The sequence below is a fragment of the Euleptes europaea genome, chromosome 4, assembly GCF_029931775.1.
Source record: "Euleptes europaea isolate rEulEur1 chromosome 4, rEulEur1.hap1, whole genome shotgun sequence".
Classification (NCBI taxonomy): Eukaryota; Metazoa; Chordata; class Lepidosauria; order Squamata; family Sphaerodactylidae; genus Euleptes; species Euleptes europaea.
In genome coordinates, this window is record NC_079315.1 from 106,115,790 (window position 1) to 106,186,474 (window position 70,685).

The 70,685-nt window shown below is 45.9% G+C and overlaps 1 protein-coding gene and 12 non-coding genes across 14 annotated transcripts in view; 2 read left to right on the forward strand and 11 right to left on the reverse strand.

The window, feature by feature from the left end:
• Nucleotides 1–12,050: 12,050 nt before the first annotated feature.
• LOC130477182 (U1 spliceosomal RNA) lies at nt 12,051–12,217 on the forward strand. Its single transcript, XR_008933287.1, has one exon. It is a non-coding gene; the product is annotated as a U1 spliceosomal RNA (small nuclear RNA).
• Nucleotides 12,218–29,503: 17,286 nt separating this feature from the next.
• Nucleotides 29,504–29,670, reverse strand: LOC130477190 (U1 spliceosomal RNA). Its single transcript, XR_008933295.1, has one exon. It is a non-coding gene; the product is annotated as a U1 spliceosomal RNA (small nuclear RNA).
• A 1,593-nt stretch (nt 29,671–31,263) lies between these two features.
• Nucleotides 31,264–31,430, reverse strand: LOC130477180 (U1 spliceosomal RNA). Its single transcript, XR_008933285.1, has one exon. It is a non-coding gene; the product is annotated as a U1 spliceosomal RNA (small nuclear RNA).
• A 967-nt stretch (nt 31,431–32,397) lies between these two features.
• On the reverse strand, nt 32,398–32,564 carry LOC130477187 (U1 spliceosomal RNA). Its single transcript, XR_008933292.1, has one exon. It is a non-coding gene; the product is annotated as a U1 spliceosomal RNA (small nuclear RNA).
• A 966-nt stretch (nt 32,565–33,530) lies between these two features.
• On the reverse strand, nt 33,531–33,697 carry LOC130477188 (U1 spliceosomal RNA). The gene has a single exon (XR_008933293.1). It is a non-coding gene; the product is annotated as a U1 spliceosomal RNA (small nuclear RNA).
• A 944-nt stretch (nt 33,698–34,641) lies between these two features.
• Nucleotides 34,642–34,808, reverse strand: LOC130477189 (U1 spliceosomal RNA). Its single transcript, XR_008933294.1, has one exon. It is a non-coding gene; the product is annotated as a U1 spliceosomal RNA (small nuclear RNA).
• A 1,585-nt stretch (nt 34,809–36,393) lies between these two features.
• Nucleotides 36,394–36,560, reverse strand: LOC130477181 (U1 spliceosomal RNA). The gene has a single exon (XR_008933286.1). It is a non-coding gene; the product is annotated as a U1 spliceosomal RNA (small nuclear RNA).
• A 967-nt stretch (nt 36,561–37,527) lies between these two features.
• LOC130477185 (U1 spliceosomal RNA) lies at nt 37,528–37,694 on the reverse strand. The gene has a single exon (XR_008933290.1). It is a non-coding gene; the product is annotated as a U1 spliceosomal RNA (small nuclear RNA).
• Nucleotides 37,695–38,638: 944 nt separating this feature from the next.
• On the reverse strand, nt 38,639–38,805 carry LOC130477183 (U1 spliceosomal RNA). The gene has a single exon (XR_008933288.1). It is a non-coding gene; the product is annotated as a U1 spliceosomal RNA (small nuclear RNA).
• A 1,588-nt stretch (nt 38,806–40,393) lies between these two features.
• On the reverse strand, nt 40,394–40,560 carry LOC130477186 (U1 spliceosomal RNA). Its single transcript, XR_008933291.1, has one exon. It is a non-coding gene; the product is annotated as a U1 spliceosomal RNA (small nuclear RNA).
• A 5,428-nt stretch (nt 40,561–45,988) lies between these two features.
• Nucleotides 45,989–46,153, reverse strand: LOC130477191 (U1 spliceosomal RNA). Its single transcript, XR_008933296.1, has one exon. It is a non-coding gene; the product is annotated as a U1 spliceosomal RNA (small nuclear RNA).
• Nucleotides 46,154–47,237: 1,084 nt separating this feature from the next.
• LOC130477184 (U1 spliceosomal RNA) lies at nt 47,238–47,404 on the reverse strand. The gene has a single exon (XR_008933289.1). It is a non-coding gene; the product is annotated as a U1 spliceosomal RNA (small nuclear RNA).
• Nucleotides 47,405–66,106: 18,702 nt separating this feature from the next.
• C1QTNF3 (C1q and TNF related 3) overlaps nt 66,107–70,685 on the forward strand; it is an 18,367-nt gene continuing 13,788 nt past the window's right edge. The window contains exons 1-2 of one of the 2 annotated variants that reach the window (XM_056848847.1): nt 66,107–66,447; nt 70,467–70,575. In XM_056848847.1, coding sequence (XP_056704825.1) covers nt 66,133–66,447; nt 70,467–70,575 — 424 coding nt within the window. In that variant the 5' untranslated portion in view covers nt 66,107–66,132. The remainder of the gene's footprint in view (nt 66,448–70,466; nt 70,576–70,685) is intronic. The other variant, XM_056848849.1, reaches the window with a different exon arrangement.

The window sequence follows — 70,685 nt, forward strand, 5'->3', positions numbered from 1 at the left end:
CACCTCGGCCTGTTGGCAACCCTCTTCTGCTTGTTATGAACCAATCAGATTGTTAGCTGGTGCTGTAATGTTTTCAGCGTGGAGCTTTATTGGTTGTGTAATATCACATGACTTTATAAAAGTCATTGCCAGCTAAAGGGTCTACCAAAGAGCAAAGCAACAGCAACTGGGGCAATTCCTCAGCGCTAGCCAACGATTAGGGTTGCCAACCTCCAGGTACTATCAAAAGAGAAACGATGTGCTGTACCAAAGGTTATACAAAATCACAGCTGCTGTGATTTTGCATAACCTCCAGGTAGTAGCTGGAGATCTCCTGCTATTACAACTGATCTCCAGCTGATAGAGATTGGTTCACGTGGGGAAAGTGGCCGCTTTGTCCATTGGACTCTATGGTATTGAAGTCCCTCCCCTCTCCAAACCCCGCCCTCCTCAAGGCTCCACCCCAAAAATCTCCCACCGGTGGTAAAGAGGGACCCAGCATCCCTACCAATAATACCAATATGACAGCTGCTCCTTCTCTATCTCCACATACAGCATAGGACACAGCGCTAATAGGCCCTGCAGTCATGCAGGAGGTCCTTCGTGGAAGTCCTCCTAGGCAGAAGATCTGCAACAGAAGCAGGCTTCCAATGCCCAGCCAGTGTTGATGCCCATATGGATATGAGAACCTGTGGTCTAGGAACCCTCTGGGTCAATTTTAAGACGTTGATGGTAAGAATTAAATTCTGTTATAAGTATAATTCATTTTTGTATCTATTTGGATATGTTTGGCAATAGATATTATGTTATGTATAAGTCTTTATTTTGCTTAGAAAATATTTACATGAAGACAGCATTCGACTGAAGAAGCACATGCGAAACGAATACCAAACCGGAGGTATCGTCTCGGCTTCCCTCGGCTTTCTTTGATATACCAAGTGTACCACGGAGACTCTTTACCACTTGCTAGTGGAATATTTTTTCCTAACTTGTCTGAGGGCAACTTGCCCATTATACACGTATTTTGCTTTGGGTGTACTTACCTTGAGTTGAATCTGAACATGCATGAAATAATGCTTTTCCTTTTTCAGTTATAAATATTATATAAATTGTCAAGTTCTTCAGAATTTTTTCGCATTAGTAATATTTACATTATTGTGAGCCTTCGTGCTGCTGTTTCCAAAACTGAGTTATTATCAGCATAGGTGTAGTGTTTGTTGCGAGTACCTAGAGGTTGGCAACCCTAACCCTACTGCTCATCCAGGCTCCACTGAACTGACCGGTAGCAGGGTTCTTTTTTAACGCAAACTGGAAATTTGTATCTCTTCCAGGGGCATTAGTTGTTGTCCCTATCTAGGACCTATGATTAGTCATATGCAGTGAGAGGTGGACTGAGGCCCTGGGCACATCTAGATTCTCCCTAGAGTTGCCAGGTCCCTCTTCGCCACCAGCAGGAGGTTTTTGGGGCGGAGCCTGAGGAGGGCGGGGTTTGGGGAGGGGAGGGACTTCAATGCCATGGAGTCCAATGGCCAAAGTGACCATTTTCTCCAGGTGAACTAATCTCTATCGACTGGAGATCAGTTGTAATAGCAGGAGATCTCCAGCTACTACCTGGAGGTTATGCAAAATCACAGCAGCTGTGATTTTGTATAACCTTTGGTACAGCACATCGTTTCTCTTTTGATAGTACCTGGAGGTTGGCAACCCTAATCGTTGGCCAGCACTGAGGAATTACCCCAGTTGCTGTTGCTTTGCTCTTTGGTAGACCCTTTAGCTGGCAGTGACTTTTATAAAGTCATGTGACATTACACAACCGGGTGAACTGATCTCTATCGACTGGAGATCAGTTGTAATAGTAGGAGATCTCCAGCTAGTACCTGGAGGTTGGCAACGCTAATTCTTTCTCATGCGAAAGATTGCTGAGTTTGGGCCAGTATGTCAAATCTTGGGTTGCTAAGGCTGCAGTCTTAAGAGCACTTTCCTGGAAGCAAGCCCCTTTGAATAAATCAGCACTTCTTGGTAGACCTACTTAGGCTTGCCCTGTTAAACGTACATGGCCAAATTATTTTGGGCCTCACTGTGACTAGTGTTTCATACTTTACTTTTGGTGCAAACATTCCCTGAGTGTTAAGTGCATGTATAGAAATAATCTATTAGCTTTCCTAAAAAAAATTCTCAAAGCAATGTTCAAAGATGTCTGATCTTCAGATCATTTTGATGTTTTCCACGCCAAAAAACTTCCATTTGAAAGAAGAAAGGATGCTGTCCACAAGGTAAGCAGCTTATCGATATTTTGTGGAGAACGAATTCGCTCTTCTTTCCACTGAAGACCACACAGCTTGCTTTCCTTATGGGCCAGAGAGGTGTAAAGAGGTGGGCCTTTGTGTCGACGGAACTCAGAACCTTCTTCTTACTTGTGGAGAGGATTATGTATATCACGTGTCCTGAAACATTAGAGGGGAATATCAAAGGGCTAGAAAATGGGATGCGGTCCAAGACTTCATCTCTGCTATTTAAAATAAGGCCCAGGGGACATCAGGACTTTGGGCGAGGACAGCTATAAACCTTGCATAATCTTTCTTCATCCATGGGACTCTGCACAAGGAACTTTACAGAGAAGCCCGTAATTGCAACCAGTTACAAAAGAAGGACATGGAAGGGTTTTTGTTATATTTTTATTGTATGCTGAGGATTCAAGATTCCAGTATTTCAATTGGGAGCCTTTGGGTCTCAGGCTGGGACCTAGCCAAATGACTAAAAAAAAAAAAAGCAACTTTGGGGATTACCGCATTATGTATTCCCAGCGATGCATTAAGAGTTTGAAAATGTTATAAAAAACATTGCTTTAAACGGGTTTTTGGATGCCACGGCTAAAAAATGGTTGCAAGAAGTCTTCACAGCTAAAGGGGCCAAACAAAGTGCAAACAGTATTTTTTATAACAGTTTCAAACTCTTAATACATCGCTGGGAATACATAGCAAGTGCAAACAGTATTTTTTATAACATTTTCAAACTCTTAATACATCGGTTCTTGTAGGTTATCCGGGCTGTGTGACCGTGGTCTTGGTATTTTCTTTCCTGACGTTTCACCAGCAGCTGTGACAGGCACCTTCAGAGGAGTAACACTGAAGGACTGTCCTTCAGTGTTACTCCTCTGAAGATGCCTGCCACAGCTGCTGGCGAAACGTCAGGAAAGAAAATACCAAGACTACGGTCACACAGCCCGGATAACCTACAAGAACCAATGAACTCTGACTGTGAAAGGCTTCGACAATATCTTAATACATCGCTGTGAATACATAATGCGGTAACCCCCACTGTGTGTTCAAGGAGCCAGAGGGGTGCAACATCAGTCCCTGCGATGGATGGGAACTCCACGGTGTAGGCTAAACCTAGCACAGGTAAAAGGACACTGTAGGCAACCCGGAGCTGGCAACCCTAAGGCCTTCAGAAGAGGATCTTAACTGGCCGGGAGGATAATACGGGTGGAGACGGTCCCTCAAATACATCAGACAATTGTTGTGTAGAGTTCCAGGTGCCGCTTCTGCCTTCAAGGCTTTCCTTTATAGTCTGTGTGCTTGTCTTGTCCCAAGTCTAGTCAATGTAGCCATTGTCAGTGAGGCTTACTCCAAGGGAAGTATGCATAAAATTTCAGACTACTGCTCTTTCAGCCTTTTACCATGCTCCTGAATAGATTTACTTGTAAGGAAGCCTTGCTCTGCTCATAGTTGGAAGAGGCCACCAGGGTCATCTAGTCCAACCCCCTACACAATGAGGAAATTCACCTCCCCTCCACACCCCCAATGACCCCTACTCCATGCCCAGAAGATGGCCAAGATAACCTCCCTCTCATCATCTGCTTAAGGTTAGAGAATCAGCATTGCTGACAGATGGCCATCTAACTTCTTAAAAACCTCCAGGGAAGGAGAGTTTACCACCTCCCTGTCCCACTGTGGAACAGCTCCAACTGTTAGTGGGATTTTTAATCCTAAACGTAATTATAGTCACTTACATTTTTTGTCTCTTGAATTTTTAAAGGAAACACTTTGCAGCATGCCTAGAAAATGGGTCTGTGAGACATCACAGAAGACACAATGGAAAAAAAAGAGTGGAGCGTGTACTGGGGAAAATGGCCAAAGGTAAGCAGTTTTAATCTCCCATTAACTAATTAATTACACCAATTAATTGATTAATACTCTCTCCTTAACAGAGGAGATAAGTAGGGTGAGTGGAGGTGGGATCAAATAGGAAATGTAGACAATGAACAGCAAAGGAGGCGGACTCTGTAGCTGGAGGTGGAAAGAGACGGGAGACGAAGGAGAGGGCAAGAGAGAGATTTCAAGCTACAAAGAAAATTATGGGAAGGAGGGAGTGCCTTAATTTCAGTTGCCATGAAAAACTGAGCACATTGTAAAAATGAATTCACACCAAAAAGGTTTAGTGCAGGGGTTTACTCTGACATATACCCCAGGGGATGGCCTAGTAGAAGAAGTGAACTGTTGGGATAATTGAGTTTAGTTGGTATACCTGTCATTACAATTGATCCCTATTAGATTTATAGCTTCAAGGGCACAGAGGCTGTCTTCAGAAGAATTTTATGCATGCAGTTTCCATTTTAGTTCCAATGTGATCAATGACAGTGCTGTGGATTCCTTATCTAATCCCTTTTTTATGGAACCTGTACTAGAGTAGTAAAGTGCTTGATTGATTAGAGCTGATCCATGGAATTCATGAGATAACAGCAAATGCTCTGCTTGGCATGGGAAGGGTTCCTTTCTCTGTATAGTGATGCACAAATAAATAAAATCCTTATGTTAGGGCAGGCTTGGATAATTTGTGACCCACCCAATAGAGTATAGTCCATTAGCCATGTATGGCGTGCTCATGGCTTCTTTCCAACGAGCTGCCTATTTTTGCTGCCTGCCCAGCACTACACAAGCAGAGGGATTGTCAAACACCCGGCAGTCCCCATTTCATGGTACAAAACTGGAATACTCTTATGCTACAATGTAACCTAAATAAGAATAGACAGCATAAGTCAAGATGTCTGTTTGTCTGTCTGTCTATCTATCTAATAGTACCTAAATCATAAAATATATGACAATTACATGTATTCTCAGACACAGTAATGAACAACCATACAACATATTCCATGGAAGTCTTTAGACTAACACATAGTATTTTCTTTATCTCTTGCAGGCGATGTGAGAAACGAATGCATCACAGGAAAAGGTGAGTAGAAATACAGTTGGACCATATGTCTTGAAGCTTGTGTTTCTTTCCTTATCTTTGCAGGTAACATACAGAAGACAGTATCTTTCCAAAGGAGAACCTTCAAAGAAGAGAAGACGGCCCGGCAGCCTCATTCAAGAGCCGTTTTGCATTGCTCAAAATGAGCTAGGCTTTTTCAATACTCCTTAAAAAAAAAAATTGTGATATTTAAAAATCTACTCCAGACCTATTGTGTTATGCTAGTAACATTGGATCACAAGTTGTGAAAATATTTATTATTTAGAAAAATAATATGCCACCACTCCAGAGACCTGCGCAAGGCAGCTTACAGACAACGAAACAAAGCTACGAAAAACAAGCCAACGCCATTAAAACAGCCCGGGCATAACAGCACAAAACACACACTGAGCAGCATAAAACATAGTTAAAATAATGCTCAGGCCACGAACAGACCATAAAATGCTTCAGATATAAAAACCCCTTAGTGGTGTAGAGGTTAAGAGCAGTGGTTTGGAGCGGAGGACTCTGATCTGGAGAACTGGGTTTGATTCCCCGCTCCTCCACATGAGCAGTAGAGGCTAATCTGGTGAACTGGATTTGTTTCCCGGCTCCTACACATGAAGCCAGCTGGGTGACCTTGGGCGAGTCACAGCTCTCTTAGAGCTCTCTCGACCTCACCTACCTCACAGGGTGTCTGTTGTCGGGAGGGGAAGGTGATTGTCAGCCGATTTGAGTCTCCCTTAAGTGGTAGAGAAAGTCAGCATATAAAAACCAACTCTTCTTCTTCTCAGTTAAAAGCCTGGGTAAAAGGCAATGTTTTAAACTGGCACTTAAAAGAAAGATAGGAGCAGGCAAGCATCAAGGGGAAAGGCATTCAAAAGGTGAGGCATCACCACTGAAAAGGTCCGGTCTCTGGTAGTCCTTGGGGGTCACCCATCTAAGTTCCAACCAGGGCCATCCCCACATAGCTTCTGAGATTTGACGAGATCAGGCTAGCCTGAGGCTATCCAGGTCAGGGCATATAATTCTCTACCAGCAGTTTAACACACCGTCAAAGGGGATCATGCGTATTCAGTCCTGTCAGAAACATGCTGATATGAATTAGTTAAAAATTTCTAGGAAATATAATGATGGTATCGTTTTACTCTGCTCTGGTTAGACCTCACCTAGGGTATTGTATTCAGTTTTGGGCACCACAATTTAAGAAGGATGTAGACAAGCTGGAAAGTGTCCAGAGAAGGGCAACAAAGATGGTGAGGGGTCTGGAGACCAAGCCCTGTGAGGAAAGGTTGAAGGAGCTGGGTATGTTTAGCTTGGAGAGGAGAAGTCTGAGAGGGGATATGATAAACATCTTCAAGTACTTGAAGGGCTGTCATATAGAGGAGGGTGCCGAGTTGTTTTCTGTTGCCCCAGAAGGTCAGAGTCAGACCAGAACCAACGGGAGTTTCCAGCTAAACATTAGCTCCTCGGGAGGTGGTGGGCTCTCCTTCCCTGGAGGGTTGAAAGCAGAGGCTAGATGGCCATCTGTCAGCAAAGCTGATTCTATTATCTTAGGCAGATCATGAGAGGGTGGGCAGGAAGGTTTGCATCAGTGTTTGACTATCGTGGCCCTTTCTTGCATGCCCAGGGTAGTGCCAATCGCCAATTTGGGGTCAGGAAGCAATTTTCAGCCAGGGATCCTGGAGGGTTTTTTTTGCCCTCTTCTGGGCGTGGAGTAGGGTCACTGGGGTGGGGGGAAGGGGGTTGTGGATTTTCTGCCTTGTGCAGGGGGTTGGGCTAGATGACCATGTTGGTCCCTTCCAATGCTATGATTCTATAATTAGACAAGGTGTAATTGAAAACATTACACTTTTATACATACCATTTACCTCTAGTGCACAAAGCTTGTTGTCATTACAGAGTTTGTTACAACCATTAACTGGACAAAATCTGACCTTTTGGCAGGGCACTGGGGATCTGTCAATACTCCAAATACTATTCTCTCTCTCTCTCTTTTTAATCTTCATGCAGAAGCCTAAATGCTGATTAGCTTGCAGGTTGCAAGTGATTTACTGGACGCAACAAGATTTAAGGCAAGCAATATGTGGGTGCTGGCAGAGCATTTGCAAGAGGAAGGTCGGATTAAACTGACCTTAAATAAGCAATAAGACAGAGACCAATATTTCATCACTCATGAATTAACCGACTGCAATTGCTCTGTAATGTCAAAAGGGCAGAACTATTTCTCTGACATTTACAAGACATTTTGCATGCATCTCTAGAAGCTACCTTAAAAGCCATTCTTGTATCAGTGATTCAAAAGCCGTATCCTTGGACTGCCTTACTGGAGATATTTTTTCTAAAAGATACTATATAATGATAGCGCTTTTAGGTTTTTACAGATTTTTCTTTGATATTCTGGAAAAGCAATTTGAAAAAGTCTCTCTCCAGTTGGCGCAATCACAAGTCTCCCAGAAGAGTTAATCAACCATCAATCAGAAAATCTTGTCTCATCTGTATCAGTCATTGTCTGTTTATAAAGCCTTACAAAGATTATATTACATTAGGCTCTGTCCTAAATATGCTTGTGCTAAGCACATTACTGACCTCAGATTAGTCCAAATGAATGGCTCCAACATATTAATAAATGGTTCCAAAATAAATGGATGAAAAAGGAAATACAGTCATGAGTCATTCCTTTTGAGTTTATGTATGCTCAAGAGTGGTTTTCTTCTCCCCGTACAAGATAATGGGATGGAAGAAATGGCCTTGAAAGACCTGTTTTTGAACATATGAACAACCGCTGTGGCGGCTATTTCTTTCCCTTCCCTGGAGTTATGTGAAGAATAATCCTATGAATAAAAAGTAGGCAGGCAGGACCTGCGTTCGATCCCGACAGAAGTTGGTTTCCGGTAGCCGGCTCAAGGTTGACTCAGCCTTCCATCCTTCCGAGGTCAGTAAAATGAGTACCCAGCTCGATGACTGGGGAAGGCAATGACAAACCACCCCGTAAACATAGTCTGCCTAGTAAACGTCGGGATGGGTCAGCTCTGCCCCCGGGAATGCCCCCATTTGATACCAGTGCGAGCCCTTGCACCGGGAAAACGCTGCTGGGAAGGCAGCGCTGGTACCTGAGCCTCGTGCTGCCATGCTTCTCCCCAGCCGGCGTAAGTCGCCCTGCACCACTGTTAGTGCCCACTTAGCTGGTACAAGTGGCACTAAACGCCAGCGCAGGGGTCACACTGGCTCCTATCCCCTTTCAGCCCCCTCCTGTTAGGATTGCTCTGCCACTCTGTATGTAGGGCATCAAGCAAAATTAATCTCCAGCATTGTTAATATAAGGACTATTATAATGTCCCCATTGCTCAGGGCCTGGCCTTTTAAGGGACCTGTATGCCATTTCATTTGATGTCAAAGAAACATTTGGCCAACCATGGGCTATGATGCCTTCAACTGGATGGGTTCTGTATTTTTGCTTCTTGTTCCCAGCATGGGTGCAACCTGTTAACTGGCCACACCCTGTGCCTGATGAAATCATCAAAGCATCTATAGGGTGCTGATAGGCCTTCAGATAACATGGTGTGAATGGGTGTAATTGTGTTTCCTAATGTCTGCTTAATTCTTCCCTGAAGCAAAAAAAACACTCCTGGCTTTCCTGCACCTCATTCGAGCATGAGGTGCTTCAGAAGAGCCCAGAACGCACCATCTTCCAGCGTGGTGTAGTGGTTAAGAGCAGTGGTTTGGAGCGGTGGACTCTGATCTGAAGAACCGGGTTTGATTCCCCACTCCTCCACATGAGCAGCGGAGGCTAATCTGGTGAACTGGATTTGTTCCCCCACTCCTACACACGAAGCCAGCTGGGTGACCTTGGGCTACTCACATTGTCTCAGCCCCACCTACCTCACAGGGTGTTTGTTGTGGGGAGGGGAAAGAAAGGTGGTTGTAAGCCAGTTTGAGACTCCCTTAAGTGGTAGAGAAAGTCGGCATATAAAAACCAACTCTTCTTCTTCATCATCTTTGTGAATTCAGAAAATGCCCGTATAGTGTTCTCCATCATAGGAGAACACTTTGTTTGGAACCTTCCACCTGTTTGTGACTGGCCACTGGTCCCATGGCAGTAGGGTTGCCAAGTCCCTCTTCGCCACTGGCGGGAGGTTGTGGGGGGCGGAGCCTGAGCAGGGCAGGGTTTGGGGAGGGACTTAAATGCCATAGAGTCCAATTGCCAAAGTGGCCATTTTCTCCAGGTGAACTGATCTCTATTGGCTGGAGATCAGTTGTAATACCAGATCTCCATCTAGTACCTGGAGGTTGGCAACCCTACCTGTGTTCATGTGTAGCTGGCAGCCATTTGTGGTGGTGCCATTACTCAAAATTCCTAAAAGGCCCACAGGTTCAACATGATTAGAGGTACATGCCTTAAGATCACGGCCTGAAAGATGCTCTTTTATCCCCTCCTCTTTTATTTTTTAGCCTGAGGAACATCTAGTTTGTCTAATTTAAAAGTTTTTGAATTCCACCAAACTGGGAAACATGAACACCGTGTTCTGTTATTTTGGTTGGTCTTAATAAAACGAATTGCAGCCCTACACATGTTCAGGCAGGAGTAAGCACTACTGAATGCAAATGGATTTACTACCATTTAGAGATGCACAGGATTGCAGCCTTAACAGGTGTACCCTGAGGAGAAAGCTCAGAGAGTGGTAACCCAAGACTAGGGAGCTCCTGAAGACGCCTCCCAACGGCCTAGGGAATACTCTGCTGTGTTCTTTGGTTTGCCTTTTAATACGCTAAATTGCAAACTGCCTTGAGGGTTTTGGCTGTCAGTTCGAATATAAATGCAGCGAATAATTAACTAACAAAGGCACTAATTTTCCATATACCCTTCAGTGATGCAGGGCTCGAATCAAGGTCCTCCAGTTCACCTTGGCTCCTGAGCAATTCTACCTGGCCTTCTCAAATCTTACGACATTTGAATCAAGATAGTGTATGAAGTGTGCCAATAGTTTCAATGGTAAGGAGACTTGTTTTTGACAATTATGAGACAGTCAAGATTTCCCCCTTAGGCTCTTGCATGAGATGTCCTGAGCATGTATAAGTGCATGCACACTCCTCATGTGCCATTGCTGGTTGGTTGCACCACCTTTATTATCGAGCTTGACCATCCAGGGTTGGCATGTGATAAAATACACCGACAAAGAACAGAGTGGTTCCCACGGGCACCTGGCCATTTCTGCTCTTGTTCCACACAGGCCAAGAAGCCGAGGAAGCGGTTCTCAAGCAAGGCCCTCTGGTAAGAATCTTCTATAACTTGGCAAGCTTGTAAATACTACCAGCTCCATTTGTCCATCCATGATACAAATTAATTACCATTTAGAAAGCTACCACCAGCAATCACTTGTTCAGCTGAAAGCTTTCCTCAGTAGATGCTGATCAGTTTGAAAGTATATATCATGATGATGGCCAGCCCACCTCTGGAAATACAGCTGGCCCCAATGATATATAAAGTAGAGCAGTGAGGCATGATTTTAAGAAGAGCAGTTAGTTGAGGAGCACTGAACCCTTCCCCTCCCTGCAACACCCCTCCTTTCAACCTCTGCCCCTCGTACTTTTCCTCCCAGATGGGCTCTCTTCTCACACCAGAGCCTGGGAGAGAAATACCATGTACTGCAAGAAGGGAAGCTGCAAGAAACACTCCCAATGACCCTTATCTTCATGTGATCTTTTGCCAGCATGGCGTAGTGGTTAAGAGCAGTGGTTTGGAGCGGCGGAGTCTAATCTGGAGAACCGGGTTTGATTCCCCACTCCTCCACATGAGCGGCGGCCGCTAATCTGGTGAATCAGGTTGGTTTCCCCACTCCTTCACATGAAGCCAGCTAGGTGACCTTGGGCTAGTCGCAGCTCTTAGAGCTCTCTCAGCCCCACCTACCTCACAGGGTGTCTGTTGTGGGGAGGGGAAGGGAAGGTGATTGTAAGCCGGTTTGATTCTTCCTTAAGTGGTAGAGAAAGTTGGCATATAAAAAACAACTCTTCTTCTTTGCAGACCCTTGCCACCTGCTTCATAAGTGATTGAGACAGACTTTCATTTTTAAAACATAAGTTTATTACCATCACATCCGGTTTGCTACTGAAAATCTTGTCCCTGCATCTGCTGTATACCTAGAGTCTTCCTTGTGTGTCCCCTTCCCCCTCTTCTTGAGACTGATTCCGTGGTTATGAACTTGGTTTTTTCTCACCGTCTTACTTTTGAACTTCCTTTCTTACCTATGGCTGCATCCACTTGGGGAGGATTCTCCATTTCCCTGGGTTCCCTTACTTAAAAATACTTTGTTGCTGAAAACCGCTAACCATCATTTTAGCCTTCAGCAAGTCGCAATCTTGCGTCTTGCCTCAATGTTGATGGCTGCTGACTGTAAAAATTGCAATATCTGTTAAGTGCAATAAAGTGCGATAAAACGAGGTGTGCCTGGATAACAATCGTTCGCCACAATCTATGACTTCCTCTGAATTCCCATGTTATAGAATGATAGTAATTACCATTTTTTTAAAAAGCCCTCTGGTGGAACAGAGGGGGAAATGGCAACTGAGGAGGGGCCCTGTGGGGACCTAGGGGGTGTGGCTCATGCAAATGAGGCAGGGCCAGTGCCCAGCTTTGGGTGAACTAAAGGGGGAGGACAGCTGCAGCGTGGGGCACTGCTCCTTCTCTGTGGGTTCAGAGGTGAGAAACAGGAGCCAGGGTGGTTCCTGGCGCCTGGCCTCTGGTCTGCTTCGCTTTGAGGAGAGTGGAAATGTCCAAGGCCGGGCCACCATAAGCTCAGAGGAAGTGCGGAGAACTGCATGGCCAGCGAGAGGGAGAGCTCCTCATACTTACCTGGCAGGGGAGATTCTCCTGCGATCACCAAGGCGGGACTCCCAGGGTGAGGCTCATCCATTGCACTTTGGGTGTGCTGACCCCTGCGATTTCCCCAAATGTGGGAAACTCGACTGCATTATTTCTGGTAGTGGGGGACTGCGTGCGCGCTCTCCCCTGATCCTCTCTTTGTGACAAAGACAGATAGAAAGGGAAACAGATGCGGGGACAACAATGCGGCACCCCTTAAGGTTCTGTCATGGAGCCCCGTGGTGCAGACTAGTAAGCTGCAGTACTGCAGTCCAACCTCTGCTCATGATCTGAGTTCGGTCCCAACGGGAAGTTGGTTTCAGGTACCCGGCTCAAGGTTGACTCAGCCTTCCATCCTTCCAACGTGGTAAAATGAGGACCCAGTGCCTTTCCCAGTCATCTTCCCTTTACCCTCAGCAAGCTGGGTCCTCATTTTACCACGTTGGAAAGATGGAAGGCTGCCCCCTCCTCCTCCGGCAGCCGAGCGTGGGGAGGGGGCTTCGCAAGGGCCGGGCCCCCACCTCCCCTGGCCTGTTTCCGCTGGGGGCTGGAGAGCGGCCTGGTCTTGCGGGAGGAACGGGCGCTGCTCGCTGCCAGCCCGGCGCACGTGTTGCGGTGCTGTGGTTGCGCGTGAGGCAGCCGCCTCCAGCTCCCCTGCTGGCTTCTCCCGCCTGGGGCGCACTGGAGCTTGGCAGGAGCGTGGTGCCTCTGCCTGGCTGGGCGCGGGGATGTGGAGGAGCCGCACTCAAGGGGCCAAAGAGCTGCATGCGGCTCAAGAGCAGCAGTTTGCCGACCACTGGCCTAGTCAACGTCGGGATGTGACATCACCCCATGGGTCAGGAATGACCCGGTGCTTGCACAGGGGACCTTTACCTTTTAAGGTTCTGGCACACTCAGTGTAGGTTCTCCCGCGATCACTGTGCTTACCCCTGGGATTTAAACTTGACTGCATTATTTATGGCAGCTGGGGACTGGCCATTCGCACTTTCCCTTGACTCCTTGAAGCAGGAGAACAAGTCCTCCCTCCCCCTTGGTGGTTTGATGGGCTCTACTGTGTCTTCTGCCTTCTGCAGCCTCAAACCTGATTCTCCTCCTACGAGTGTCCTGTGATTTTCCAAAATGTGGGATACCTGACTGCATTATTTGATGTAGTGATACAATGAGAAACACGCAGGCTCTGGCAGGTTATTGTGGGAATCTAGGGTGTGTGATTCATGCAAATATGGCGTTTCCAGCATCATGAATGAGCTGGAACCGGGAGGCCTGGTTAGACCACACGTAGCTGGAGTAGATGGCACAAGTTTGAGAAGTAATGGATCTTTGGAGGTTCGACAACCATTGTCTGCGTAGGAATGGGCGATGCAGGGGCAGGTTGGGTGCAGGAACTAGACACACTGCTCTGCAGTGCTCTGAAGATTGCAAAGGGTGGTAGTCACGTTAGTTGTGCCAAAATAAAAGTCCAGTGGCACCTTACAGAGTTCAACTTGATCTTTATTATTTCAGTAGGAACTGTCGGGAATCAGACCTCAGTTCTTTTGTTAGGTATGCGTTCAGAAATCTGGGTTGGATTTCTTGTTATTTGGAAGATTACTTGGGTGAGTGGGAGCCGAGGCAGAGAGCCTCGATGTTAATTCTGCTATTAATCTTACCATTGCCAATTCTCCTTTTAAGGTGAAACGGTTCCCAGCAGTTGGTTCCCTGCCTCTCCTTCGCTGACCTAGCCATGGTAATCCATGCGGCAGTCACCTCCAGACTAGATTACTGTAACTCTCTCTATGTAAGGCTGCTTTTGAATCTGAACCGGAAACTCCAGCTGGTACAAAATGCCGCAGCGAGGTTCCTTACTGGGAACTAAAAATTGCGGTGGTGTCCCAGTTGGCCCATGGGACCTAGCAACCATTAAAATCAACTCAAAGGATCATCTCTCTTAGCAAGCATATTGGACCTTATTTTCTTTGCCACCAGAGCATACGGGGAAGTCCTATAAGAAACAAACCCATTGGTGTCTTTTCACAAAAATACTAATCTCTCAGCACTAGGACAAAGGTTATCCTGTAGCTCAACTCTAAGTTCGGTTGCCACCAATACCAATATGGCAACATGTCAGCGAAGGTTCCCCTGAAATGTTTATTAGCATCCAATCTGCAACGTGCACACATGAACACATGAAGCTGCCTTATACTGAATCAGACCCTTGGTCCATCAAAGTCAGTACTGCGTTCTCAGACCAGCAGCAGCTCTCCAGGGTCTCAGGTAGAGGTCTTTCATGTCACCTACTTGCCTAGTCCCTTTAACTGGAGATACCGGGAATTGAACCTGGGACCTTCTGCATGCCAAGCAGATGCTCTACCACTGAGCCACGGACCCTCCCCATTGCTGCAAGGGATTTGGAGTGTCTGCTTAGATTTCCATACATTTTTACTGGTGGCTGCAGCTCATAAACTAAACCCGAGTTATCTCCCCCCCCCCAAACACACACACTCATTTTCCTTCTTTTGCACCGTTGCATAGGATTCTGGAGCAAACCTCTCAGATCACTTTCTGACTCTGCTTCCCTCCCCCTCTTCTATGAATGCTGTTCCTAAAAATAACAATGACACCTCAAGCAATTGCCTGGAATGTTGGTGCGGTCAAGCCGGCCCTACACACATCCTGTTAACTGACCCACAAAGCTCTAGGGAACACTTCCAAGTTTCCTAAGGCAACAGGCATGTTGTGGGCAGCGATATCTGATTGAATTCATCCCAAATGAAACAGAAATGAGAACCAAGGGACTCCGATTGCACTGTGAAATACAGGGAGATGGCCTTCCAACAGCCAGAGGGATTGGCCCAATTGTGTTCAGACAAATTTCTGCCCGTGTTGCAAGTCCGGGTACCTGGGTGAAACAGCAAACGCACCTCCCATGAATCCCAGACATCGGAGAAACAGCTGAAAGTTTGGCATGCCGAGTCGCATCTAATCTGACGTCGACTCTGTTGCAACCTGATTTCTATAGCAAAGTTATGAGATGAGATTAAGGATATGTTTAAAACAAACAAACAAGGCCCAGTATTTATTGGGAGGGAAGCAGTATTGGGAGGGGCTGTGGCTCAGTGGTAGAGCATCTGTTTGGCATGCAGAAGGTCCCAGGTTCAATCGCTGGCATCTCCAGTTAAAGGGACTAGGCAAGCAGGTGATGTGAAAGACCCCTGCCTGAGACCCTGGAGAGCCGCTGCTGGTCTGAGCAGACAATACTGACTCGGATGGACCAAGGGTCTGACTCAGTAGAAGGCAGCTTCATGTGTTCATGTATTAATCTACAAGAGGGGAGAAAGCACTGGAAATGGATGGAACACAATTCTTAAAAAAAATAAAAATAAAACACTCTTTAGGCATTTCAGTAGAGGGGCTCTTTTCGTCTGTGGCAGCAAATACATCGAAAGGAGTATTGTAACACCTCACAGATTCACTGATGTATCGAGCATATGCTTAAAAAATATATGAAAACTTTTGTTTCCGAACCAAACTAGACAGTACCTCTAACTCAGAGTCACCACAGGGACCTCACAGTAGTTGCAGGTTCCTTGTGGGAACTCAACCCAGATGTGCCACAGGGGCTCCATTTGCATCAGGCCCGTGTCACGAGGGAGGCGGGGCTTCAGCCTCCCCACCCACACCTTTTTGTTGATCTGAAATGGCCCTGGGCGTGTTATTTGCCCTACTTTCAAATGTGGTGGAGGAAAAGTGCTGTCAAGTCGCAGTCGACTTATGGCGATCCCATGGGGTTTTCAAGACAAGAGACGCTCAGAGGTGGTTTGCCATTGCCTAACTCTGCATTGAGACCCTGGAATTCCTTGGTGGTCTCCCATCCTAGTACTAGCCAGGAGCGACCCTGATTAGCTTCTGAGATCTGACGAGATCGAGCTAGCCTAGGCTGTGCAGGTCTGGGCAAGATCTGGAAGACCCAGGTTGAAATCCCCACTCTGCCATGGAAATTCGCTGAGACAGCTTTGGGCCAGTTGCTCGCTTTCAGCCTAGCTTACATCGCAGGGTGGTGGCTGCGAGGACAGAATAGAAAAGAGAATGATGTTGTAAGCTGCTTTGGATCCCCATTGGGTCAGAAAAGCTGGGTTTAAAATAAAAATAAATAAAAAAATCTCCCAGTGTTCTCGTGCAAGTGCCCCTTGTTCCATCTCACCAAACATGAGGTTTGGAACTTGCAGCTATGCAGACATGATGCTTAGCTTAGCCCTCAGTAATCGTGCACAGAACTGCAGCCGTGGTGCTCAACCAGAAGCTCTTGTGAACTTCTTGAAGAGGGAAGAACCATTCCATTTTAAAGACAAGAAAGGGTTACGTTGCTACAAGGCCCGGAGATCCCTGGCACATGCTGTCATGGTTGCCAGCTGGCCCTACTGTATGAAAGAAAACAGGAAGAACGTCTGCAAGAACTTAGAACCAAGGCAAGGAAATAGACTGTGGAGGAAACTGGTATGCAGAGGTCAAAGCATATGTCAAGTTTGTTTGACTGGAAAAACGCAAAGAACAAAAACATCCCAGAAGACTCAAGGAAGCAACAGGCTCCTCGGTATATTGTTCAGTGTGAATTCACACCAGTGTGGGCTTCATCTGGGACATAACCTCCTTTCAGTAGATTGCCCCCAAATTTCACTGAAAATGACATTCATTTTGAAATCTGCAATCCCATCAAAACATGATGCAGCCCTGGAAAGCAGCAAAAGTACACTGGTCTGTACTTTTCCATGAAACCCACTGAATTAACTTTCACCTAGAAAGTACTCTTGGAAAAGCCCCGTGGCGCAGAGTGGTAAGCTGCAGTACTGCAGTCCAAGCTCTGCTCACAACCTGAGTTCGAGCCCAAAGGAAGTTGGTTCCAGGTAGCCGGCTCAAGGTTGACTCAGCCTTCCATTCTTCCGAGGTCGGTAAAATGAGGACTCAGCTTGCTGGGGGTAAAGGGAAGATGACTGGGGACGGCATTGGCAAACCACCCCGTAAAACAAAGTCTGCCTAGTAAACGTCGGGATGTGACGTCACCCCATGGGTCAGGAATGACCCGGTGCTTGCACAGGGGACCTTTACCTTAGAAAATACTCTGCTGCCCTTCCAATGGCACACTCACAAGCATTCTGTATTCTTTGGGGATCTTTATCCTCACAATATTTTAATCTGAAGGTAAGCTGTAGGCTACACCTACCACCCATTGTCGGAATTCCAAAGGTGCCCACAGGCTCAAAAAGGCTGGGGACCCCTGCCCTAGACAACGTAACCCACAGAGCAGAGCCAGTTCATACAGGAACAGGAAGTGCTTTATGTATCTTGGTCCCTGGTTGTTTTGAGGCTTTTCCCAACAGTCTTCAAAGGCAGCCTCAGGGACAGTGCCTTGCGCATGTCGAGTCTGGATGTGCTCAAACCAAGGATAACAATGTCTAGATCTTACTGTTCCAGGAAAAGATGCAGTTGGCAGATCAAATGACATTAATTAAAGGTGTTATGCAACCACAGGACCCAGTTCTCCAGCTGTAGACTAGACATAAATCTAACCGTGCTACCTAAGCTGCAAATCTGCTGTTTTGGGGGAGTGCAGTCTTGTTTAGGACAGTCTGACCTTCAAACCCTGCTTGGCTAATCTGCACTACGTCAGTCTTATCTGGACCAAGCTCCACTTTCTTGGGCAGCCCATTCCGTTACCAACTTCAGACACCTCTTTAGTTCATCCACCACCACCTACCTGAGGTGGCTGAAAGCAGAAACAGAGTCGAGTGTCTCCCAATTACCCCTGAAGGAAACATTAACAAGCTCCCAGACCCAAATGGTCACTTACCCCTCTCCCTACAAGCTATAATCAGGCATGATGGGAAAGGGTCAAACAGTAGTTGGCAATGCTTCTTCAAGCAACCCCTCCACTTCTTCATCATCATCATCAGAAGAATTGATTTTTATATGCCAACTTTCTCTACCACTTAAGGCAGAATCAAACCGGCTTACAATCACCTTCCCCTCCCCACAACAGACACCCTGTGAGACAGGTGAGGCTGAGAGAGCTCTAAGAGAGCTGTGAGTAGCCCAAGGTCACCCAGCTGGCTTCATGTGTAGGAGTAGGGAAACCAACCCGGTTCACCAGATTATCCTCCGCCACTCATGTGGAGGAGTGGGGAATCGAACCCGGTTCTCCACTGCTCCAAACCACCATGCTTAACCACTACACCAGGCTGCCTTATCCAAACAACTGTGAACAGAATACACTCCAAAAGCATTCTGTGAGTGTCCTGCAAAAGAGCAGAATCCAGAGCAAACATGAGCAATTTTAGCTACTCAAATTTCATCCAAAACATTGCATGGATTCTGCGTGTTTCTCTCTCTGACCTTGCAAACCTAAGCAGGCCTACTCAGAATCCTACTCAGGTCTATGCAGTGGGGTTTACTCTCAGGAAAGTATTGTTAGGAGGGCGCCGTAAGCCTGCTTCCTTTCTCAGCATCCTAAAACAATGCCAATCTTCATGCTATTGCAATCTACCATGTTTGAAAATGAATTGGTTCCATTAATGGAAAGTAAACAGAGAGGAAGAAACCCACAAAACCACTCTCTTTGAACTCAGTTTGAGTGCACTTGGGGCTATGAATTACATTCCCATTCCCTTTTGGCTAAATACCTTATGATATATAATACCCTCTCTGTGGGGGTATTGTTGCATCAAAGTCCAGATTCCATCTGGAAGCGATCCAAGATCTCGTTGGCTGAATTTCTGTTAGGTGAAATACATCTCTTCCACTCTCTCCCCCCCCCCCAACCCGCCCAACTTGGCAAAGAAAACAGTTTTGGAAACACATGTCTGCATATAAGTGTTAACAGAAATAGTGTATTTGACTCCACTACAGGCCTCGGTATGAGCCAGACGAGTTATGCAGACATGGGCTGTTGTAAAAGCACCTCTTTAATCAAGAGCTACAATAGTATGAATTGATTACTGTAACCCCTGTTTCCAGGGCGGCTGGTTGCCATATGAGCTTTCTCACAATGCTATGATTTACCACCAAGGAAAAGAAAGAATTGTATTAAACAACTGAGAAAACACATCCACTAGTTTCTTCTCTGTAGCAATTACTCTGATTAGTCTGGTCCAGACTTCATTGATTACCGGCACTGCCAAGTTTCTTGTTTCTTACATAGTACCAGAAAGGGGGTCCCCACCCTCAACATTTTGACTGTTGTGTTTCCTACTTTCCTATGCAACTTGCTGATCTAAGAAGCTAGACATCTAGAGTAATTTGAGATTACCCTGGAACTAGAGTTAGGATTGACTGCCTCCCTATCCAGGCAATGCTCCAGATGTGTAGTGTGCTGTAAAAAACACCCCAAAGGGCAGATGTGCAGGCCCCATGTCCCTGCATTTTACATGATCTGTGAGACACTTAAGGTGTTGCATGTGACTTTTAAAAAAAGTTACTAATGTGTGTGTTAAGTGCCGTCAAGTTGCTTCCGACTCATGGCGACCCTATGAATCAATGTCCTCCAAAATGTCATATATTTGACAGCCTTGCTCAGATCTTGCAAATTGAGGGTTGTGGCTTCCTTTATTGAGTCAATCCATCTCTTGTTGGGTCTTCTTCTTTTCCTGCTGCCCTCAGCTTTTCCTAGCATGACTGTCTTTTCCAGTGACTCTTGTCTTCTCATAATGTGACCAAAATACGATAGCCTCAGTTTAGTCATTTTAGCTTCTAGGGTCAGTTCAGGCTTGATTTGATCTAAAACCCAATGATTTGTTTTTTTGGCAGTCCACGGTATCCGTAACACTCTCCTCCAACACCACATTTCAAAGAAATCTACTTTCTTCCTATCAGCTTTCTTAAATGTTACTAATAGGCACTGAGTATTCACTGAGATCCTGTGGGGCTCACAGACCTCATCAGGATTTTTGATTCTACAGTCCCTACTTTACGTACTGCACCACAAACATGGCGTTTTCTGAAACCACTGCATGTGATATCAGCTCTACGAGTAGGGCTGTATAACACAGGAGTCCAATGGCACCTTAAAGAATTTTTTTTAAAATTTAAGCATCAGCTTTTGAATCAGAGCTCACTTTATCAAATGCATTGAAGTCTACCTCCATTGGGTCAATGCTTCTGTATTAATTCAGAACAGAATGGCTGGTGTCAAGAAAGATGTTTTATATTGGCTTTCTTTGGATCCAGCACAAACAGAAAGCAGTTCACTCAGAGTGGGACAATTCCAACTGTTGCTAGATAGGCGAGGGTTACTGCACTTTGTATTCCCAGTGATGTATTAAGAGTTTGAAAATGTTATAAAAAACATCGCTTTAAAAGGGTTTTTGGATACCACGGCTTATAAATGATTGGAAGACATCTTCACAGCTAAAGGGGCCAAACAAAGTGCGAACAGTATTTTTTATAACGTTTTCAAACTCGTGATACATCGCTGGAAATACATAGAAAGTGCGAACAGTATTCTTTATAACATTTTCAAACTCTTAATACATCGCTGGGATACAAAGTGCCGTAACCCCCAAAGAAGGATCAACATATAATCTAGTACAGGATGAACAATTTAAGCAGATTCAGTAGGAAGTTACAGGGGTATAGCTGAACTCCTTAATATTCATATTAAGTATGCAAGATGTGTGCAGAATAGGATTGCTGCTGAATCTCTGAACATACAGCCTAAAAAATTGTGCTGTTTGTGCAGTCAATCACTGAGGTGTGTAAGCCCTTGCCAGGATGACATATCTCATGTATCAAGACATCATGATCTACTTGGGAAGGGGGGGTGTCAGGACCGGACCGGCCTGAGAACGGAGTACTGTGGTTTGGCCAGGTGCTAATCCAAGGTCGCAACTGTCATGCTGTCATGCTAATGTTTTGAGAGTTGTATGTGTTGTCTAACTTCTGGAACCAGAAGTGCCCTAGCAACCAGAGGTGGCCTGACTTTGTAGCCTTTCTTCTATATATACGATCCTCTGTAGACTGCATCCCCATTGGAGTCCTTCTAGTTTTCTGGCTTCTGCAACATGTTGTATATTTCCAAATAAACCAGCTTTCTTAGGATTTCCTGCCTATGGAGTCTGTTTATGGATTTGCCAACGAGCACAGAGCTTACAGAGGGGGGGGGGCTTATTGAGGCGATACAGTGCACAAAAATGTAAACTAGGTAAGGGGGCAGTAAATGGCTGAGGAATAACCATACTTCTTATAACAGAACTCCAAAAACTGCCACCAAAAATCTCAATTCTGTACTTGAAACTTGGAATGTCCCAGGACAAATCACCCCACTTAGATAAACAAGGGGTAAAAACTGCCAAAGAGGACTTCACTTTCTCTATCCCTTCCCTGCCCTAAGGAAAGTGATGTGAGACAGCATTAGGGTTGCCAACTTCCAGTTAGGGTCTGAAGAGCTCCTGGAATTACAACTGCTTTCCAGTCTACAGAAATCAGTTCCCCTGCAGAAAATATTTTCTTCGGAGGGTAGACTAGGGATGCCAGCCTCCAGGTGGGTCCCTATGAATTACACCTCATCTCCAGACTATAGAGATCAGTTCCCCTGGATAAAATGGATGCGTGGACTCTATGGCATTGTACCTGCACTGAGGTCCCTATCCTCCCCAGGCTTCAACTTCCAAATCTCCACCAGTTTCCCAACCTGGAGCTAGCATTTTATACCCCACCGAGCTCCTTCCCCCTCCCCCAAACTCTGCCCGCCCCAGGCCCCAACCACCCCAAATCTCCAGGAATTTTTCCAACCCAGAGTTGGCCAACCCTCTGTAGGCCTCAAGACAGCTAGGGTTGCCAACCTCCAGGTACTAGCTGGAGATGTCCTGCTGTTACAACTGATCTCCAGCCAATAGAGATCAGTTCACCTGGAGAAAAATGGCCGTTTTGGCAATTGGCCATTGATTGCCTCTATGGCATTGAAGTCCCTCCCCTCCCCAAACCCCACCCTCCTCAGGCTCTGCCCCCAAAACCTCCCGTTGGTAGTGAAGAGGGACCTGGCAACCCTAAAGACAGCTGTTCCCTCACACACCAGCCTCAGTTCTACCACTGAGCCACGGACTCTCCCCAGTATCAATTGGAGGAAGAAGAGTTGGCTTTTATATGCCGACTTTCTCTACCACTTAAGGAAGAATCAAACTGGCTTACAATCTCCTTCCCTTCCCCTCCCCACAACAGACACCTTGTGAGGCAGGTGGGGCCGAGAATGTGTGACTAGCCCAAGGTCACCCAGCTGTCTTCATGTGTAGGAGTGGGGAAACAAATCCAGTTCACCAGATTAGCTTGTGTGGAGGAGTGGGGAATCGGACCAGGTTCTCCAGATCAGAGTCCACTGCTCCAAACCACCGCTTTTAACCGCTACACCACGCTGGCTCTCAGGCGACACAATACAAGCAATGCAAGCAACAATATCCTTAGCAATCCCTTTGTTCCATGTTCTCTGCTTTGCAAGTTTCACCCTTTTGCATTGATGCATGATGGACTTTCTGGATGGGCCAGATATCCCCCCTTGAGATGAAATGTTGTACTTTTGGAGCTCTTCCTAACCTTGTTTGCACTCTTCTTAATGGGATTATCTCCATGGTGATCCCCTCGCCATTTGGTGTGCCTTTTGTAGTGTTCCACGGATTCTTTTAGTTAGATTAAGAAAAAGAAAAAAAAGGACAAATGCCTCAAATGGACCATACCACCAGCTCCTCCTTCGTAATTCTCTTCTCATTTCTCTTGCTCTAGGAAAAGCAATGTCAAAACAAATTGAGGGCTTTCTCTTCCCAAGCACAAGAGGATAGAAAAGTAGATAGGCTTCATTAGTATGTTTCTGCTCAGCAAAACATTTCCTGTCATTTCCATCTCCTTGGTTTTGCTGCTATCTAGTAAACCCCCAAGAGGAGTTTTCAAACTTCAGCTTGCCCACGGTGAACGTTGTCACCTTTCATGCCAAGAAAAGCATCATCCTCTAAATGTTGACAGTGCCAATCTTGGATAGAGTTGTCAGCTTTTTTACTGGCTGTCTCTTCCTTTGCTTTTAGTGTGGTCCTTATGCTGCTGTTAGATTTTTCCAGATCAAGGTGGGAGAACCAAATCAGACTGGGGAAATTGTGCTGGGAAGGAGTTAACTCTTTCTCATACTATTCCTCTACTCCCACCCTCACTCGTCTGCCCTGCAGCATACTAGTATGTTATCCCCAGAAGGGCAAATAGCAATTTCATGGAGGTGGCTCAGAGCAACAAAATGGTATATGCTGGCAGGGGAGGGAGGGGGGAGAGAAAGGGTTTAAATGTAAGGTTGCCAACTAGCTTGAAGAAAAATGTCCTATCCCTTAAATAGGGTCTTTTATGCAGGGATTTTTTGGGGCCTTTTATGCAGGGACGTTTCCCCTCAGTCACCTCCGCTGACTATTCAGAGGTTGCCTCACTCTTCCAGTGCATTTTGCCTGCATTTCCAGATTCTGGCTAAAATAGGATTGCCAGGTTCCTCTTCACCACCGGCGGGGGTTTTTGGGGGCAGAACCTGAGAAGGGCGGGGTTTGGGGAGCGGAGGGACTTCCATGTAGGGTTGCCAACCTCCAGGTACTAGCTGGAGATCTCCTGGTATTACAACTGATCTCCAGCTGATAGAGATCAGTTCACCTGGAGAAAATGGCCGCTTTGGCAATTGGACTCTATGGCATTGAAGCCCCTCCCCTCCCAAACCCCACCCTCCTTAGGCTCCACCCCAAAAACCTCCTGCCGGTGGCGAAGAGGGACTTGGCAACCCTACTTCCATGGCATAGAGTCCAATTGCCAAAGTGGCCATTTTCTCCAGGGGAACGGATCTCTATCGGCTGGAAATCAGTTGTAACAGCAGGAGATCTCCATCTAGTACCTGGAGGTTGGCAACCCTAGGCTAAAACAGCATATGGAAAACCCGGGCAAAAAGCACAGGGAGAGCGAGGCGACCTCTGATGATTGGGAAAGATACCCATAATCAAAAGGAAGCCCCAAAGCAGATGGCGGGGGTGGCCGTGGGGAAACATCCCTGCATAAAAGGCCTTAAGGTTTAGAAATGGGCAGCAGGAGCTTTTCATGGAATGGAAGTAAATATCTCCTGGTACACGACATCCTATCAAGCCTTCTCCCCAGTCTGATCAGTCCCTCCTTCTCTCTCCCTCAATGCTTTGAATTAAAAAAAAACCAAAGCAACCAGTGGGATATCCAGTCACTTGTCTTCTTTGTTCCTGGCACTCTTGTGAAGAGTGAAGCCATTCCTGGCATGCAGAGAAGTGTGAGGTGCCATTTGCTACATTTCCATCCCAAGCTGCTGTAAAAGGCAGAGGAACACAGCTAGTTTTTTTTTTTTTAAAAAAAGAGAGGTGGCAACCATACCCCAGGAGAAATTTTATACAAAACAAAACCCCGGGCACTCTGTTCGCCTACATCGAGCCAGTCCTGTTTCTTCCTCTGCCCCTGGCTATGCTGCCCGGGGCGCTCAGCTTCACACGCATCCTTCTCTCTTGGGCTGGGCTGGCGGGGCTGCTGGTATCAAAGCCAAGAATCTGTGGCTGAGGTCCATCCTGCCTCTCTCTGGCATTTCATTTCGCTGCAAGCCAACTTCCCCTGCTGTCAAGAAACTGAAATCCCTCCTCCTGGCTCTTTGTTCTGGTTCTGACAGCGATTGTGAATTGCCAGAGAATCATAAACTCATACTCCTCCCTTCCTTCTCCCTCCAATTACGATGTTCCAACTTCCTCCTCCAGGAGCCGGCGGACAAGCAGCAAAACACACCCTAATCCTAAATGCATTTGGAAGCAAGTTCTGTTGATTGTTGCCAGAGCTTACTCACAAGTAAGCAGGTTTTGGCACTTGAGCTTCGCTGCTAGAGCAAAAAACAAAACCGAAAACCAGATCGAGCAGAAACAAGTTCCCCCTTTGCTTCATTTTTCTCCCTAAGCTTGTGATCCAGTCAAAGTTACTCCTTTAAGATGGCAGTTCCACGAACATATATTTTGGATTCAATAGGTTTTAGGAGAGCCAGTGTGGTGTAGTGGTTAAGAGCGGTGGTTTGGTGGACTCTGATTTGGAGAACCGGGTTTGATTCCCCACCTCCTCCACATGAGCAGCGGAGGCTAACCTGGTAAACCATATTGGTTTCCCCACTCCTCCACATGAAGCCAGCTGGGTGACCTTGGGCTAGTCACAGCTCTCTTAGAGCTCTCTCAGCCCCACCTACCTCACAGGGTGTCTATCGTGGGGAGGGGGAGGAAAGGTGATTGTAAGCCAGTTTGATTCTTCCTTAAATGGTAGAGAAAGTCGGCATATAAAAAACAACTCTTCTTCTTCTCCTTCTTACTCTGGAGAGATTTCAATCCACATAATCATGCAAAGGATCCGACTGCATGTGCCAATGTATCAGAGGCAGAGACTGAATAAAGTGCTTTGGTTTCCCCAATGATTTCAACTGGGCTTAAGGAGGCTATCCTATGCATACTTACTTTGGAGTATATCCCACTGAAATACGCATGTTCCCAAGACATACATCAGATCTGCCCTCAGATTTTTGCACAATGGCATTCTGTGAGGGTTTTTAAAACATCTGCTCGGAAGGTCCTGCCATATGTCTTAAAGTGTGTCCTGGATCAGGGCGACTTAGAAGAAACTAGAGGAACGCACAGCCGTAGATCTTGCCAGTTATTTTGAATCTTTATCGAGGGATTTTTGTGGCTGATTCTAAACAAACTGAATTAGATTAGCTGGCACATATTGATTACATAGCTTCATGAAAAACATCTTTCTAGATTCCTTTGCATCCCGGAGGGGGCCTGAGCAAAATTCTGAGCACACAGATATTTCCATTACTTGAAAATATGAAAGCATAACCTGAAATGTACGGCTTTCCTAAAGTGTAACCGTAGAGAATACTTGCATAAAATACTGCCAACTAGGAAGACAGATTTGTAGATTGCGACATGGAACAGACTCCAATGTTTAAGTGAATAGTGTTAACATCAGCTCATTCTATCAAGTCTGGTTTGTGAACTTTGTAAATGGTCATGCGTAGGGTTGCCAGGTCCCTCTTCGCCACCGGCAGGAGGTTTTTGGGGTGGAGCCTGAGGAGGGTGGGGTTTGGGGAGGGGAGGGACTTCAATGCCATAGAGTCCAATTGCCAAAGTGGCCATTTTCTCCAGGTGAACTGATCTCTATCGGCTGGAGATCAGTTGTAATAGCAGGAGATATCCAGCTAGTACCTGGAGGTTGGCAACCCTAGTAATGAGCTAAGCACAGAAGCATAGGAAACACAGCATGGTAAACATGCACGACACTAGCAATGCAATCCTAAATAGTTACAGACTTCTCAACCCATTGAAGTCAGTGGACTTACACGGGTGTAACTCTGTTTAGGATTGCTCGATCATATGGAACTTTGTAGATGTCAATATTCTAACATAGAATCATAGAATCATAGAGTTGGAAGGGACCACCAGGGTCATCACGTCCAACCCCCTGCACAATGCAGGAAATTCACAACTACCTCCCCCCCTCCACACCCCTAGTGACCAGAAGATGGCCAAGATGCCCTCCCTCTCATCATCTGCCTAAAATTCCTAGAATTCCTAAAATTGGCCGCCTGATCATAGGCCTTTTATGCATAGTTGTTTCCCCGGCAGTCACCCTTCCCGACTATTCTGGGGCTTGGTTTTGATTATGCATGCATTTTCTGACTGTCAGAGGTCACCTTGCGCGTTCCCGCGTGTTTTGCCCACGTTTTCTGGATGCTGGCTAAACAGCATCCAGAACATGTGGGGAAAACATGTAGGGAGAACGAGGCGACTTCTGGCGGTCGGAAAATGCATGCATAATCAAAACCAAGCCCCAGAGTAGTGGTGTGTGTGTGTGTGTGACCGTGAGGGAAACAGCCATGCATAAAAGGCCATAGGTAGTCTGACCCTCAATACTGTGTCTTCTGCATGCATCCACAAAGGGGGAACTGAACTTTTATTTCTTCTTCCCCCTCTCCTTGTTTTTGAAAGGAGTCAGTAGCAATGGAACAAAAACTTATCCAGAGTATGCACAGATTTTATTATCGGTTCCTATATGAAACAACTCAAACAACAAAAGTGAGGGACTGTGGCCCAGCGGTAGAGCATTTGCTTGATATGCATAAGGTCCCAGGTTCAATCCCTGGCATTTCCAATTAAAAGAGCTGGCTGAATGGAATCTGATTAGAAAAACACTATGGGCAAAAACGCATGGTCGCTTTAGCCTCCTTCATTCCCTGTTTCAGCCAGGATTTTGTGTGTTCAATCCTGGCAGAATCCTGGCTGAAACGGGGAATGAAGGAGGCTAAAGTGACCGTGCGTTTTCACCCTATAAGAAATAACAGTACAAAACATACAACATTTACTCCTCGGTGTAAAGATCCTTTAGGCGTGACTGCCCTCTAGAGGAGGATCTTGGAAATACACTTTGCCATACAAGAAATCGGTCCACTGTCCCCGCAGAGAGGCGGCGGATAGCTCAACCTTGCCTTCAGAAGACAGTGATCTGACCATGTCAAGGGCTGAATCTCCAGCCCCCTAATCAGATCACCCGCAAGCTCCTGTGTACAGCAAAGAATGTCCCCCGTATGTCCTTTTTCATGTATCGGGCCCATTACAATCGCAGACAGACCCATAGTTGTCATAGATCACGATGGGTAGCCGTGTTCGTCTGTCACTAGCAGTAGGAAAGAGCAAGAGTCCAGTAGCACTTTAAAGACTAACAAAATTTCTGGCAGGGTATTGAGCTTTCCTGAGCCACAGTTAATACCGTGCGAGAAATGTTGTTAGTCTTTAAGGTGGTACTGGATTCTTGCTCTTTTCTACTACCATAGTTGTCATGGCAGTCATGAAGGCCTGAGCTCTGCCTGACATGTACGCTGAAATCCCCGAGAACAATCATCCTCGGGTCCCTCAGTTACCTTCATCAGCTCTGCAAGAGCTGGTAAGCAAGGCGGACAATATACCAGCAGGAGCCCATATCTGTTCATGGTGCCCAACTCAAGGTACATAATGGCAAAGCCGGCCTCAGTCTGCACCAGGAACCTAGTGATAGAGAAGGACTCATGGAAAAGAAATGATACCCCACCCCACTCCATCTTCTCATTCGAGGTTGGTGAAGGACTCTATACCCAGCTACTGTGAGCTACATCAGAGTCATCCACACACCAGCATGGTGTAGTGGTTAAGAGCAGTGGTTTGGAGCGGTGGACTCTGATCTGAAGAACTGGGTTTGATTCCCCACTCCTCCACATGATTAGCGGACGCTAATCTGGTGAACTGGACTTTGTTTTCCCACTCCTACACACGAAGCCAGCTGGGTGACCTTGGGCTAGTCACACTCTCTCAGCCCCACCTACCTCACAGTGTGTCTGTTGTGGGGAGAGGAAGGTGATTGCAAGCGGGTTTGATTCTTCTTTAAGTGGTAGAGAAAGTCGCCATATAAAAAGCAACTTTTCCTCCTCTTCTTCCAACCTTTACTCATCTCTTTTCACTGACTTCTCCAGACCATAATCTTCCCCACAAAAACTCATAAGAACCAAACTCATCCCTTTTCACCTTAAAAGGAGAATTAACAATGGAAAGATCAATAGCAGAATTCACATCAAGGCTCTCTGCCTTGGCTCCCACTCGCCCAAGTAATCTTCCAAATAACAAGAAATCCGACCATGTTTCCCTACACATACCTAACTAAAGAATTGAGCTCTGATTCCCGACAGTTCCTACTGAAATAATAAAGATCAAGTTGAACTCTGTGAGGTGCCACTGGACTGTTATTTTGGCACAACTAACGTGGCTAACCTTTGCAATCTTCAGAGCACCACAGAGCAGTGTGCCTAGTTCCTGCGCCCAACCTGCCCCTACGTCACCCATTCCTACTATGAACAAAGACAGAAGATGTCAGGCCTTCCAAAAACCATTACTCCTCATACTTGTGCCATCCGCTGCGGCTACATGTGGTCTAACCAGGCCTCCCAGTTCCAGCCCATTCATGATGCTGGAAATGCCATATTTGCATGAATCCCACACCCTAGATTCCCACAATAACCTGCCAGAGCCTGCGTGTCTCTCACTGTATCTCTCACTACGACAAACGAAGCAATCAGGATCCCCACATTTTGGAAAATCACGGGACACTCATAGGAGAAGGAGAATCAGGATTGAGGCTGCAGAAGGCAGAAAAGACAGTAGACCCCATCAGACCACCAAGGGGGAGGGATGACTTGTTCTCCTGCTTCAAGAAGGAGTCAGGGGAAAGTGAAAAAGGGAAGGCCCCGGCTGCCAAAAATACAGTCAAGTTTAAATCCCAAGGTAAGCACAGTGATCAGGCAAGAGACTTCCCGCTGAGCGTGACAGAACCCCAAGGGGTGCTGATTTGTGTTTTCCTTTCTATCTATCTTTGACAAGAAGGAACCAGGGGAGAGCGCGCACGCAGTCCCCCACTACCAGAAATAATGCAGTCGAGTTTCCCACATTTGGGGAAATCGCAGGGGTCAGCACACCCGAAGTGCAATGGATGAGCCTCACCATGGGAGCCATGCCTTGGTGATCGCAGGAGAATCTCCCCTGCCAGGTAAGTATGAGGAGGGCTCCCTCTTGCAGGCCATGCAGTTCTCCACGCTTTCTCTCAGCTTATGGGGGCCCAGCCTCGGACATTTCCGCCCTCTTCAAAGACAAGCAGACCAGAGGCCAGGCGCCAGGAAAACACCCTGGCTCACATGTTTCTCGCCTCTGAACTCGAAGAGCAGAAGCAGCGTCCAACGCTGCAGCCGCCCCCTCCCCGGGTTCACCCAAAGCTGGACGCTGCCCCTGCCTCATTTGCATGAGCCACACCCCCTAGATTCCTATAGTAGCCTGCCGAAGGCCTGTTCAGGAAAGATGATCGGCACCACCTTGCGCCCCAAGTCAAAGCCAAACAGCCAAAAAGGCAGCCCACGTCATGATGTGATTAGGAACGACCCAAGGACACCTAAGCACAGTAGAAAAAAGCAAGAGTCCAGTCGCATTTTAAAGACTAACAAAATTTGTGGCAGGGTATGAGTTTTCGATAGGGGAAAGGCAGGATGGTACAGCCCGATCTTGGAAGCTAAGCAGGGTCAACCCTGGTTAGTATTTGGATGTGAGACCACCAAAGAATACCAGGGTGGCTGTGCAGAGGAAGGCACTGGCAAACCACCCCTGTTAGTCTCTTGCCATGAAAACCCCATAAGGGGTCGCCATAAGTCGGCTGCGACTTGATGGCACTTTACACACACACACACACACACACACATACACGAGTTTTCGTGAGCCACAGCTCACTTCTTCAGATACAACTGGAATGTGAGTCCATCTGTCCTTAAGTAGAAAAGAGTGAACTAAATGGCAATGTAAATGTCAAAATGACATTAGCATGGGTGATTGGATTAGGTGTGATATGCAGAGGGGTAGCAGGTGTGGAGAAATTAGCATTGGTAATGGGACAGGAATCCCAGACCTCTATTCCACCAAGGAGAATGTATTGTCTTGACCTTCATTTTTAGTTGTAATTCAGCAGTCTCTCTTTCTAGTCTCCCTTTGAAATCCCTTTGTAAGACAACTGCTAGTCTTAAATCAGCAACTGAATGTCCAGGAAGGTTAAAATGTCCCCCTACTGGTTTCTGAATGTTGTGGTTTCTGATGTCAGAGTTATGTCCATTCAATCTTTGTCGCAGGGACTGGCCTGTTTGTCCAATGTAGAGGGTGGAAGGGCATTGTTGGCATGTGATGGCATAAATCACGTTAGAAGATGAACAGGAGTATGAACCTGAGATAGTATGGCTGATGTTGCTGGGCCCAGTGTTGGTGTTGCTAGGATCTATATAAGAGCAAAGTCGGCACTTTGGTTTGTTGCAGGCCTTGGTGCCGGTGTCCACGCTCCTTTTACCTAATAACAGTGTGCAAGTTGTCCATTTTCAGAAGACACTTCTTCTGGCCTGGTGTTACAATACCCAAAACAGAAGGAAAAAATGAGATTGCAAACAGATTATTCAGTCCAGGTTCTTCAGAAGACGTCCACATGCCAGTGTAGCGCAGATTTGCTGACGAAGGCAGGGGCGGGAATACGAAGGCATGGTAGGGGGTGTCTGACCCCCTACCCAAGGGGCCCTCCCACACCTGTTTTCCTTCCAATCTGTCTTTGCCACAAAAAAGGATCAGGGGAGAGCGCGCACGCAGTCCCCCACTACCAGAAATAATGCAGTCGAGTTTCCCACATTTGGGGAAATCGCAGGGGTCAGCACACCCGAAGTGCAATGGATGAGCCTCACCCTGGGAGTCCCGCCTTGGTGATCGCGGGAGAATCTCCCCTGCCAGGTAAGTATGAGGAGGTCTACCTCTCGCCGGCTATGCAGTTCTCCATGCTGCCTCTCAGCTTATGGTGGCCCAGCCTCAGACATTTCCACCCTCCTCAAAGACAAGCAGACCAGAAGCCAGGCACCTGGAAAACACCCTGGCTCACATGTTTCTCTCCTCTGAACACGAAGAGAAGAAGCGCTGCCCCCCACTGCAGCTGTCCCCCGCCTGGGTTCACCCAAAGCTGGGCACTGCCCCTGCCTCATTTGCATGAGCCACACCCCCTAGATTCCTGCAGTAGCTTGCCAGAGGCCTGTTCAGGAAAGATGACCAGCACCACCTCGTGCCGAAAGGCAAATCCAAACAGCCAAAAAGGCAGCCCACGTCATGACGTGATTAGGAACGACCCAATGACACCTAAGCACAGTAGAAAAAAGCAAGAGTCCAGTGGCATCTTAAGTACTAAACACATTTCTGGCAGGGTATGAGCTTTCGTGAGCCACAGCTCACTTCTTCAGATACAATTAGAATGTGAGTCCTTCTATCCTTAGGTTGAAAAGAGTGAACTAGGCACACAACGGCAATGTAACTGTCAAAAGTAAATGTCAAAATGACATTAGCATGCGTGATTGGATTAGTTGTGATATGCAGAGGGGTAGTAGGTGTGGAGAAATTAGCATTGGTAATGAGACCGGAATCCCAGATCTCTATTCAATCCAGGAGAATGCATAGTCTTGAGCTTCATTATGAGTTGTAATTCAGCAGTCTCACTTTCTAATCTCCCTTTGTAAGAGAACTGCTGCTCTTAAATTAGCAACTGAATGTCCTGGAAGGTTAAAATGTCCCCCCACAGCGTAAAAGGGATTCACAGGCAGGCAGGGGCCAGAATAGGAAGTCACATTAGATGGTTTCTTACCCCCCAAAGGGGTGTTGACTTGTTTTTCCACATGATTGCATCTGTTTCCCTTTCTATCTGTCTTTGCCACAAAAAAGGATCAGGGGAGAGCGCGCACGCAGTCCCCCACTACCAGAAATAATGCAGTCGAGTTTCCCACATTTGGGGAAATCGCAGGGGTCAGCACACCCAAAGTGCAATGGATGAGCCTCACCCTGGGAGTCCTGCCTTGGTGATCGCGGGAAAATCTCCCCTGCCAGGTAAGTATGAGGAGTGCTCCCTCTTGCCGGCCATGCAGTTCTCCGTGCTTTCTCTTAGCTTATGGGGGCCCAGCCTCGGACATTTCTGCCCCCTTCAAAGCCAAGCAGACCAGAGGCCAGGCACCGGGAACCAGCGTGGCTCACATGTTTCTCACCTCTGAACTCGCAGAGAAGAAGCGCTGCCCCCCACTGCAGCTGTCCCCCGTCTGGGTTCACCCAAAGCTGGGGACTGCACCTGCCTCATTTGCATGAGCCACACCCCCTAGATTCCTGCAGTAGCTTGCCAGAGGCCTGTTCAGGAAAGATGACCAGCACCACCTCGTGCAGAAAGGCAAATCCAAACAGCCAAAAAGGCAGCCCACGTCATGATGTGATTAGGAACGACCCAATGACACCTAAGCACAGTAGAAAAAAGCAAGAGTCCAGTGGCATCTTAAGTACTAACAACATTTCTGGCAGGGTATGAGCTTTCGTGAGCCACAGCTCACTTCTTCAAATACAATTAGAATGTGAGTCCTTCTATCCTTAGGTTGAAAAGAGTGAACTAGGCACACAACGGCAATGTAACTGTCAAAAGTAAATGTCAAAATGACATTAGCATGCGTGATTGGATTAGTTGTGATATGCAGAGGGGTAGTAAGTGTGGAGAAATTAGCATTGGTAATGAGACCGGAATCCCAGATCTCTATTCAATCCAGGAGAATGCATAGTCTTGAGCTTCATTATGAGTTGTAATTCAGCAGTCTCACTTTCTAATCTCCCTTTGTAAGAGAACTGCTGCTCTTAAATTAGCAACTGAATGTCCTGGAAGGTTAAAATGTCCCCCCACAGCGTAAAAGGGATTCACAGGCAGGCAGGGGCCAGAATAGGAAGTCACATTAGATGGTTTCTTACCCCCCAAAGGGGTGTTGACTTGTTTTTCCACATGATTGCATCTGTTTCCCTTTCTATCTGTCTTTGCCACAAAAAAGGATCAGGGGAGAGCGCGCACGCAGTCCCCCACTACCAGAAATAATGCAGTCGAGTTTCCCACATTTGGGGAAATCGCAGGGGTCAGCACACCCAAAGTGCAATGGATGAGCCTCACCCTGGGAGTCCTGCCTTGGTGATCGCGGGAAAATCTCCCCTGCCAGGTAAGTATGAGGAGTGCTCCCTCTTGCCGGCCATGCAGTTCTCCGTGCTTTCTCTTAGCTTATGGGGGCCCAGCCTCGGACATTTCTGCCCCCTTCAAAGCCAAGCAGACCAGAGGCCAGGCACCGGGAACCAGCGTGGCTCACATGTTTCTCACCTCTGAACTCGCAGAGAAGAAGCGCTGCCCCCCACTGCAGCTGTCCCCCGTCTGGGTTCACCCAAAGCTGGGGACTGCCCCTGCCTCATTTGCATGAGCCACACCCCCTAGATTCCTGCAGTAGCTTGCCAGAGGCCTGTTCAGGAAAGATGACCAGCACCACCTCGTGCAGAAAGGCAAATCCAAACAGCCAAAAAGGCAGCCCACGTCATGATGTGATTAGGAACGACCCAATGACACCTAAGCACAGTAGAAAAAAGCAAGAGTCCAGTGGCATCTTAAGTACTAACAACATTTCTGGCAGGGTATGAGCTTTCGTGAGCCACAGCTCACTTCTTCAAATACAATTAGAATGTGAGTCCTTCTATCCTTAGGTTGAAAAGAGTGAACTAGGCACACAACGGCAATGTAACTGTCAAAAGTAAATGTCAAAATGACATTAGCATGCGTGATTGGATTAGTTGTGATATGCAGAGGGATAGTAGGTGTGGAGAAATTAGCATTGGTAATGAGACCGGAATCCCAGATCTCTATTCAGTCCAGGAGAATGCATAGTCTTGAGCTTCATTATGAGTTGTAATTCAGCAGTCTCTCTTTCTAATCTCCCTTTGTAAGAGAACTGCTGCTCTTAAATCAGCAACTGAATGTCCTGGAAGGTTAAAATGTCCCCCCACAGCATAAAAGGGATTCACAGGCAGTAAGGGGCCAGAATAGGAAGTCACCAAGGGGTGTTGACTTGTTTTTCCACGTGATTGCATCTGTTTCCCTTTCTATCTGTCTTTGCCACAAAAAAGGATCAGGGGAGAGCGCGCACGCAGTCCCCCACTACCAGAAATAATGCAGTCGAGTTTCCCACATTTGGGGAAATCGCAGGGGTCAGCACACCCAAAGTGCAATGGATGAGCCTCACCCTGGGAGCCATGCCTTGGTGATCGCAGGAGAATCTCCCCTGCCAGGTAAGTATGAGGAGGGCTCCCTCTCGCCGGCTATGCAGCTCTCCATGCTTTCTCTCAGCTTATGGTGGCCCAGCCTCGGATATTTCCGCCCTCTTCAAAGACAAGCAGACCAGAGGCCAGGCGCCAGGAAAACACCCTGGCTCACATGTTTCTCGCCTCTGAACTCGAAGAGCAGAAGCAGCGTCCAACGCTGCAGCCGCCCCCTCCCCGGGTTCACCCAAAGCTGGACGCTGCCCCTGCCTCATTTGCATGAGCCACACCCCCTAGATTCCTATAGTAGCCTGCCGAAGGCCTGTTCAGGAAAGATGATCGGCACCACCTTGCGCCCCAAGTCAAAGCCAAACAGCCAAAAAGGCAGCCCACGTCATGATGTGATTAGGAACGACCCAAGGACACCTAAGCACAGTAGAAAAAAGCAAGAGTCCAGTCGCATTTTAAAGACTAACAAAATTTGTGGCAGGGTATGAGTTTTCGATAAGGGAAAGGCAGCATGGTACAGCCCGATCTTGGAAGCTAAGCAGGGTCAACCCTGGTTAGTATTTGGATGTGAGACCACCAAAGAATACCAGGGTGGCTGTGCAGAGGAAGGCACTGGCAAACCACCCCTGTTAGTCTCTTGCCATGAAAACCCCATAAGGGGTCGCCATAAGTCGGCTGCGACTTGATGGCACTTTACACACACACACACACATACACGAGTTTTCGTGAGCCACAGCTCACTTCTTCAGATACAACTGGAATGTGAGTCCATCTGTCCTTAAGTAGAAAAGAGTGAACTAAATGGCAATGTAAATGTCAAAATGACATTAGCATGGGTGATTGGATTAGGTGTGATATGCAGAGGGGTAGCAGGTGTGGAGAAATTAGCATTGGTAATGGGACAGGAATCCCAGACCTCTATTCCACCAAGGAGAATGTATTGTCTTGACCTTCATTTTTAGTTGTAATTCAGCAGTCTCTCTTTCTAGTCTCCCTTTGAAATCCCTTTGTAAGACAACTGCTAGTCTTAAATCAGCAACTGAATGTCCAGGAAGGTTAAAATGTCCCCCTACTGGTTTCTGAATGTTGTGGTTTCTGATGTCAGAGTTATGTCCATTCAATCTTTGTCGCAGGGACTGGCCTGTTTGTCCAATGTAGAGGGTGGAAGGGCATTGTTGGCATGTGATGGCATAAATCACGTTAGAAGATGAACAGGAGTATGAACCTGAGATAGTATGGCTGATGTTGCTGGGCCCAGTGTTGGTGTTGCTAGGATCTATATAAGAGCAAAGTCGGCACTTTGGTTTGTTGCAGGCCTTGGTGCCGGTGTCCACGCTCCTTTTACCTAATAACAGTGTGCAAGTTGTCCATTTTCAGAAGACACTTCTTCTGGCCTGGTGTTACAATACCCAAAACAGAAGGAAAAAATGAGATTGCAAACAGATTATTCAGTCCAGGTTCTTCAGAAGACGTCCACATGCCAGTGTAGAGCAGATTTGCTGACGAAGGCAGGGGCGGGAATACGAAGGCATGGTAGGGGGTGTCTGATCCCCTACCCAAGGGGCCCTCCCACACCTGTTTTCCTTCCAATCTGTCTTTGCCACAAAAAAGGATCAGGGGAGAGCGCGCACGCAGTCCCCCACTACCAGAAATAATGCAGTCGAGTTTCCCACATTTGGGGAAATCGCAGGGGTCAGCACACCCGAAGTGCAATGGATGAGCCTCACCCTGGGAGTCCCGCCTTGGTGATCGCGGGAGAATCTCCCCTGCCAGGTAAGTATGAGGAGGTCTACCTCTCGCCGGCTATGCAGTTCTCCATGCTGCCTCTCAGCTTATGGTGGCCCAGCCTCAGACATTTCCACCCTCCTCAAAGACAAGCAGACCAGAAGCCAGGCACCTGGAAAACACCCTGGCTCACATGTTTCTCTCCTCTGAACACGAAGAGAAGAAGCGCTGCCCCCCACTGCAGCTGTCCCCCGCCTGGGTTCACCCAAAGCTGGGCACTGCCCCTGCCTCATTTGCATGAGCCACACCCCCTAGATTCCTGCAGTAGCTTGCCAGAGGCCTGTTCAGGAAAGATGACCAGCACCACCTCGTGCCGAAAGGCAAATCCAAACAGCCAAAAAGGCAGCCCACGTCATGACGTGATTAGGAACGACCCAATGACACCTAAGCACAGTAGAAAAAAGCAAGAGTCCAGTGGCATCTTAAGTACTAAACACATTTCTGGCAGGGTATGAGCTTTCGTGAGCCACAGCTCACTTCTTCAGATCCAATTAGAATGTGAGTCCTTCTATCCTTCGGTTGAAAAGAGTGAACTAGGCACACAACGGCAATGTAACTGTCAAAAGTAAATGTCAAAATGACATTAGCATGCGTGATTGGATTAGTTGTGATATGCAGAGGGGTAGTAGGTGTGGAGAAATTAGCATTGGTAATGAGACCGGAATCCCAGATCTCTATTCAATCCAGGAGAATGCATAGTCTTGAGCTTCATTATGAGTTGTAATTCAGCAGTCTCACTTTCTAATCTCCCTTTGTAAGAGAACTGCTGCTCTTAAATTAGCAACTGAATGTCCTGGAAGGTTAAAATGTCCCCCCACAGCGTAAAAGGGATTCACAGGCAGGCAGGGGCCAGAATAGGAAGTCACATTAGATGGTTTCTTACCCCCCAAAGGGGTGTTGACTTGTTTTTCCACATGATTGCATCTGTTTCCCTTTCTATCTGTCTTTGCCACAAAAAAGGATCAGGGGAGAGCGCGCACGCAGTCCCCCACTACCAGAAATAATGCAGTCGAGTTTCCCACATTTGGGGAAATCGCAGGGGTCAGCACACCCAAAGTGCAATGGATGAGCCTCACCCTGGGAGTCCTGCCTTGGTGATCGCGGGAGAATCTCCCCTGCCAGGTAAGTATGAGGAGTGCTCCCTCTTGCCGGCCATGCAGTTCTCCGTGCTTTCTCTTAGCTTATGGGGGCCCAGCCTCGGACATTTCTGCCCCCTTCAAAGCCAAGCAGACCAGAGGCCAGGCACCGGGAACCAGCGTGGCTCACATGTTTCTCACCTCTGAACTCGCAGAGAAGAAGCGCTGCCCCCCACTGCAGCTGTCCCCCGTCTGGGTTCACCCAAAGCTGGGGACTGCCCCTGCCTCATTTGCATGAGCCACACCCCCTAGATTCCTGCAGTAGCTTGCCAGAGGCCTGTTCAGGAAAGATGACCAGCACCACCTCGTGCAGAAAGGCAAATCCAAACAGCCAAAAAGGCAGCCCACGTCATGATGTGATTAGGAACGACCCAATGACACCTAAGCACAGTAGAAAAAAGCAAGAGTCCAGTGGCATCTTAAGTACTAACAACATTTCTGGCAGGGTATGAGCTTTCGTGAGCCACAGCTCACTTCTTCAAATACAATTAGAATGTGAGTCCTTCTATCCTTAGGTTGAAAAGAGTGAACTAGGCACACAACGGCAATGTAACTGTCAAAAGTAAATGTCAAAATGACATTAGCATGCGTGATTGGATTAGTTGTGATATGCAGAGGGATAGTAGGTGTGGAGAAATTAGCATTGGTAATGAGACCGGAATCCCAGATCTCTATTCAATCCAGGAGAATGCATAGTCTTGAGCTTCAGTATGAGTTGTAATTCAGCAGTCTCTCTTTCTAATCTCCCTTTGTAAGAGAACTGCTGCTCTTAAATCAGCAACTGAATGTCCTGGAAGGTTAAAATGTCCCCCCACAGCATAAAAGGGATTCACAGGCAGTAAGGGGCCAGAATAGGAAGTCACCAAGGAGTGTTGACTTGTTTTTCCACGTGATTGCATCTGTTTCCCTTTCTATCTGTCTTTCCCACAAAAAAGGATCAGGGGAGAGCGCGCACGCAGTCCCCCACTACCAGAAATAATGCAGTCGAGTTTCCCACATTTGGGGAAATCGCAGGGGTCAGCACACCCAAAGTGCAATGGATGAGCCTCACCCTGGGAGTCCCACCTTGGTGATCGCGGGAGAATCTCCCCTGCCAGGTAAGTATGAGGAGGTCTCCCTCTCGCCGGCTATGCAGTTCTCCATGCTTTCTCTCAGCTTATGGTGGCCCAGCCTCGGATATTTCCACCCTCTTCAAAGACAAGCAGACCAGAGGCCAGGTGCCAGGAAAACACCCTGGCTCACATGTTTCTCGCCTCTGAACTCGAAGAGCAGAAGCAGCGTCCAACGCTGCAGCCGCCCCCTCCCCGGGTTCACCCAAAGCTGGACGCTGCCCCTGCCTCATTTGCATGAGCCACACCCCCTAGATTCCTATAGTAGCCTGCCGAAGGCCTGTTCAGGAAAGATGATCGGCACCACCTTGCGCCCCAAGTCAAAGCCAAACAGCCAAAAAGGCAGCCCACGTCATGATGTGATTAGGAACGACCCAAGGACACCTAAGCACAGTAGAAAAAAGCAAGAGTCCAGTCGCATTTTAAAGACTAACAAAATTTGTGGCAGGGTATGAGTTTTCGATAAGGGAAAGGCAGCATGGTACAGCCCGATCTTGGAAGCTAAGCAGGGTCAACCCTGGTTAGTATTTGGATGTGAGACCACCAAAGAATACCAGGGTGGCTGTGTAGAGGAAGGCACTGGCAAACCACCCCTGTTAGTCTCTTGCCATGAAAACCCCATAAGGGGTCGCCATAAGTCGGCTGCGACTTGACAGCACTTTACACACACACACACACACGAGTTTTCGTGAGCCACAGCTCACTTCTTCAGATACAACTGGAATGTGAGTCCATCTGTCCTTAAGTAGAAAAGAGTGAACTAGACACACAATGGCAATGTAAATGTCAAAATGACATTAGCGTGGGTGATTGGATTAGGTGTGATATGCAGAGGGGTAGCAGGTGTGGAGAAATTAGCATTGGTAATGGGACAGGAATCCCAGACCTCTATTCCACCAAGGAGAATGTATTGTCTTGACCTTCATTTTTAGTTGTAATTCAGCAGTCTCTCTTTCTAGTCTCCCTTTGAAATCCCTTTGTAAGACAACTGCTAGTCTTAAATCAGCAACTGAATGTCCAGGAAGGTTAAAATGTCCCCCTACTGGTTTCTGAATGTTGTGGTTTCTGATGTCAGAGTTATGTCCATTCAATCTTTGTCGCAGGGACTGGCCTGTTTGTCCAATGTAGAGGGTGGAAGGGCATTGTTGGCATGTGATGGCATAAATCACGTTAGAAGATGAACAGGAGTATGAACCTGAGATAGTATGGCTGATGTTGCTGGGCCCAGTGTTGGTGTTGCTAGGATCTATATAAGAGCAAAGTCGGCACTTTGGTTTGTTGCAGGCCTTGGTGCCGGTGTCCACGCTCCTTTTACCTAATAACAGTGTGCAAGTTGTCCATTTTCAGAAGACCCTTCTTCTGGCCTGGTGTTACAATACCCAAAACAGAAGGAAAAAATGAGATTGCAAACAGATTATTCAGTCCAGGTTCTTCAGAAGACGTCCACATGCCAGTGTAGAGCAGATTTGCTGACGAAGGCAGGGGCGGGAATACGAAGGCATGGTAGGGGGTGTCTGACCCCCTACCCAAGGGGATCTCCCACACCTGTTTCCCTTCCAATCTGTCTTTGCCACAAAAAAGGATCAGGGGACAGCGCGGACGCAGTCCCCCACTACCAGAAATAATGCAGTCGAGTTTCCCACATTTGGGGAAATCGCAGGGGTCAGAACACCCGAAGTGCAATGGATGAGCCTCACCCTGGGAGTCCCGCCTTGGTGATCGCGGGAGAACCTCCCCTGCCAGGTAAGTATGAGGAGGTCTCTCTCTCGCCAGCCCTGCAGTTCTCCATGCTGCCTCTGAGCTTATGGGGGCCCGGCCTTGGACATTTCTGCCCCCTTCAAAGCCAAGCAGACCAGAGGCCAGGCGCTGGAAACCAGTGTGGCTCACATGCTTCTCACCTCTGAACTTCTGGAGAAGAAGCAGTATCCCACGCTGCAGCCGCCCTCTGCCTGGCTTCACCCAAAGCTGGGCGTTGGCACTGCCTCATTTGCATGAGCCACACCCCCTAGATTCCCACAGTAGCCTGCCAGGAACCTGTTTGGGAAAGATGATCAGCTCCACCTTGTGCCCCAAGTCAAAGCCAAACAGCCAAAAAGGCAGCCCACGTCATGCTGTGATTAGGATCGACCCAATGACACCTAAGCACAAAACCCAAAACAGAAAGAAAAACAAGATTGCAAACAAATGATTCAGGCCAGGGTTTTCAGAAGATGTCCACATGGCAGCATAGAGCTGATTTGCTGACAGGCAAAGATTAATCATGTAAACAAAGTCTGCCTAGTACACGTCGGGATGTGACGTCACCCCATGGGTCAGGAGGAATGACCCGGTGCTTGCACTGGGGACCTTTACGTTTAAAGAAGAATCAGGATTCAGGCTGCAGCAGGCAGGGTCCAGAATAGCAAGGCACAGTAGAGGATGTCTGACCCCCCAAGAGGTGCCAACTTGTTCTCCTACATCTTTTTTCCTTCCAATGTGTCTTTCACACAAAACAGAATCAGGGGGAAAAGTGCATGCAGTCCCAGCATTGATAGAGCCAGCCGGGTGTGGTGGTTAAGAGCAGCAGACTCTAATCTGGAGAACTAGGTTTGTTTCCCCACTCCTCTGCATGAAGCCTGTTTTGTGACCTTGGGCCAGTCACAGTTCTCTCCAAACTCTCACAGCCTCACCTACCTCACAAGGTGCCTGTTGTGTGTGTGTGTGTGGGGGGGAGTCGATTGTTAGCCGATTTGGTACTTCTTACGGCAGAGAAAAGCGGGGTATAAAAACAAACTCTTATTCCTCTTCCCCCACTAATACAAAGAATGCAGACAGAAGTAATGCGAATCAGGTTTTGTGTTGCTAGCGTTCCCCCCCGCCCGATTCCCACACTGGCTTTCCTGGGCTCTGACTCTGCAGTGTGTTCATCTCCGGCAGCCACAGAGTACTGTTCTTTCAGAAATTTTAGTCTTTTATGGGAGCCCTAAAGTACCCTTGCTTCAGTATATCTTTCTGTTGTTGTCATTGCACATAACATGTTCAAATTGTCCTCTTCATTTACGTAAAATTTTTTACCTTCTGCGTGGACTGAACTTCCTGGAGAATCAATTATCTCTTTCTTATTGTCTGTACAGATGGGACCCTTTTTTCCTTCTCTAGTAGCATCTTTATTAAGGTTTCTGTATTCACTTAAGAGTCTGTGGTGGACAGAGAGTTTAGATCCCTTGGTGTGAGCAAGGCAGAGTTGACTTGAGTAAGTGGTATGTTGGTCCTTTTGACGGGAGCATGTCCTTCTGATATGTAGCTCCCATGCCATGAAGGGTTTTAAAAAAAAATAAGAGCCAAATGTGGAAATTAAGTTGAGAAAAAACGGTACATGCATTTGTTTTAGAATATATTTGACGTATTTAGAATGACTATCTCCTGATAAGAGGCATGCTGGTACATTTTGTACCATTTGAAGAACAGCTCTGTGTAACATATAGCAGAAAAGTCCAAATGCAAGTTTACAAAGGAATTGATGAGAACTTCCATATCGGCCAAATCTAACAGGGATAGCTGACTAACTACTGTAGATGTAGAAGGAGCTTCTAGCAGCAGCACTGATCTGAATGTCATACAGTAGACTTTGGTCTACAAGTATGGCCAACATGTTGATCTCATCTGGCAGTATATCAATTTCTTCAAAAATATCAGACCAACAAGTAGAATCTCAGTCTCTTCCAGATTAAACTTCAGTTAGTTCTGCCTTAGCCCTGGAATTACAACTGATCTCAGAGATTAGTTCCCTTGGAGAAAATGGCAGGTTTGGAAGGTCTCTGTGGCATCACATCCTTCCTCTCCAACCCAAACTCCACCCTCGCTGGGCTCCTTCCCCCAAATCTCCAGGAATTTCCCAACCCAGAGTTGGCAGCCTTACCCCATGGCTTCCACAGGTCACATTCCAAATCAATGAATTAGCCTTTTTGAAGGAAACTCTTTTATAGCCAACTGAACAACAACAAAAAGACTACACCACTTCAAATGATTCGTGTAACATCTACCCCATGTTCTTAACAACTCAGTAGAACGATCAGCTGTGTCAGCAGCTGTCAACAGAAACAGCAAAGATGGATTTGCCTTTCTCAAGCCATAAACATCCACCAGTCCAGCTAAAGCAGTCTTGTTCTCAAAGCCAGGACTGAAATGGAACGGCACAAGGCTGTTATGTGTTTAGTTTAAATAAGTAATCCTGATCCGATTGTGGCCGCTGTTTGCCTGACAATTCTGTGAATTATGGGAGCTCCATGAATGGCCTGGCTAGGCTTTGAGGCAGCAAGACTATATCTATTCTAATCTACCTTTCTTGAGCCTGTTGGTGGCTTTTGACCCAGCTGATCATTCTATTGAGCTAAAATATAGAATAGGTAATAAAACAATGCGTAGAGAGGGAAGGCAGCATGGTATAGCTCTTATCTTCTTAGATCTCGGAATCTAAACAGGGTCGTTCCTTGGAAGGGAGACCTCCAAGGAAGTGTCTGCAGAGGAAGGCAATGGCAAACCCCCTCTGCTTAATCACTTGTCCGGAAAGTCCCCTGCAGGGGTTGCCATAAGTTGGCTGTGACTTGATAGCACTTTATACACACATGCACAGTAAAGCAATGACCATTTGAAGGTTTCCGTCTTTGTTTTTGTCCACTTGGCTATAATGAATTTCTTTTAAAAGTCGGATTCATTGCTTTGGACTTTGACCTGTGGAGGCCGCAGGGCCAGTGCTTTTTAATATTTATGTCAGCATTTGGTCTGGCTTGGTTCTGAGGCTTACGTGGCAATAAGCCTCACTGAACACATGAGGGGATTGTTGCTGAACAAGGATTCATCGTTTGGGGCAGCACAGAACAGGGGGAAAATTGGCGCCAGTAATATAAACAATTCAGTTCTCAATACTGCAGGTTTTTGAAGCATGCTTGCACAGGTATATTTTGTATTATTCTTAAATCCTCATGAATCAAATGCATAATTTTTAAAATTAACGCCAAGAGTCTGACACCATCATCTAAACTATTATGTACCCTTAGGGTTGCCAACCGCCAGGTATTAGCTGGAGATCCCCTGCTATTACAACTGATCCCCCAGCTGACAGAGATCAGTTCACCTGGAGAAAATGGCTGCTTTGGCAATTGGGCTCTATGGCATTGAAGTCCCTCCCCAAACCCCGCCCTCCTCAGGCTCCGCCCCAAAAACCTCCCAGCGGTGGCGAAGAGGGACCTGGCAACCCTATGAATGCTTTATTATTATTTTTAATCCCCAATTTACACGCCTTACAGCTATTTGCTCTTTATTTCTATCCATTCTGGAGGCAGCTCAAAAACACGTTGCATACCCACAATGTTAATAAATATCAAGGAAGGAGGACAGATTGCAGTATTATGTACCTCACTAAACAATGGCATGGCCTATCAGTCTTCTCTTTCATTTTCATTTACTTTGCCATCCTGACAAATAATTCCACCCTGAGTGTTGAGTGAGGAGGCAGACTGAAAGCCTACAATTCCACAGCTGGGTTCGGCAAACGGGATACTGCTGGTTAGGGTTGTCAACCTCCAGGTACTAGCTGGAGATCTTCTGCTATTACAACAGATCTCCAGCCGATAGAGTTCAGTTCACCTGGAGAAAATGGCCCTTTGGCAATTGGACTCTACGGCATCGAAGTCCCTTCCATCCCCAAACCTCGCCCTCCTCAGGCTTCGCCCCAAAAACCTTTCACCAGTGGCAAAGAGGGAACTGGCAAGTTACCCTACTGCAGGAGATGGGAGAGGATGAACAGGGGAAGAAAAATTGCAGCAGGGTAGCCAGTAAATGTTAGTATTGGTGGGAAAGAGGTGACTGGATTGGACTGATTTCCACATCTTACTAGCTTGATTCTATGCAGAACTAAGCGTACCTACAAACTCACTGAAATAATGGGTTTAGCCTTGGGCATCCTGTTGTTGAATAGGACTGAGTTGTGAGGATGCACACTAATTTGGGAATAAGAACTTACTTCCAGGTAAACATACATTAGATCATGTGGCACAGTTTGATCCACCAACATAAAACAAGCTTCATGGCTACTTACCATGTCTTTTTTACAGGGTACTTCTATAATATTCTACAATGCCGACGTAGCTATGAACGTAAGTAAGATGGACTCCAGTCACTTTTATCCTTTCTCCCTTATGAGTTAGCTGTGTGTGTGTGTGTAAGTGCCGGCAAGTCGCTTCCGACTCATGGCGACCCTATGAATCAAAGTCCTCCAAAGCGTCCTATCTTTTACTGCCTTGCTCAGATCTTGCAAACTGAGGGCCGTGGCAACCCTTTATATGAGTTGGCTAGCAATGGTCAAACAGTGCAAAGGAGAACCTGCTCTTGTCCTTCACAAACCAAGCAAGAGATGGTGCTGTTTCTATTTTAACAGAAAAAGAAAAAAGCAGAACCCTTTACATGCAACAGAAGGGAATGGAATCTGTTCCTTAGCAATAATGTTCCTTCTCCCATTCTGTTTACTTGGTTATTTTCATGCAGGCATTTGGAAATTATGGACAGGTGCCAGTAATTTGATTTGTAAGCTAATACAGAAGTTATGACAAGCATGCAGTAAAGAATGGTAAATGAAAAGGTTGTGGGCTTTTGCCATATGGATAGGACTCCTGTGTAGCAATCTGCCTGGCATTGTATTGACTGATTTTGTACATCCTGAATTCATCCTCTCCTCACTTTTCATCTGCTGCCTACACAGTAATGCTGCTCCTCCCAGCTCAAAATGCTAACAATTGGAACCCAGTAGCCTGCCAGAGGGCTGTTCGACAAAGATGATCAGCACAGCCTTGTGCCTCAAGTCAAATCCAAACAGCCCCAAAGGGAGCCCACGTCATGCCATGATTAGGACGGACCCAATGACACCTAAGCACAGTGTTCAAGTTGTCCATTGACACAAGATCCTTCTTCTGGCCTGGCGTCACAAAGCCAAAACTGAAGGAAAAGGGAGATTGCAAATAGATTATTCAGGCCATGGTCTCCAGGAGACGTCCACATGCCAGCGTAGAGCGGATTTGCAGAGAGGCAAAGAAGAATCAGGATCCAGAGTGCAGCGGGCCAGAATAAGAATATGCAGTAGAGAATATTTGTTCTCTTGTTCTCCTGCATCTTTTTTCTTTTCTGTCTTTGACACAAGAAAGGATCAGGGGAAAGCGCACACGCAGTCCCCACTACCAGAAATAATGCAGTCGAGTTTCCCACATTTGGGGAAATCGCAGGGGTCAGCACACTCAAAGTGCAATGGATGAGCCTCAACCTGGGAGTCCTGCCTTAGTGATCACAGGAGAATCTCCCCTGCCAGGTAAGTATGAGGAGTTCTCCCTCTTGCCGGCCATGCAGTTCTCCGCGATTTCTTTCAGCTTATGGGGGCCCAGCCTCGGACATTTTTGCCCCCTTCAAAGCCAAGCAGACCAGAGGCCAGGCACCAGGAACCACCCTGGCTCATGTTTCTCACCTCTGAACCCACAGAGAAGAAGCAGTGCCCCACGCTGCAGCTGTCCTCCCCTTTTAGTTCACCCAAAGCTGGGGACTACCCCTGCCTCATTTGCATGAGCCACACCCCCTAGATTCCTGCAGTAGCTTGCCAGAGGCCTGTTCAGGAAAGGTGACCATCACCACCTTTTGCCGAAAGGCAAATCCAAACAGCCAAAAAGGCAGCCCACGTCATGATGTGATTAGGAACGACCCAATGACACCTAAGCACAGTAGAAAAAAGCAAGAGTCCAGTGGCATCTTAAGTACTAAACACATTTCTGGCAGGGTATGAGCTTTCGTGAGCCACAGCTCACTTCTTCAGATACAATTAGAATGTGAGTCCTTCTCTCCTTAGGTTGAAAAGAGTGAACTAGGCACACAACGGCATTGTAAATGTCAAAAGTAAATGTCAAAATGACATTAGCATGCGTGATTGGATTAGTTGTGATATGCAGAGGGGTAGTAGGTGTGGAGAAATTAGCATTGGTAATGAGACTGGGAGCCTTCCATTTGCAAGATCTGAGCAAGGCTGTCAAAGATAGGACATTTTGGAGGACTTTCATTCATAGGGTCACCGTGAGTCGGAAGCGATTTGACGGCACTTAACACAAACACACAATGAGACCGGAATCCCAGATCTCTACTCAATCCAGGAGAATGCATAGTCTTGTGCTTCATTATGAGTTGTAATTCAGCAGTCTCTCTTTCTAATCTCCCTTTGTAAGAGAACCGCTGCTCTTAAATCAGCAACTGAATGTCCTGGGAGGTTAAAATGTCCCCCCCACAGGATCAAGGGGATTCACAGGCAGGCAGGGCCAGAATAGGAAGTCACTTACCCCCCCCCCAAGGGGTGTTGACTTTTTTCCCCACATGATTGCATCTGTTTCCCTTTCTATCTGTCTTTGCCACAAAAAAGGATCAGGGGAGAGCGCGCACGCAGTCCCCCACTACCAGAAATAATGCAGTCGAGTTTCCCACATTTGGGGAAATCGCAGGGGTCAGCACACCCGAAGTGCAATGAATGAGCCTCACCCTGGGAGCCCTGCCTTAGTGATCGCAGGAGAATCTCCCCTGCCAGGTAAGTATGAGGAGTGCTCCCTCTTGCCGGCCATGCAGTTCTCCGCGCTTTCTCTCAGCTTATGGGGGCCCAGCCTCGGACATTTCTGCCCCCTTCAAAGCCAAGCAGACCAGAGGCCAGGCGCCAGGAAAACACCCTGGCTCATGTTTCTCACTTCTGAACCCACAGAGAAGAAGCAGTGCCCCACGCTGCAGCTGTCCTCCCCTTTTAGTTCACCCAAAGCTGGGCACTAGCACTGCCTCATTTGCATGAGCCACACCCCCTAGATTCCTGCAGTAGCTTGCCAGAGGGATATTCAGGAAAGATGATCAGCGCCGCCTTGTCCCCAAAGACAAAGCCAAACAGCCAAAAAAGCAGCCAATATCATGCCATGATTAGGAACGACTCAATGACACCTAAGCATCGTGTGCAAGGTGTCCATTTTCACAAGACCCTTCTTCTGGCCTGGTGTTGCACAACCCAAAACAGAAGGAAAAAAGAGATATTAAACAGATTATTCAGGCCAAGGTCTTCAGAAGACGTCCACATGCCAGCGTACAGGGGATTTGCCGACAGGGAAAGAAAAATCAGAAGGAAAGAAGAATCAGGGTTCAGGCTGCAGCAGTTCAAGAGTGCCTGTCTCTCCCCCCACCCCTATTGGGGCTAAAAGCAGTCAGCATGGAGGGAGACGGAAGATGTTTTCTGTTTGGGAAATAGAGGAGGGCGAGAGATTTTAAAAGCCTCCTCCCAGTTCCATGGGCAGTTGCCCGGGGGCCCCACGAGCATAGGGGCCCCATGCTAATCTATGTATGTTGTGACTTGCTGTCAATTAATAAATGAATACTGTACTAAACTATAAATATTATAAACTACAAATATCATGTTATAAGGGGTTACCGCATTATGTATTCCCAGCGATGAATTAAGAGTTTGAAAATGTTATAAAAAACATCGCTTTTGTTTTTGGATACCACGGCTAAAAAATGGTTGGAAGACTTCTTCACAGCTAAAGGGGCCAAACAAAGTGCAAACAGTATTTTTTATAACATTTTCAAACTCTTAATACATCGATGGGAATACATTTTTATAACACTTTAAAAAACTCTTAATACATCGATGGGAATACATAGAAAGTCTGAACAGTATTTTTTATAATGTTTTCTAACTCTTAATACATCAGTGGGAATACATAATGCAGTAACCCTCCCAGTCTTCAAACCTTTGTGTTGATTAGTCTTTGCTGTACAGCATGTTTTTTAATATTTCAACACTGATTTTGTTGGAAGTACCAACAAATATATATTTAATTTTATCGACCATTTACATTTTTATTCTGTGAGTGGTTGTGTAGGTAGGGAGCCCAGTTAGGGTTGCCAGCTTCCAGGTTAGGGTTGCCAACTAGCTGGAGATCTCCTGCTATTACAACTGATCTCCAGCCGATAGAGATCGGTTCACCTGGAGAAAATGGCCGCTTTGGCAATTGGACTCTATGGCATTGAAGTCCCTCCCCTCCCCAAACCCTGCCCTCCTCAGGCTCTGCCCCCAAAACCTCCCACCAGTGGCAAAGAGGGACCTGGCAAGCCTAGCCCCAGTGCACTGATTTGCCTGGGGCCCTATAATGCTGTTAAGACAGCCCTGCCTCCACCGGCAGCCCAAAATGCCCCCTGAAATCCGGTTCCTAAGAGACCCCAGGAATAGGATTTCAGGGGGCATTCTGGACTGCCGTGGAACGGGGGGAAGACGGGGAAAACTGTGCTCTGCAGGTGGAGGTCCTTGCGTCCACAAACACACTAGCCAGAATCCAAGCCTAGGTATGCATTCATTCTGTACCATTATAAAAGCTTGTTCGGGGTCTTAAAGGAATGCATACAAGTCTGTATTCCCTTAGCCCAACACTCAACACGTGCTCACGGCTGTGCCATGGCAGAAACTCTGTACTGAACGAATTCCACGCCGCCCCCCGTACACATTTAAATAGATTCACCCCAGCAAACAGATGGCAACCGAGAAAGCTGACATAAGGAGGACATTCCACAGCTGCTGTGTTGTTCAGGTTTATGACAATTTTTGGAGCCAAAGGACACGGGGGCAAGGAAAAGGAGGAAAAATATCCCTTATGCTACGGTTTAATTTTACGAACTGTGACACTGATACAGTGGTGCATACGACACAGCGTAAAACTCCACGGTGGGAACTTAATTTCCAGGTATGCACAGGCCTGATTGGGGTCAGGATTACAATGCACAGGGAAAAGATGATGATGATGATTATAATTATTATTATTTGTAATAAAGGGAGCCATCCTCAGCAGGTCCCGTGTTATTCAATGACGCCTCCTCCCAGGAAAGTATCCTTACAATTGCAACTTTATTTAGTTAATTACTATCCTGCTTTTCTTTTTACGAGTGGTGGACTCTAATCTGGATCGATTCTCCACTCCTCCACATGAAGCCAGCTGGGTGACCTTGGGCTAGTCACAGCTCTCTCCAAACTCTCTCTGCCCCACCTACCTCACAAAATGTCTGTTGTGGGGAGAGGAAGGGAAGGAGATTGTAAAGCTGCTTTGAGACTCCTTAAAAGGTAGAGAAAATCAGCATATAAAAACCATCTCTTCTTCTTATCAGGGGACTTAGACTACTAGACAAAAGTTTGAAGCTGTATGCAAGGAAAGTGCAAAGCCCTGAGAGGAGAGAGCAAAGGCGAGTCATAGGGGAGTGGGGGGGGGAGATCTTTCTGTCTGTGGTTAGCCCCCAGCGAGTCTGAAACAAACAGAATTATTCCATACAGAACAAGCAATTCCCAAACCTCAAAGAATCTGTCAAAAGGTGTATTCAAGACCAGGTTCTGCCTCAGGACCACCCCAGCCCACACAAGTTTCCCCTTTAAGATAAAAACAAACACTGCATTATATAGAACAAGCATGCTGCCAACAGTGAAATAATTAACTTAGTAGAATGACACCTAATCTTCAGCCACTATTTATTTATTTGCTGCCAAGGTTTCTCTGAACAAGAATCGGCATTAAAAATAACATTATCGCTGCATTTCAATAAAAGGCTTATAGTGTGTGTGTGTGTGTGTGTGTGTGTGTGTGTGTGTGAAATCCTCCATAATATTATTCTAAGTGAAAAGTTAATTTTTAATATCGACAAGCTGTGCTTCTTTTGAACGAGCACTGGAGGACACGAACTGGCAGAGATTGAAACCCAAGGCATAAGAACAAACGATACAGTGGCTTCCATAAATAATGCTTATTTATTCATTTGCCTTTCAAGTCCACTCTAAATCTGCAGGCTAAACTGGGATCTTCTGCATGCCAGGCAGATGTTCTGCCACTGAGCTCTTCCTGGCCACCCTGTTACTGACTAGCACAATTTTATGGAAGACTATTGGCAGACAGGTATCCCCCTTAACTTTAAAAATGGAGAATTAAGGTTGCCAACTTTTTTCCTTGGCAGGATACCTGTACTTGTAAATGCTGTAGGTGACAGCAACGGTGGCAAACATGGAGAAAGGACTTCCGCCTTTCTCCCTGTACCATTTTCCCAATCTGCAGACGTCCCGAGGAACCTTGGCCCATTGGGGAAGCCCTAGTGTAGAAACGAGTTTCCCCCAATTGGCCAAATATCACCTCCCCATGATAATTTAAGGTCATGAAAATAAGGTGGGGAGAAAGATAGAAGATTCTTCTCCACACACACATCACAGTCACAATCTGGGTAGGGCACCATGTACATGGGAAATTAGGAGAATCTTTGAATCATGTGTGACTGTTACATGGGACTCAGGGTGGATACTTTGGACTCAACCTGTGTACTCCGTAATGTGTGAAGAATAGGATCTTCCTACTAAGAATTCATATGTATCAAAGGTACGATGTATTATAGTGTGGTTGCCTACAACTACATGCTTCACACCATACTAAAGTTAAAGGACATGTTATCCACCTTAAGGAGCAAATCCGCAAGTCAGTCTAGCTGGCAGCAGAAGGGAGGAGAACACAACAGAAAGGAGGTGATCTGCACGCTTCAAAATTAGGATAAAATATAGCACATTTTCAGCAATGAATTCTTTTGGAGATCTTTCTAAAAGAAGAAGAGTTGGTTTTTATATGCCAACTTTCTCTACCACTTAAGGGAGACTCAAACCGTCTTCCCTTCCCCTCCCCACAACAGACACCCTGTGAGGTAGGTGGGGCTGAGAGAGTGTGACTAGCAATAGTCAAGCTTCCCTTCCCCTCCCCACAACAGACACCCTGTGAGGCAGATGAGGCCGAGAGAGCTCTAACAGAGCTGTGACCCACCCAAGATCACACAGCTGGCTTCATGTGTAGGAGTGGGGAAACAAATCCCGTTCACCAGATTAGCCTCCGTCACTCATGTGGAGGAGCGAGGAATTAAACCCGGTTCTCCAGATCAGACTCTACCACTCCAAACCACCGCTCTTAACCACTACACCATGCTGGTGTACAACTTTATGGTTTAGTTGTTATCAGGTGAGAGCAAAGAGGCATTTAGAGCCACAACAGTAGAAGACGCCAACTTCTCATTTACTCAGATCATGCCTATTGTTCTGCATCAGCTAAACAAATTGTGGGATTTAAGCAGCTCAGGTTCTGCTGGATTACACAAGACAAGCAGAAATTCAGCAGCAGGATCTTTTCCTGGCAAGACCTGCTAAATCCCAGGAAGAGAAGCTGCAGCAGCCATGACCAGCAAATCTGTATCCTAACCGCGTGCTCATAGGCTCACACAACGCTTTTGGTGTGGGCTGGAGTATGACATGGCCAGGGATGTTGTGGATGACAAGATACAACAAACATTAGGGGCAAGCAGCAGACATGTTCCAAATATTGTCGAAGGCTTTCACGGTCAGAGTTCATTGGTTCTTGTGGGTTATCCAGGCTGTGGATAACCCACAAGAACCAACAGTCAACAATAGCCATGCAGATTAGCTTTGGATTTCACACATTAACAGATCACTTCAGGATACAATGGTTCCATATTAACATACCACACCCTCATTAGCACATTATCTTGATACTTACAGGACAATGATTAGCACATTACCTTTGATACTTTTTTGCAGGACAATGATTCAGCTCAAACCCAACCCCTTTCTGACTATATATTACTCTTCCTACACACTTGACACTGAGAGACACTGTCCTTCAGTGTGACTCCTCTGAAGATGCCGGCCACAGCTGCTGGCGAAACATCAGGAAAGAAAATACCAAGACCACGGTTACACAGCCCGGATAACCCACAAGAACCAAAGACATGTTCCAGTTACGAGGATTGGTGTTTGAACAGATCTGGAGATGGAAACTTGTCAGATTTCATTTCCTCACAATGCAAAAAACCATGGAAGACTTGAAATGTCTTTTTTTTTTTAATGTACAAATATACACATATGCAGAACGTATTGGAGGCAAGGAGGCTTCTGGGTAGGCAGCATAACCATCAGTACCTGATTCCTTAAGAACAAAAGCACGGACATCCCAGCGGCCCACACTGCTTCCAGCTCTAAGCAACTTCATCTTAAAAACTTCCAGCTCTCTGACTCTAACAGTTTGTAACAGAGCGGTTCCTCAGTGGAACAGGCTTCTTCGGGAGGTGGTAAGCTCTCCTTCCCTGGAGGTTTTTAAGCAGAGGCTAGATGGCCATCTGTCAGCAATGCTGATTCTATGACCTTAGGCAGATCATGAGAGGGAGGGCACCTTGGCCATCTCCTGGGCATGGAGTAGGGGTCACTGGGGGTGTGGGGAGGGAGGTAGTTGTGAATTGCCTGCATTGTGGTCCCTTCCAACTCTATGATTCTATAAAGAAAGTCATAGAAACTCAAACGACTACTGCTTTCTATTATGAAACACATAGGCAGAACTGATCTTAGACCCCACCTTTCAAATAGATTTCTTATCCAGGGCACATCTCCTGATCAGTGAGGAAGTATCAAATAACTATCCCTGACCAAGCAGTCAGTTTAATAAAAGTTGTTTAACTCTTCCTTGACAAGCCTAGATAGGATTTCTGTTAGACCTTAATCTAGGCAATGGAAAGGGTTAATCTGCTAGTATTGCTGTCTTGTTTTCTTTGGCTCATTTAAAGGATTTCATGCTGGTTTCCGAGACTGAGCTCTTGTGTTATTCTTTGGACTTTATCCCACAATCTGTGGTTTGGATAGTTTCAGGAAGGAACTGAGGAAATTTGCTTTTGGAAGGCCAGGTGTCCATCCAATGTAACTGAGCAACTGCTGTGTAAGGGAATTAGATTTCTAGTTACATCGCATGATGAAACTTCGCATCAGGCAGCCTTTATCCACTATCATCTTTTGTGTCTGAACACTTTTCTTTCATTGAGGCCTTTAATGCATGGCTGTTTCTCTCGCGGTCACCCCTCCGACGACTTCGGGTCTTTGTGTTGATTATGCATGCCGTTTCTGAATGTCAGAGGTTGCCTTGCTCTCCCCCTGTGTTTCCCTGCGTTTTCAAATTCGAGAAAAAAAACCTGTCTCAGAAAACACAGGGAAACGCAGGGGGGGGGGAGCGAGGCGACCTCTGACAGTCGGAAACGGCATGCACAATCAACACAAAGACCTGAAGTCGTTGGAGGAGTGACCGCGCGGAAAACAGCCATGCATAAAAGGCCTTTGTGCTGTGCTTTGCTGAAAAACAGAGATAGATCTGCGACTCTGCACAGATTCAGCTTGATGCTCTATGTTTTCGGGCCAAACTACTAAATCCTTTTTTCATTCCAGTGTACCTTATTTCATGTGTGTGTCCTTCAGAATGGCCGAGCACTCACACTTTCAATCACACGACTGTATCTTGTGTTCTCAAATGCACATGGGTCTGCCGCACTTCCTCCTCATTTCCCTCCTCATCGTTCACCACAGTGCCGAAGCCCATCTTGGATGGTTTGGAACAAGTCTGGCTCTTCCTCTGCTCCTCACTTTTATATTCTAGGCCGGTGTAATAGGTAATGTCCTCAAGAACATAAGTTTAAGCAATGGGTGTGAAGTTCTAACTATGTTGCAGGCTGTTCCAGAGCACTAGAACATGTGTTGATGTGCTTGAAAACAAGTACACTCATGAATTTCAATTCCTATCCCACCCTGCAGACTACCTTGGATTCCTGGAAGTATCCAAGTATCGAAGGGCCTTTACTCTTGTGCGTTTCAATGCCTTACCTTTTGCTCTCCTGGAAGACAGGTATCTCCGTACTCCCTTTCATCAACGATTATGCCCATGCAAAACAGAGAAAGTGGAATCAATAGAACATGTTCTGCTGCAATGTCCCTTCTACAACGACATAAGATCGCAGTACATTCTCCCTGTACTGTCATCCTTTCCTGGGAGATCAGAAGAAGCTAAAGCTTCCCTTCTCTTAGCAGACTCCTCTTGGGAGATAACCACTCAAGTAGCCAAATTTTGCCTCCGGTCTAGTGGGATTCGTAAACAGCTAATTGAAAACCTTTCCCCATAGATCTTGCCTCCTCCTCTTCAAATCATCCCTCCCAGAACCATCAACTTTTATTATTTTAACCTAAGTTTGATTTTTATTCAGAGCTGTATCGAAATAAAATTTGATTGAGCCAATTCCTATCTGACAATAGCACTGATAGGGTATGCTTAGCGTTAGGGCGAATTTGCTCAATTTGATCATGTACGTGTGTTTTTATTTGTTTAATTTTCTTATAATTTCAATGCTCAAAGCATGATCACTATGCTCGTACCACGCCTGACGGGTCAGTCACGCTTTCCAAAGAGCGGTAACAAGGAGAGGCTGCAGGTGAGCACGCCATCCCCAAAGGGAGAAATTGCAAAAGTGGGAGAGATCGTCCTTGTGCTAGCTAGTATGAGTGACACAGCATGTACTTTAACCACTCCAGTGGGATAGACTGCAGGCCAGTTCCCAATTAGGGCTCTTTGCCTTGTAGAACACTCGTGTGCCTTTAGTACCTGTGCAAGAGGCAGAAATTCAACAGGTATCATTTTCTTGGTGTAAAGAGACAGTAAGGAGCCCCGTGGCGCAGAGTGGTAAGCTGCAGTAATGCAGTCCAAAGCTCTGCTCACGACCTGAGTTCGATCCCGACGGGAGTCAGTTTCAGGTAGCCGGCTCAAGGTTGACTCAGCCTTCCATCCTTCCGAGGTCAGTCAAATGAGTACCCAGCTTGCTGGGGGTAAAGGGAAGATGACTGGGGAAGGCACTGGCAAACTACCCCGTAAACAAAGTCTGCCTAGAAAATGTCGGGATGTGACGTCACCCCATGGGTCAGGAATGACCCGGTGCTTGCACAGGGGACCTTTACCTTTACCTAAGGTGGAAAACCACATTAGCTGAATTACTATTATACAGTGACAGACACTCTTCCAAATGGGATCTGTGCTCAAGCTGCAATTTATCTTTTTTAATCATTTGTAAATCTGATTTTTTTTTAAAGCAACAGTAAGCTGTTTTAATTTTCAAAGTCAGTGATCGTCACCACAGCATTAAAAAAAGCTAATCCTCTTAGGAAAGGATAAAAAGTCTGGGACTTTTCAGTTTAGGAAAAAATAGCTAAGGGAGAATATGATCTAGGTTTATACATTCATGCAAATTATGTGGGGAAAGGATTTCCCCTCTTTTCTCTTCCAAAACAACTAGAACTTGGCAACCTTCAGCGACGTTGCCAAGCAGTAGATTCAGGATGGGACAAGAAAGTCCTTCATCACACAATGCATTATTAACTTGTGGTACTCACTGCTACATGATGTAGTGATAGCCATTGGTATAGATAGCTTTAAAATTTATGGTTGGGAGGTCTATCAATGGCTGTTAGCCGTGCTGGCTGTATGGAATATTCAGTGACACAGATAGAGGCCTTTTATTCATGGCTGTTTCCCTCGCAGTAGGCTTACCAGATCGGTTTGCTCCACTGGTGGGAGCTCTTCAGCAGCGACGTGCCTATGTCTCTGCTGAAACTCTATGGTCGTGGGCACGTTGTGTGTACGCGCATGCACATGTTGCCTGCCGGCTCTCAGGTGGTCGACGGGCAGCCCGGTGGATTGGTGGGATTTTACCTGCCGCCACCGGGCACTTGGCAACCCTACCTTGTGGTCACCCTTCTGACGACTTGGGGTCTTTTTTTAAAAATTATGCATGCCGTTTCCGAATGTCAGAGGTCACCTCGCTCTCTCCCTGTGTTCCCCCACGTTTTGCCCACATTTTCAAATTCGAGATAAAACCGGTCTCTGAAAACATAGGCAAAATGTAGGAAAATGCCGGGGAAGAGTGAGGCGACCTCTGACGGTCAGAAACAGCATGCATAATCAAAACAAAGACCCGAAGTTGTTGGAGGGGTGACGGCGAGAGAAACAGCCATGCATAAAAGGCCAAAGTATCTCTGAAGAGCCGTTGATGTAGGGGCAACATCAGAAAGAGGGGTTGGTCTTTCGGAGTAAACTGCTCGGTCACTGTGGAAAACCAGGTGTTAGATTAGATAACGTAAGAACATAAGAAACGCCATGCTGGATCAGACCAAGGCCCATCCTGTCCAGCAGTCTCTTCACACCGTGGCCAACCAGGTGCCTCTAGGAAGCCCACAAACAAGACGACTGCAGCAACACCATCCTGCCTGTGTTCCACAGCACCTAATATATTAGGCATGCTCCTCGGATCCTGGAGAGAACAGGTATGCATCATGACCAGTTTCCATTTTGACTAGTAGCCATGAATAGTCCTCTCCTCCATGAACATGTCCACTCCCCTCTTAAAACCTTCCAAGTTGATCATTGATCTGATCCAGCAGTTTTATATTCTTAGCTTCATTAAAAAGATGTTTAGGGGAAATTTTGGGAGGGGGCCCTGTTCTGAGTACGTCATGACTAATGACTGCAGAATGCTAGAACTGAGCCAGGGTTGCCTTCTCTTCTACATGTTCTGATCCCATGCTGTTAACAGCAGTTTAACACATACATTGAACAGATAGAGCTTTTCCTAACATAAAGAGATAAGGAAAGACTCACTTGCTTCATTTCTTCAGGCTGCAGCAAAAAGACACAGCAGCAGGGTCTATCACTATTGTTATAGTGAACTATTGTTCACTTTTAATGATGAGAGGCGAGACAGAAAGTAATAACACTTACAGCCCTTGATCAAATGATATTGGATTTGTACCAAAAAGCTATGCTGAAACTGAAAATATTTTGTTGGCCGGTTGAATAGTAAATTCTCTCGTCTCGGCGGTTCCTGGGTGCTGTACTCTTCTAGTGAAATACGATCAAGAGGCTCCGAATTTTATAGCTTCCCATCCCACAACCCCAATTACCAGAAAATTAGGATAATGTTATTAAATAGTGCAAAAAAACAAAACAAAAAACCAAGCAACAATTGACACTTGTGCTTTTAAAACATTGCACCAGTATCTTTGTTATGCTTTGCTAAGTATCTGCAGGTTTGTATGGCACTTTTTAAATGCCTTCTCCTCCAGATTGATTCTACTGTCACATTCCAGACCTGAATGATTAATTTAATTTTCCTTTTCCTAGATTTAACAGCCATTAGCTATTCATCTGCCATTTCACGTTTAAAAACCGGAGGGATGAAGATTAATCAAAAAACAACAGCCACCAGCCTTTATTGATCAAGAACATTGTTGACGGTTCTGCAAAGGGCTAGACAGTTTATGGTCCCAGCTATCCAAACGACCTAAAACACAGTCTGCTCCCCCCCCACTTTTTCAATAATTCCCTCTTTCCCCTGCAGTTTATTTTCTTGATGACGCAGTCAAACATTACCAGTTGTGTGTGTGCGCGTGCGCATACCTTCAAGTCACAGCGGATTTATAGTAACGCCAACACGGGCCTTTAAGGCAACTGATTAAGCAGAGATGATATGCCATTGCCTTCCTCTACAAAGTCAATACAATACAAAACAGAAACCTTTACTGGCATAAACACAGTGTTTCTACTTAAAATTCCTAAACAAGAGCTAAAATATATCTATATCCAGTGCTGCATGTAAAGTGCAGGGTACCATTTAGTGCGGCATGCTTAGTGAGGTTAGAAGGAATCTAGCTACCGCCCAAGTTACATGCGGGTTGCCATCGTTTAGTAGATATTGTACAAGCCCTGCGTCAGTTTGAGCTCAGCTCTTGACTAAGAGGGGAACTATATATTTCTTTCTGGCCGAGGTATGAAGTTCGCAGTGCAGGAGGATGTGGACAACTGAGTCTGGTTGTTTTTCGGCATATGAACAAAGTCTCTCCTCATAGGGGATGTTTGCGTATCTTCCTCTTGTAACTGCAGATGGTAAGAGGTTTAGACGCGCCAACATAAATTGTCGTCTTAGAGGTGGGGAGATAAGGGAGGAGAAGTAATCCTCTGCAGTCTTCCTTGGTGGTCTCCCATCCAAGTACTGACCCTTCTCAGCTTCTGACATTTGACGAGATCGGGCTATATTATACCATTCCACATCCACATTACCAGTTACAACAATATATTGTTTTATATAAGGTTGCCAACAGGCCTTGAGAAAAATATTATGTGTGAAATGTGTGAACAAGGGCATTGAACTTGTTAAAAAGAAACACTTTCCCCCTCCAGGCAGACGACAACCCTAATTTTAAACAAATAAATATCTGTCACACTATCTTCTGGTAATCTTAGGGTTGCCAGGTCCCTCTTCACCACCGGTGGGAGGTTTTTGGGGAGGAGCCTGAGGAGGGCAGGGTTTGGGTAGGGGAGGGACTTCAATGCCATAGAGTCCAATTGTCAAAACGGCCACTTTCTCCAGGTGAACTGATCTCTGTCGGCTGGAGATCAGTTGCATTAGCAGATCTCCAGCTAGTACCTGGAGGTTGGCAACCATAGGTAACCTTCCTTTAGGTTTGCTGTTGTGATTTGTAAAACACCTGATCAGTGGGTAGAGCCAGAGATGTGTTTTGACTGATCGTGGGAAGAATATGATGGATCAAGCCACTGACCACGGAGATTTTTGGTGCACAAGGAGGTAGGTTTCCCCTTGATCCAAAATACTTGTTCAGTTAAAATTAAGGGAGCCTTCCTGAATCCCTCCTGGTTCCTGGATTCTCTAGTGTTGGCTGTGTCTGGGAATGCCTGTTACCAACTGTGGTTGGCTTGCTGGCGCCTTTGCCCACTGCTAGAACATCGAGATCTGGCTACCATTATCATGACTTCCATTATCATGATTTCCAGATTAGACTTCTATAATGCACTTTACATGGAGCTACCCTGGCAGATGTTTGGACAGTTGCCACAGAATGCTGCCACCCCCACCCATCTATTGACAGTTCTAAGTTATCAAAAATATAATATATCTGTTCTAAAACATCTACCCCGGTTATCAGTTTGCTTCCAAAACCAGTTCAGGGTATTGAAAGTCCTATACCAAGCAGGAGTGCCTTCACCCATGTGAGTCCCTCAGGACTTACGATATATTAATGAGGTCTGGCTCCTGATTCCTTCCATTAGAAAAAGAAATTTGGCACCAGGTTTTTTTCCTTTAGTGCCACCAGATATGTGAAATGTTCTCACTCAGGATATGGTGAAGGCATTAAAAAAACAACAACTTTTGCTGGGTTCTTGGGAAGGGAACTGTTGCTTTTCTGCGGTTTTAAATGTTTTTACATTTAAACAGGATTGGCTTAGCTTTATATTTTGAATTTGTTGTAAATTGCCTTTTAAGCAGATATAAGGTAGCTAATACATAAACTACTGAGTCACAGGGAAGAAATATGAAATCACAAGGTAAAGTAATGGGCAATCCTACCTACTTTCCTCTCAAGGTCATTTATGCATGGGAGTTTTACCTGAGGTTTGTTGCTCGCTGGACCCACACTTTCCTGTTAGGAATCTCTGCACCAGCAGTCTCCAAGCTCAAATCAAGTCCCTGCCCCCTTAAATGCTGCTTTGTAATAGGCTTACTTTGAAGTGAGAGAAAATCCCCCCAAAACTCAATTGCCACATTAAAAAGCATTTTAAGAACAAAAAACAAAAAAATGGAGCAATCTAAAAAAAAGGGGGGGTGAGAAATCCAAGCCTCCTTTGTAAAGAGCCTTTCTTCAGCTCAGAAAGAGCTCAGAGGAAGTAGGAAGCATTTGAATCCCCGCCTCTTTACACACTGCTTTGTAATTGGCTACAGTTCTGTCTATCAGAGAAACCAAGCTTCTGTGTCTCACACTTTGCCTTATGCATGGGGATTTCACCCAGGTTGAGCTCAGGGTTAATAGAGGGACGGGAAGTCCCAGGATTTGTAAGGGTTGGCAGCGAGGTCATCTCTAATGGACAGCAAACTCATGCATAACTCCAAGGAACAACTGAGACAGACCGGGGGCGAACATGATTGAAAAAACCCATGCATAAATGACCTCACTTGCCCATGAAGGACTGCACCAAACCCCGAGCCCACAATTTTGAAGTCTTAGCTTTTTATACAGATTAGAACAAAAATGTCAAAGATGCTTTGATCATTGGAATGATAGTACTTAGGGTAGCTAGGGAAGGTTGGAAGTGGTGAGTGTAATTAGAGGGCAAGGAAGATAAAACTTTTTTGGTCAAAATCTTGCTTATTTCAGTTTTTATGCAGACTCCAGAACCATGAAACTGTACTTCCTTTGATTAATTCTTCCTGGTGATGGTATATGTGTACAATGAATGGACATTACTCATCTGGAAACATTTTGCCACAGGAAACTCCAGAACAACATTTGGCAAACTCTGAAATCTCTAACTACAGCTGAAAACAGCAGTGCCATCCTAGCATTTGCTGAATCAAATTATTAAGTGCCAACAGTCTTCTATGACTCATTCCATATGTCTATATGTTTGGTAGTTTTAACCCTTTGTCTACCAAGAAAATTCACTTCCTACTAAGAAAAAGAAGTTTTTCAATAACTCCTTACCTCTGAATTCTTGCTTAAATAGTAGTTCTTACTACCATTTCAGAATTCGGGAACTGTTGCCCTAAATAGTTGTTTTTTATTGTGTTTCTACACTACAGGATGGTGCTGCTGCAGTCGTCTTGTTTGTGGCTTCCTAGAGGCACCTGGTTGGCCACAGTGTGAACAGACTGCTGGACTTGATGGGCCTTGGTCTGATCCAGCAGGGCCTTTCTTATGTTCTTATGTCCCTAGAAAACTTTCTTTTTCTGTACCCCTAGCCAAAGATATGAACACAATAGAAACCTGCAATTTGTTAGCAGATTATCAAAGGCATATTTTAAACAGCTGAAATGGTAGATTGTTGGTTTTGATATTTTGAGTCGTTCAATTATGTATTAAAATCTCAAAGTTTAGTTGTGGCTAAAGTGTCTGTCCAGCTAATACAGATGCTTTAATTTTAATACAGTCAAGCCTTGGAAGTCAAAACAAAAACTAAATAGGAAGGGCAGGAAATGTATATGTGTGTGAATGTATAGTACCATCAAGTCACAGCAACCCCATAGGGTTTTCAAGGCAAGAGACTAACAGTGAGAGCTGAGAGTGATGTTATGAAATCGACACAGAGTGTGCTTTAAATTTACATGAATACTATGTAAAAGAAAAAACGCTGAACACATGAAGACTTTACAGGGCCCAAGTGACAAAGCCATTGGTGAAAACAGAACTCAATACTGTATCCGGAATGTCCGCCTCCTTTGATCTCCTTTGGATTCCTCTTCTTTGGTCTCCTTTGGATTCCTTTGACTTCCTTTGGATTGCGGTTTATCTTCCATACTCACCTGATCATTTTGGTGATCTCCTTTGCTGAAGTTCTCCCACAGAGTTTACCGCATCGTGCTGGACTTATTTCTTTCTTACCTCATTGTGGGGTTGGGTTGAAGCTCTTGTGTGTGTCTAGGTGATTTAATATAGATTGCTGTATGCTTTAGAATACTGGATGTTAGTTTCTTTATAAACTGTTCAGATTCTTTAACCTGGTGTTGTTTTGTTTCAGTTGTTACTTTTAATAGAGTCAAGCCTTGGAAGTCAAAACAAAAACAAAACAGGAAGGGTAGGAAATGTATATGTGTGTGTATGTAAAGCACCATCAAGTCATAGCCAACTTATAGCAACCCCATAGGGTTTTCAAGGCAAGGGACTAACAGTGTGGTGTGTGTGTGTGTGTAGGTAGTCCCCTGTGCAAGCACCAGGTCATTACTGACCCATGGGGTGACGTCACATCCCGACGTTTACTAGGCAGACCATGTTAACAGGGTGGCCAGTGCCTTCCCCAGTTGTCCACACTTTACTCCCAGCAAACTGGGTACTCATTTTCCCGACCTTGGAAGGATGGAAGGCTGAGTCGACCTTGAGCCGGCTACCTGAAACCGACTTCCGTCGGGATCGAACTCATTTCGTGAGCAGAGCTTTTGACTGCAGTACTGCAGCTGACCACTCTGCGCCACAGGGCTCTTCACACACCATATAAAATATGGTTTTTAAAAAATGAGTCCATATGCCTGTTCTCTCCTTGTGTTAAGTCTTCACTCAGGGTGGGTCAACATATTCACCAAGGGTAGCCCTCTCCCATGCAGAAATTAATTGAACTATCTCTGCTTTACATCTGCAATACAAGTGCCATGTCAGTTGTCATATGGAGGGTTGCTATTGTGCTAATATGGACGTCTAGCAATAGTACAGAATCTCTCCACATAGCTGTGATGATTCACGTGGCTAAGCGCCTTGAATGTTATGGATACTGCGTCGAGCAAACATCACATATGGCTTCCATGTAGAAGCAATGTGATAACAGAGTTAAAGCGTATTAGTGGTTCATTTGGCATGCAGGGCCAAATCTCTGCCCAAGTCAACCGGTGCACTGGCAACCTTACTGGGGCCAGTGGCAACAGGAAGGGATTATGCCTGTCATTGCTTCCCAGACCAGCACAGCCGCCAGATGAGTCCAAAGCAAATCCCCAAGATGCTGGAAGTGCCACTGGGGCTTGGCTTGCTCCAAGCGTGTCTGACCAAGTATAAACTTCATCTCCATCCATCCCATTTTGTTTGGCAGAACACCAACTTCACAAGTAGATGTTGCATTCCCCCCCACCCCCAGCACTTGACATGCATTTGTATCAACTTGTGTGTTTGTGGCCTGAGATCTACATCATTCTGGGCAAGTAAGGCCCATTAATTTCAAGGGAAAGAAGAAGAGGAAGAAGCAGAGGAGGAGGAGTTGGTTTTTATATGCCGGCTTTCTCTACCACTTAAGGCAGAATCAAACCGGCTTACAACAAGCCTTCCCCTCCCCAAAACAGACACCTTGTGAGGTAGGTAGGGCTGAGAGAGCTCTAAGAGCTGTGACTAGCCCAAGGTCACCTAGCTGGCTTCATGTGTAGCAGTGGGGAAACAAATCCAGTTCGCCAGATTAGCCTCCGCCGTTCATGTGGAGGAGTGGGGAATCAAAGCTGGCTGTCTAGATCAGAGTCCACCGCTTCAAACCACCGCTCTTGACCATTACACCACGCTGGCTCTCCACCGTGCTGGTATCACATGAGAATTCACAGATTTGTGCTGTGGCTGTGGCTTGGTGGAATAGCCCCTGATCTGGTCCCAGGTTCAATCTCTGGCATCTCCAGTTAAAAGGACCAAGCAGTAGGTGATGCAAAAGACCTCCACCTGAGACACTGGAGAGCTGCTATTAGTATGGGCGGGCAATGCTGACTTCGCTGGCCCGATGGTCTCATTCAGTATAAGGCAGCTTCATGTGATAACAGCATTTCTCACCAAGACCTAGGGAGATGCTCTGCCAAGAAATACTTTCCTTTTCTCTTCAACAGAGCTATCCTGTATGCACGAAAGCTCAAATAGGACTCTGGAATTATGTGTATGGAGGCATGCATTTGCTGAAGTGTCGCAAGTAGAAGTTTCCAACAAATTATTTGCAGGCATGGCACCAGTTAAAGTCAAGCCATTGTCAAGCCATTGTGTATTTCTTTTTCTGTATATGCTTCTAAAGGACATTTCACTTGGGACATGATCATCTCGGTTAGCTAGCACCAGAAAAAATCAGGGCAGATGGCTTCATATTAGTACAAACATTTCCAGTGAAATGGCTAAATAAATAAGAACCCTATGCTGTACTGAGAATAGCTCAAATAAAGAAACAGCACGCTGCTCAATAACAGTTAACAACTGTCTAAGTGCTAATACACACAACAATGGTAACAAATGTATGGAGTGAGTGAAAAAATACACAAAACGCTTGTGAAAGACAAATAACCAATAACAAACAATCCAATGTCGAGATACACGCAACAATAAATGCAACCAATAACAATAAATGCAAATAAAAAGGATGGTGAAACATGGTCATTTATCTAGAACACATGTCCTGGATTCTTCACGTTCCTGGTGGAGTTGTCTATTGTGCTGCTATAGTTTCAACCTCGAGCAATCGGCTCGTCCTTCAGCTGGATTCTTCAGCATGACATTGCTTCCTTGGAGTCATGCCTCTGCTGTCTCGTGAATTGTTTGAGTTATTTCAGACTTTATCTGATGATTGTGACTTGAGGCTTTATCTGAAGGTGGTTAGAGGCTGCGAGCTTTATAGGGACACTCCCAGGGTTGCGTTTATTGTTGCGTGCATCTCGACACTGGATTGTTATTGGTTATTTGTCTTTCACAAGTGTTTTGTGTATTTTTTTTACTCACTCCGTACATTTGTTACCATTGTTGTGTGTATTTGCACTTATACAGCTGTTAACTGTTATTGAGTGGCCTGCTGTTTCTTTATTTGAGCTATTTAGTGAAATAAAAGGTAGAAATATCTGCTGGGTAGTCTTTTTGTATTTTTAGCATCCCAAATGTCTTTCAGTGGGTCTTTTCTGAAAATTAGAGGGCTGTTCCAATGACAGGATCATTTCATAGAGACATAATCATTTATAAGGCTGAAATATGCTGCTTGAGTTTGTGGTCATTTATCTTCACTTGGCAGGAAAATCTAATTTAGTTTGGCACCAGCCTGTAGCAAAACATCGGAAATTAGAAGTGTGTGTAGCCGGGGGGGGGGGGGGAATGTTTGATCAGGAAGCTCAGGCTTAGCACTAAGAACTGGGGTTCACTATGAGCATGAATTCAACAGACTGTTTTAGGCCTGTTTGGCTAGACTCCTTCAATGTTTGGAATAGAAGCAAAAGGTTGTCTTCCGTGACTAACCATAGTAAGGAATAATCTTCAGATGAGAATCATAGACAAAATTCTCCCTTTATGCTTTTTGTTTCCTAACTGCTAGTACATTAGTTTTTCCAGAACGAACTGATATGGTGTACGCATTTGCATGTGTTTCTCCGGCCAACAAAGAGAGACCATGTCCAAAAGACCTTTTTAGAATCTGAATTCCGAGCCTTTCCACGCTTAATCAATGAGCGTGAAACATCACCCACATGTTCTTCATTTCCATCTCATTTCTTCACACTGAAATGAAAACATGCCAAAAAAGAGAAAACGGTGTAACATTTGTCATTGCCCCCAAACGGGAACCACAGCTGTCCATTAAAAACGGTGGTCATTTCCAGCGTACAAATCTATTTTCCCTGCAGCGGAGGATGTGGTGAATAATGACTGGGTTGTTCAAGAAAGCATGACTGATTCGGGACGGAGGATCCTGCCACTCTGACATTTTCATAGTATAATTTATTGCACACAGCATATAAAGCTGTGGCAACCAGGTCTTGTTGCTTGGTTTAATAGCGGTGGATAGCTTGGGAAAGACCGCATCACTGTCAACTGCAGATCTTTCCCTGGTAAAAGGCAGTGGAACTCCTGAGAATTTGCCATGCTGAGTAATATGGCACCCAAGGATTTCCTCACTTGGAGTCTCGTGACTTTGCTTCTGTGTCTTCGCTTTTGCCTGTGTCAAGATGAGCACGTGGAGGTGAGCGGAAGATCTAATGATCCAGTGGCCAAAGTTTTGCAAAGTCATCACCAGACTGGCCACAAAGGTTCCAGCAGCAGGGAATTGTTGAGACAGCGGAGTCGGCTTTTTGAGTGGACGGTTGAGGAGGAGGATGGTAATATCCCTTCTACTGACCCAAATGCCTTGAAACCAGAGGTAGATGATGTAGCACAGACTACCTCAGACAGAGTCCAGGTACTCTGAATTAATTTTTCTAAGACAACATTTGGAAAGTTAATGAAATTTTTGTTTTCCTTCATAATAAGTAAAGTTGTTTAGTAGAGATGCTTATTGGTATGTGATTCTACGCTATATGCAGATTCCTTTGATGAACAAGGGGAAAACAGGGTGGTTATAGCAGCGTACCAGCAGCCTGTCGTTTGCTTTGGATACCTCATTTTTCATTTACTGCAGCAGGGTATCTTTAGCAAACCAAGGATGTGATCTATTCAAAGTTAAGCACTTTTAAGTTCCATTGAAATCAATGGTAGTTGCTTGACTTCTTGAGATGCGAAGTGGGAAAGAAATTATCTAGACTGAGACTAAATTTTGTTCATGTAGCACTATGCAATCACTTAGAGTTCTTCAAATGTTATCCTACGCAGAGCTGCACTCCCCTAAATCAATGGGCTTAGAAGGGTATAACTGCTAATGAAGCAAAATTTCAGACACATCTAAAAGTCTCTATAATTTGATGGCAGATACATATCTGCTTTAGGATTTTACAGTGTGTTTTATGTGTTACACTATTGCCAGTAGTGAAAGAAAACAAGGGAACTGTTAGAGGGATGATTTTTTTGAAATGAAGAATAATGTCAAATTAGTATGGATGACTTCATATGCTCAGGACTCTGCCTCTCAACCCCCCCATTACCCTAGACTTTGAAGTGATTTTGTTGTGTTTTTGTTATTTTGTACCCGAAGTTCTTTTAAGATGACTGATATAACAAACTAGATTAACCCATCTAAGGAATCTAGTTCAAGTGGGCAAAAAGAATAGAGTGGTAAAAAATATACCCTTGGGTATAGAAAAATTGTTTTAACATGCTCTTTTATTTGTTTAGAACTAATAATTTTATTATTAGATTTAAATCATGATTGTATTTCATTAATACTTTTCAGTTTTAACAAGCAGCACAATCGTAGACAGATTTACTCAGAAGTCAGCCCACTGTTTTCAGTGGGTCTTACTCCCATGTACGTGTTTATAAAATTGCACTGTAAGATATGTAAATAAAAATACAATAAAACACCAGTAAATTAAATTGAAGAAAACTTTTTTCAGACAGCTCTGCAACTGGATTAAATAGAAGCAGTACAAAAATGTATAATTGAATTGATTTTAGTCCCATTAACTTAAATAGGGCTGAAATAGCTACAATTCAATAATTTTGATTCTACTGGGTTGCGTATTGAGCTTTCTATCTGAAAACCACAGTCCTGCTTGGGAAATTCCTAGAGATTTAGGAGCAGTGCCTGAGGAGGATGGGATTTGGGGAGGAGAGACAGCGCAGCAGGAATGTGATGTCACTCTAGAACTTGTTTCTTCTAGACTCCGTGTATACTCTCCCAAACTGCCTCCAGGAAAGCTGATCTCTGTAGTCTAGAGAACTCCAGGCCGCATCTTGAGGTTGGTATCCTTGGGCCACTTAGAGGATTTAAAGCAAGGAAATGGCAGACAGGGCAAGGGCCTTCTGCCCGTCAGTTCCTCGGCTTCTGGTCAGCCTCTCTGGAAGGTGCTTTTCCTCTTAAAAAAATGTTCTGCTAAAGTTATAGTCATTTGCATGTTATGCAGAGTTGTCAACCACAAGGTGGGACCTAGAGGTCTCCTGGAATTCGGACTGATCTCCAGACTACAGAGATCAGTTCCTCTGAAGAAAATGTCTCCTTGGGGGGTAGGGGTGGATTCTATTTCATTATACCCCACTGAGCTCCTTCCCCTCCCCAAACCCCACTCTTCCAAGGCTCCCCCTCCCACATATCCAGGAATTGCCCAACCTGGAGTTGGAAACCATACATTTTTAGCAGCCCTGAGTCTGACCTTGGTTGGGAAAGGGCGGGGTAGAAGTCAAATAAAGAATAATAATCATTTGGCCCTAGACTAGAGGGAGTAACAGAATTACAGTAGAATCCTAAATAGAGTTTAGTAAGCCTGTTGACTTCAGTAGACTTAGACGGGCATAAATCTTCTTAGGATTGTACTTATATTCCGTTTTTCCAGATTCTGCACCTCTCTTCTTCCCCCAGGACAATTCACTGAGCTGCAAGCTAAGATTATTGGTTATTTTCTGATCAATCAGTATTGGTTATGAGTAATGCCTGCTCAAATAAACTGACAAGGATTTCTAGGTAGCAAATATATTATTCCTTTGCAATGGAGGCAGGTGCTGAACACATAAAGAAAACTGTAGATAAAAGTAAACAAAAAACAAATTATAAAATACATGAGCCTTGGATCATTCTGAAACACCAGATACTTATTTAACGCAGCATTTTTCTTACCAAATGCTTGGAAGGAAGCAGCAGTCTAATTATTTTCTTGCTGCTATTTGACAGTATTTTGCTTTTTTAAAAAAAAAGGTTTGGGAATGAGCAGTTTACATTGTACTCCACTAACTGTATCCATGTATAAAATCTTAATTAATGCAATTAGGGTCTGTATTTCATGCTTTCGTTTGTTGCAGCAATGGCTATCTGTATGCTGAATGCCAAGATCAAGGCTGGGCTTTGCTTTTATTGCCACTCAAGAAACAACCCCCTCCTCTACAATCCAATCAAATTTCTTTTGTTTTTGGAGCCTCAGACAAAGAGGGAGCTGGAGCAATTTCACCTGATACGCCCTTGTGGCATTTTGTCTGCAAGGTTGGTCAACAGTTCAGGAATTAAGGGCATCAACTAGGGAAAGAGAAATGAGGGAAAGACCTGCATTCATAGGGTTGCCAGCTCCAGGTTGGGAAATACCTGGAGATTTTTGGAGCCTGAGGAAGGCGGGATTTGGGGAGGGAAGGGAAAGGACTTCAATGCCATAGAGTCCAATTGCCAAAGTGGCCATTTTCTCCAGGAGAACTGATCTCTATCGGCTGCAGATTGGTTGTAATAGCAGATCTCCAGCTAGTACCTGGAGGTTGGCAATCCTATGCATTCATGAGCACTATGGTGCTCACAGTGTAGGATTCAACCCCATAGTCCTTTCCAGTATAAAGCAGCTTTGTATTTAATAACCTGGAAGCTGCTTCGGTTGCCCAGAAATCGCTTAGCGATTTTTCCAAATGGCTACAAATCTCAAGGCCAAATTATCCATATTTTAGGGCACCAATATCTCTTCTTCTGCAAGGGTAAAAGCAGCTGAGGGGAGCAATTTTCAGTAGAAAAGCCAGCAGATAAAGAAATATTTACCTCTTTCCCTTTGTCTTCCATTACTGATTATAGCCTTCCTATCTACATTTTTGGGTTTTTTTAAAACGATTTTGGACTGGGAGTAGGGTTTCCAACCTCCAGGTACTAGCTGGAGATCTCATAAGAACATAAGAAAGGCCCTGCTGGATCAGACCAAGGTCCATCAAGTCCAGCAGTCTGTTCACACAGGGGCCAACCAGGTGCCTCTAGGAAGCCCACAAAAAAGACAGCTGCAGCAGCACCGTCCTGACTGTGTTCCACTGCACCCAATATAATAGGCATGCTCCTCTGATCTCCTGCTATTACAACTGATCTCCAGCCGATAGAGATCAGTTTCCTTGAAGAAAATGGCCACTGGCAATTGGACTCTATGGCATTGAAGTCCCTCCCCTCCCCATACCCCGCCCTGCTCAGGCTCCGCCCCAAAAATCTTCAGGTATTTCCCAACCTGGAGCTGGCAAGCCTAACTGGGAGAAACAGCCCACAAATCACTGACCTTCAGACCTCTTCTATTCTCTCTTGTCAAATTCAAGTTCCTATTGGATAAACTGACTTCATGGCTTTCTTCCTGCAGCAGTTGTGGCTTCGTATCCTTTCCACTGTGGATTTTACTATCCCAAGTGAGCCACTGATGGCCATTAAGAAAATAATTATCGTCAACTAGCAGACAATTCAAGGATCTAGAAAGATAGGTGCTAACATCGTTGCCACGACAGACTGCCACGACTGGAAATTTCAGGGGCTTGCACTAAAGGTCTGTCTCTTACTCTGTTCGTACGTATAGTAATGAGAATGTACCTTGAATCGTATGTTTGCAGACTACGCACAGTGGACCTCAAAGCCCACCAGAATGTGGCTGCCGGGGGGATTTTGGATATCGAGCTTATCAAGGCCCACCTGGTCCTCCGGGGCCTTCTGGAATGCCAGGTAAAAACATAAGAACTCCATTTCCTCAGGGTAGGGTTGCCAGGTCCCTCTTTGCCACAGCTGGGAGGTTTTTGGGGCGGAGCCTGAGGAGGGCGGGGTTTGTGGAGGTG